The 72,089-nt window shown below is 48.1% G+C and overlaps 1 protein-coding gene across 3 annotated transcripts; it reads right to left on the reverse strand.

Moving 5' to 3' along the window:
- Positions 1–25,229: 25,229 nt before the first annotated feature.
- On the reverse strand, positions 25,230–32,780 carry LOC100192909 (uncharacterized). 3 transcript variants are annotated; one of them, XR_002267779.2, is made up of 5 exons: positions 32,182–32,780; positions 31,061–31,555; positions 27,645–30,598; positions 27,439–27,507; positions 25,960–27,293 (listed from the first exon to the last, which is right to left on the reverse strand). XR_002267779.2 is itself a non-coding variant. In XM_020549459.2 (4 exons), the coding sequence occupies exons 1-3, from the start codon at positions 32,387–32,389 to the stop codon at positions 27,648–27,650; spliced, it is 3,654 nt and encodes a 1,217-aa protein (XP_020405048.1). In that variant the 5' UTR covers positions 32,390–32,780; the 3' UTR covers positions 25,230–27,507; positions 27,645–27,647. The 3 variants fall into 3 exon arrangements, 2 of the variants coding, with proteins under 2 accessions (XP_020405048.1, NP_001345418.1); XM_020549459.2 differs by having other exon boundaries at positions 25,230–27,507; NM_001358489.1 differs by lacking the exons at positions 25,960–27,293; positions 27,439–27,507 and adding an exon at positions 25,250–25,652 and having other exon boundaries at positions 32,182–32,535.
- Between the last annotated feature and the right edge of the window lie 39,309 nt (positions 32,781–72,089).

The raw sequence follows: 72,089 nt of genomic DNA on the forward strand, positions 1-72,089 counted from the left end.
CAAATGCACATAATCAGAGTTAAACACCATTCAAAATAGTGGATATATCACAGGAATATCAACCTACCACTATTCATCATTAAGATACCAATTCAACCTAATACCAATTTAAACTAAGACACTAATTTAAGACAATCTAATTTAAGACAATCTTAAAGCACCATTAACCACATGACTATCTATTACACTATAGAAGCCAAATAATTCATCGCAGCGGAAACACTAGTCCATATGAGCAACATTGCAGGAAACATATGAATATCACACTTGGCAAAGCTCAAACTAACACATCACCCATTAGGATAAGCTAGCTCAAACTAACACATCACCCATTAGGATAAGCTTTCCTCTCAGGTTGAGATAAGCTTTAATACACAAATTCTCCCCCTTTGACATCAAACACCAAAAACCATACTCAAGCAAGAACATATGATGATGTCAAGGGACTATCAAAACTCCCCCTTACTAATTGAGCATATGCACTATCAACATTTAGGTAAGATACATATATGCAAAAAGATTAATACTCCCTTTGTACCTTTACCATGTTGTAGTGTACTTCCCATCTTGAAAGTATCTAATCTCTCAAGAGCTTCTTCACACTTGTGCCTGATTCTTTATCCTTACTTTTTTTGTTGCTAAGACATCAAACTTAGAACAAGTTATAGTATTGGGCACAAGAAGAAACTTCTATTCTCATGATTATCAAAAGATGTCAATTGAAGCGAACTATTACGGCTATCAATTGAAAGATACCAATTGCAAAGTTCATTTATTATCATGGCTCCATCTATTATCACCAGATATTATAGAGCATGAGCAATCTAAGGATATGCACTTACTCACAACTTGAGATACCAATTTCTTGACTTACAGAGGTACCCAAGTCCAGATAGCTTCATTTCTTGCTTATCTTCTCTTTTCCACCTAGAGACTATACAAGATCGCTCAAGAAACAGTTAGTCTCAAAAGACACAAGTTATGTGTGCTCCCCCTCAAGTTTTGCATCAAGTATTTGAATGACTTGCACTTTGCACTTTCTAGCTTCCTTAGAACTAGAGGGGATCACAACATACCTTGGTCAAGGCATACTCTATCACTTTCATCACACAAGGATGCCAATTTGAATATCAATTGTAAAACTACTTAACACCAATTTAAGGCTAAATGAAAGGTTGACTAAATTCAACAATGCATGCCTCAGTGGCACCTAAGCCAATTCAATACTCAAGGAAGTCTAACATTTACTCAACCTGTACATGCTTCATATTTAACTATCATTGCATATACCAAATGAAGATCAACACAATCATGTATATAAAGCGAAATATCTAAGCATGTCATGATTAAGAAGGTTTCTTAGGTGCACAAAAGAAACAACATTTTAAAGGCATAAATTACTTAAACCAAGATATTACCAATTGAAAGACAAGAACATAGCTATGATCACAATGGATGGAATTTCAAGAATATTTAATGAAATTGTATAGCTCCATTTTCCATACCTTGCCTTTATGAGAGCACTTGTTATCACCAATTCAGGGCTCCTTTTGCTCACGCACCTCATAGCTCATGGATTTGAAATTCACACAATACTAAACTAGGGTAATCATGTGAACATGGACTAAACAAAATGTCAAAATTGCACATAGCATGACTTGCAAAAGAGTTACAGGTTTATCCATATACACCAAGAGAGTTAATCGTTGTGGATATAACAAATGAAAGAGCTACCCATGAATGATTCAAGAGATATATCATATAGAGCACCAGTCATGATTAAACAAACATCATTATGATTCATTTAACACAGCCAATCATAAAGCATAACTACTCTAAGGACAGATAGCACAATAAACCAACTTAAGAGCAATACTAAATTGCAATTATATACTTAACAACATGGGTACCGTCCTTTGGAGAGCAGGTTGTAGATTTTCATCAAGGTCCTTTACTGGATTCACCAATAATAATTCAGGACCTATACACCTTATTTCACTTGAGATGAACATGGGATTAGTGTTTCACAATAATTCAACCTTGGGTCAATAAACACCAAAACAATTAACAACTTAAGTATAGAGTTTTAGATAACCGTCTTAAGCTCTCCCATGGTCTCCAGTCCATCTCAAGGCACCTGCATGGTCTAGTTAGCACAGTTTGATACCCATCTCGGGATGGGTCCATAATGATCATCTAAATGCGCTTTTGGTACCCAAATTGCCTTTGTGCTAGTTCTAGGTGATCTCGTTATAGATCTAGCACAAGTGTATGATTTGGGTCTCCTAAGCGAATGAGATTGACACACATTCACTTCTTTAGGAATCTTACCTTTATAACATACCTTTGATATATGACCCTGCTCACCACACTTGTAGCAGAAGCGTTGCTCAACCTGACATGACGCTTGCTGTTTGTCATTTTCCTTGGAGAGGGTCATCTTGGAGGATGCACAACCTTGATTCTTCATGACCGGACATGAAGTGATAAAGTGGTCCTTATTGTTGCATCTAAAGCAACTCCTTGTCCCTTCATTTTTGTCTTTGTACGGACAAGACGCGATGAGGTGGCCTATCTCCTTGCATTTGAAACACCTCCTTTTTCCTCTTCCCTTTTTGTGCTTGAAGGACATGGAGAGATGATTAGTACAAACAACATGACTAATTGAATTTTTACCTTTTTCCTCGTTCATGTTGATTTCTTCATTTATAGTGTTGGGAACATTCTTCTTGTTGAGCTTAACACTTGCTGCAGTTTTTCCTTTCTCAAGCTTCTTCACCACGCGCCCGTGAATATCTTGAGAGAGTTGAGCAATGTGTCTTCTCCTTAGCTGTCTTTGCTTCTTGTTCCCACGCAATTTTCTTTTTGATCCTGCAACTTGTTTCTCAAACAAGGATTGGCCTTTCTTGGGGCGGTGGAGGTCAGCACATGATAATATTTTGACCAATTGATTACTAGTGCAAGAATGAGGTTCATATGAGTTTAAACTAGTAATTACTACCTCATGAGCAATATCGAGCATGATATGATCATCAACTAGTTTACTATGAGAGTATGACAACATATCATACTTTTCACTAAGAGCAAGCTTTTCTAAATTCATTGTTTCTACTTGACTTCTAAGCATAGAATTTTCAGTTTTAAGTTGAGCAACATTAGATAGAGCGTCATAATTATTACTTTGCTCAATTAACATTGAATCATACCGTTGGACCAAGACATCATGAGAGCACCTCAGCTCCTCATGTTCTTTGGTCATTTTCTCCAGGCTGTTGTTTGTTTTGATGAGAGTCTCCTCTAGCCTGAGAAGCGTCTCGCCTTGTTCCTTGTTCCTTCTCAACAGCTTAACCAAGAGAGCTTTGTCCGCTTTGTTGAGATGGTTGTAGAAACGGCGAATCTCCTCTTCTTCCACATCATCGGTCTCATTTTCCCTGTCATTAATGTCAGTGGAAGCAATATAGGAAAATGTACCTTGTGATGATGAAGAATCATCCTCGCTATCATCCTCATACTCCTCCTCATCATGGCTTTTGTCTCCACCGTCATTGTTAGCAATAAAACACTTATTATTAGTGGAGACCAAACCTGTCGACGAGGTAGATTCATCGTTGGGTGTCCATCGTTCTTGATCTTCTCCCTTTGAATGGTTAGCATCACAAGCAATATAGGGAGTAGAAGTAGTACAATTTGTCACAAAATATTTTACTTTAATTCTATTCCATAAATCATGAGCATCAACAACCAAATCATTATCACTACTCATGATGGCAAAATAGGCACTTCTAGAAAGAGACTCAACTAAGATGTTGCAAGCACGGTGATTGAGAGATAAACATCTTAGTTCATCATTAGAGGGATTTTTAATAATATCCGATGGAAAAATACTTCTACTGAAGATCTGTCTCAAATCAGAATCAACACTCATGAAAGCATTATAAATAGAGACAGACCAAGATTTGTAATTAGAGCCATCGCCTAAAAGAATTTCTACAGTTACCTCTTGTGACGACATCGTTATCTCCGGACGGCTAAGCCCACACTGGAGAGGCCTAGCTCTGATACCAATTGAAAGTTCCCTTTGACCCGAGAACAGGATCTGGATGTCGCCTAGAGGGGGGTGAATAGGCGAATAAAACTTATTACTTTAAAACTTAAATTCTTACTCTACTCGAAGACTTAGTACGCAGTGGAGTGAGAAGACTCTTCGAGTAGGTTGCAGCGGAATGGAAGATCCTGTCTCAAAATGTCCTGCACTTCAAATCAAGCTTATGACACAGATAAGTATTGAAGTGCAGATATAAAAACGAGTAAGGCAGAGAGTCAGGATAGAACAGAGCACACAGACGCAAGGGTTTATCCCGAGGTTCGGCCAAGCCTGAAATGCTTGCCTAGTCCTCGTTGGAGTTAGCCACACCTGGGCTTGGAGTCTATTTCAACTCCTTCCTCCGTTTGCTCAGATCTGTCAGTATGACAGATAGAGCCTTTCACTATTGAGTGAGGTTACAACAGAACCGCGGCTGCTTACAAACTTCTTGGCAGCACCCCGGCAGAGTAACGATACGCTCAAGACCTTGCTCTAGCTCTAAGCAGCACTTCTCCTCTCTCTTAAGGCTTATAGCTGTGCCTTCTACACAAACTATAGAGTTACACACAAGAGGGAGAGTGAGAATTGATTCGAGTGAAGTCTACACTTGTTGGCTGCACATCTCCTCTTCTTGGAGGCGCCTAGGAGTCCCTTTTATAGACCCAAGGGGCCTAGGAGCCGTTGGACTTCATTTGGAAGGCAATATCAGCTTTCTGTCGGGTGGCGCACCGGACAGTCCGGTGCACACCGGACACTGTCCGGTGCCCGATTTCTTTCCTTCTATGGCGAAGCCGACCGTTGGGAGTCTTGGAGCCGTTGGCGCACCGGACATGTCCGGTGCACACCGGACAGTCCGGTGCCTCCATCTAGCCGTTGGCTCAGCCACGTGTCCCGCGCAGATCGCGCGGCCGACCGTTGGCCCGGCCGACCGTTGGCTCACCGGGCAGTCCGGTGCACACCGGACAGTCCGGTGAATTTTAGCCGTACGTCGTCGGCGATTTCCCGAGAGCGGCCACTTCGCTCGAGCCAGCCTGGCGCACCGGACACGGTCCGGTGCACCACCGGACACTGTCCGGTGTACCACCGGACAGTCCGGTGCCCCAGACCGAAACAGCCTCTTGGCTGTACACAGCCAACTCTTCTCTTTTCTTCTTCTTCCTGTTTCTGATACTTGGACAAGTATATTAGTACACAAAACCAATGTACTAAGTGTAGAAACATACCTTCTCTTAATTATTACATCCATAGCATTTCACATGCTTGAGCTTTGATGTTGGACTCATAAATCATCAAGTCGGTTTGACTTGATCTAGATTGACATTTCTTAGCTCCAACATCCTGCAAAGGTCACATAGAACATCTCCAAACATAGGAACAACCCAAACTAAAGATAAAGGTGAACTTAGCTCTTTTGGGCTGCTTCCAGTTCTAGTTTTGACACTTGTTCTCCTTCTAGTGACCTTGATCTCCTTCTTAGAGCTTGATCTTGAGCCTTATGACTTACACCACATAACTGTAGCTGTTACTTTATTGGCTGTAAGTCACATCCTTATGTAGTGATCCTTGGTGTGTTATAGCTCTCCTCAACTCGATCACCCTTGACTTTGCAAGCCTTCTTCTTCACCCTTGGCTTTGGGTTCCTCAGCCTCCTTGACCTTCTCCCGTGCACTTGGTACCTCGAAGCTTCTCTTGCCTCCGTCCTTGGCTTGATCAGTTGTCTCCGAGCTTCGCACCCGAGTCTCACTTTATGCAATGTCCATCTTACTTGTGATGTCCATTATGTATCCATAATCCAGTTCTTGGACCATCACATTTGTTCTCTTGTGTTGAACCCTGTAGGCTTTACTTTAAGCACCTGTTCAACACTTAGTTCACTTGTTAGTCCTTTAATTGAGTTGTCATCCAAACACCAAAACTCACAAGAGAGCTTTCAAGTTGTTCCAATAGAAATTGATCACAGTATCAAAAACTCCCCCTATTTCCCATAATCAACCATTCTCCCCACAAGAGACCAACTTTTGACAAAAAGAACCAATAAGAGTATTTTGACAAAACAAAAGCTCTATTCTATTATTTTCAAAATTCTCAAGTGGTAGCTGATCCATTTATTGCTTTGGCCTTATTTTCTCCCCCTTTGGCATCAAGCACCAAAATGGGATCAATCTTGGCCCTTTAACCCCATTGCCTCACCAAAATCTTCAAATAAGAATACAAAGGCAATAGGAGTACATGAGATGAACTTGGAATAAGTTACCCTCTCATCGGAGTCCAGTGGAAGTCTTTCATGGTCCAAGTCCACCTTTTCCCTTTCAAACCTCCTTTGAGACTAAATCAAGCAAACTCAAGCACAAGGTTAGTCTCAAAGGGTCAAGTTGTAGCACAACTCCCCCTAAATATGTGCATCACTTGCAAAAGGACTTGTGAGGTCCGAGGAGTGTTTGTACAACTTGAGCACCACAAGTAAACAACAAAATGCATAAGGAACATGATCAAGGCATAAACACATGTATGCTATAAATCAATCCAAGTTCCGCGAATCTAAAACATTTAGCTCACTACGCAGCCTGCAAAAGGTCTTCTCATCTAAGGGCTTGGTAAAGATATCAGCTAGCTGGTTCTCGGTGCTAACATAAAACACTTCGATATCTCCCTTTTGCTGGTGGTCTCTCAAAAAGTGATGCCGGATGTCAATGTGCTTTGTGCGGCTGTGCTCAACAGGATTTTCTGCTATTCGGATAGCACTCTCATTGTCACATAGGAGTGGGACTTTGCTCAGATTGTAGCCAAAGTCCCGGAGGGTTTGCCTCATCCAAAGTAGTTGCACGCAACACTGTCCTGCGACAACGTACTCGGCCTCAGCAGTGGATAGGGCAACTGAAGTTTGTTTCTTAGAGTTCCATGACACTAGGGACCTTCCTAAGAATTGGCACGTCCCCGATGTACTCTTCCTATCGACCTTACATACAGCATAGTCGGAGTCTGAATATCCAATCAAGTCAAAGTTAGACCCCTTTGGATACCAGATCCCGAAGCAAGGCATAGCTACTAAATATCTAAGGATTCGCTTCACAGCCACAAGGTGACACTCCCTTGGATCAGATTGAAATCTAGCACACATGCATACGCTAAGCATAATATCCGGTCTACTAGCACATAAGTAAAGCAAAGAACCTATCATGGACCGGTATGCTTTTTGATCAACGGACTTACCTCCTTTGTTGAGGTCGGTGTGTCCGTCGGTTCCCATCGGAGTCTATGCGGGCTTGGCGTCCTTCATCCCAAACCGCTTTAGCAAGTCTTGCGTGTACTTCGTTTGGGAGATGAAGGTGTCGTCCTTGAGTTGCTTCACTTGGAACCCAAGGAAGTAGTTCAACTCGCCCATCATCAACATCTCGAATTTTTGCGTCATCACCCTGCTAAACTCTTCACAAGACTTTTGGTTAGTAGAACCAAATATTATGTCATCGACATAAATTTGGCACACAAAAAGATCACCATCGCAAGTCTTAGTGAAAAGAGTTGGATCGACTTTCCCAACCTTGAAAGCATTAGCAATTAAAAAGTCTCTAAGGCATTCATACCATGCTCTTGGGGCTTGCTTAAGTCCATAGAGCGCCTTAGAGAGCTTACACACGTGGTCGGGGTACCGTTCATCCTCGAAGCCAGGGGGTTGCTCCACGTACACCTCCTCCTTGATCGGCCCGTTGAGGAAAGCGCTCTTCACATCCATTTGGAATAGCCTGAAAGAATAGTGAGCGGCATATGCTAGCAAAATACGAATTGATTCTAGTCTAGCCACAGGAGCGAAAGTCTCCTCAAAGTCCAAACCTGCGACTTGGGCATAACCTTTTGCCACAAGTCAAGCCTTGTTCCTTGTCACCACCCCGTGCTCGTCTTGTTTGTTGCGGAACACCCACTTGGTTCCCACAACATTTTGCTTGGGACAAGGCACCAGTGTCCAAACTTCATTCCTCTTAAAGTTGTTGAGCTCTTCCTGCATGGCCAACACCCAGTCCGGATCTAGCAAGGCCTCTTCTACCCTGAAAGGCTCAATAGAAGAGACAAAGGAGTAATGCTCACAAAAATTAACTAATCTAGAACGAGTAGTTACTCCCTTGCTAATGTCACCCAAAATTTGGTCGATGGGATGATTCCTTTGAATCGTTGCTCGAACTTGGGTCGGAGGTGCCTGAGGTGCTTCTTCCTCTTCAACTTGGACATCCTGTGCTCCCCCTTGATCACGCGCCTCCACTTGAGGTACCTGTTCGTCATCTTGGGTTGGGGGATGCACCATTGTTGAGGAAGAAGGTTGATCTTGCTCCTTTTGTTCCAGTGGCCTCACATCTCCAATCGCCATGGTGCGCATTGCGGCCGTTGGAACGTCTTCTTCATCTATATCATCAAGATCAACAACTTGCTCTCTTGGAGAGCCATTAGTCTCATCAAATACAACATCGCTAGAGACTTCAACCAGACCCGATGATTTGTTGAAGACCCTATACGCCTTTGTATTTGAGTCATAACCTAACAAAAACCCTTCTACAGCTTTGGGAGCAAATTTAGAATTCCTATCCTTCTTCACTAGAATGTAGCATTTACTCCCAAAAACTCGAAAATATGAAACATTGGGTTTGTTACCGGTTAGTAGCTCATACGAAGTCTTCTTGAGGAGGCGGTGAAGGTAGACCCTGTTGATGGCGTGGCAAGCCGTGTTCACGGCTTCCGACCAAAAGCGCTCGGGGGTCTTGAACTCTCCAAGCATTGTCCTCGCCATATCGATGAGCGTCCTGTTCTTCCTCTCTACCACATCATTTTGTTGTGGTGTGTAGGGAGCGGAGAACTCGTGCCTGATCCCTTCCTCCTCAAGGTATTCCTCCACTTGAAGGTTCTTGAACTCGGACTCGTTGTCGCTCCTTATCTTCTTCACCTTGAGCTCAAACTCATTTTGAGCTCTCCTTAGGAAGCGCTTGAGGGTCCCTTGGGTTTCAGATTTATCCTGCAAAAAGAATACCCAAGTGAAGCGGAAAAAATCATCAACTATAACAAGACCATACTTACTTCCTCCTATACTCAGATAGGCGACGGGTCCGAAGAGGTCCATATGAAGCATCTCCAAAGGTCTTGATGTGGTCATCACATTTTTGGTGTGATGAGAGCTTCCCACCTGTTTGCCTGCTTGACAAGCTGCACAAGGTCTATCTTTTTCGAAATGCACATTAGTTAGACCTATCACGTGTTCTCCCTTTAGAAGCTTGTGAAGGTTCTTCATCCCACATGTGCTAAACGGCGATGCCACAGCCAGCCCATGCAAGTCTTAGCAATTAAGCATGCATCTAGACCGGCCTCCTCTTTTGCAAAATCAACTAAATAAAGTTTGTCGTCTAGTACACCCTTAAAAGCTAGTGAACTCAACTAAAAACACATTAGAAATAGAGTGCTCGGACGAAATAGCAATTTTGCCTAACCCTTTCACCTTGCCTTGGTTCCCATCACCGAATATTATTGAATCTTGGGGATCCTTGTTCTTGACGTAGGAAGTGAACATCTTCTTCTCCCCCGTCATATGGTTTGTGCATCCGCTGTCGATAATCCAGCTTGAGCCCCCGGATACATAAACCTGCAAGGCAAATTTAGGCTTGGGTCTTAGGTACCCAACTCATGTTGGGTCCTACAAGGTTAGTTACAATAGTCTTAGGGACCCAAATGCAAGTTTTGTCTCTCTTACATTTGGCCCCTAACTTCTTAGCAATTACCTTCTTACCCTTTCTACAAATAGCAAAGGAAGCATTGCAAGCATAATAAATTGTAGAAGGTTCATTTATTTTCCTAGGAACATTAACAACATTTCTCCTAGGCATATGATGAACAACATTTCTACCTTGCATATAGGAAGAACTAGAAGCAAGCATGTCATGAGAATCAAAAGCATCATAACATCTATAGGCATTCCTAGAATGTCTCCTATCATGATACATGAAAGCATGGTTCTTTTTAGCACTACTAGCCATAGGGGCCTTCCCTTTCTCCTTGGCGGAGATGGGAGCCTTATGGCTTGTTAAGTTCTTGACCTCTCTCTTGAAGCCAAGACCATCATTAATTGAGGGGTGTCTACCAATCGTGTAGGCATCCCTTGCAAATTTTAGCTTGTCAAATTCATTCTTGCTAGTCTTAAGTTGGGCATTAAGACTAGCCACTTCATCATTTAATTTAGAAATGCAAACTAGGTGTTCACTACAAGCATCAACATTAAAATCTTTGCACCTATTGCAAATCATAACATGTTCTACACAAGAGTTAGATTTACTTGCTACTTCTAGTTTAGCATTTAAATTATCATTAACACCTTTTAAAGTAGAAATGGTTTCATGACAAGTAGATAGTTCACTAGAAAGCATTTCATTTCTTTTAATTTCTAAAGCAAGGGATTTTTGAGCCTCTACAAACTTATCATGTTCTTCGTACAAAAGATCCTCTTGCTTTTCTAATAATTTATTCTTATCATTTAAAGCATCAATCAATTCATTGATTTTATCAATTTTATTTCAATCTAAACCTTTAAATAAACTAGAATAGTCTATTTCATCGTCATCACTAGACTCCTCATCACTTGAAGAAGTATAAGTGGTATTCCGAGTGCATACCTTCTTCTCCTTCGCCATGAGGCACGTGTGATGCTCGTTTGGGAAGAGGGATGACTTGTTGAAGGCGGTGGCGGCGAGTCCTTCATTGTTGGAGTCGGAAGAGGAGCAATCCGAATTCCACTCCTTTCCGAGATGTGCCTCGCCCTTGGCCTTCTTGTAATTCTTCTTCTTTTCCCTTTTGTTCCCTTTTTCCTGGTCACTATCATTATCGGGACAGTTAGCAATAAAATGACCAATCTTACCACATTTGAAGCATGAGCGCTTCCCCTTTGTCTTGGTCTTGCTTGGCTGTCCCTTGCGACCCTTTAGCGTCGTCTTGAAGCGCTTGATGATGAGGGCCATCTCTTCATCATTAAGTCTGGCCGCCTCTACTTGTGCCACCTTGCTAGGTAGCGCCTCATTGCTCCTCGTTGCCTTGAGAGCAATAGTTTGAGGCTCTTGGATTGGTCCATTTAGTGCATCGTCGACGTATCTCGCCTCCTTGATCATCATTCGTTCGCTTACGAACTTCCCAAGAACTTCTTCAGGCGACAACTTGGTGTACCTAGGATTTTCACGAATATTGTTCACCAGATGTGGATCAAGTACAGTAAAGGCCTTAGCATTAGACGAACGACGTCGTGGTCCGTCCATCGCGTGCTTCCGTAGCTCCTTATTTTATTGATGAGGGTCTTGAGCCGGTTGTATGTTTGGGTTGGCTCCTCGCCCCTTATCATCGCGAATCTTCCAAGCTCGCCTTCCACCAACTCCATCTTGGTGAGCAAGGTGACGTCGTTCCCCTCATGAGAAATCTTGAGGGTGTCCCAGATCTGCTTGGCATTGTCCAAGCCGCTCACCTTATGGTACTCGTCCCTGCATAAGGAGGCTAACAACACCATAGTAGCTTGTGCATTTTTATGAATCTGTTCATTAATAAATATAGGACTATCCGAGCTATCAAATTTCATTCCATTCTCAACAATCTCCCATATGCTTGGATGGAGAGAGAACAAGTGACTACGCATTTTGTGACTCCAAAATCTGTAGTCCTCCCCATCAAAGTGTGGAGGTTTGCCAAGAGGGATGGAAAGCAAATGTGCATTTGAACTCTGCGGAATACGAGAGTAATCGAAAGAAAAGTTCGAATTAACCGTCTTTATTTTGTCGTAGTCGTTGTCGTCGTTGTCCTTTTGGGAAGAAGTGGACTCATCGCTGTCATCGTAGTAGACGATCTCCTTGATGCGTCTCGTCTTCTTCTTCTTCCCATCTTTGCGTTTGTGGCCCAAGCCCGAGTCGGTAGGCTTGTCATCCTTCGGCTCGTTGACGAAGGACTCCTTCTCCTTATCGTTGATCACAATTCCCTTCCCCTTAGGATCCATCTCTTCGGGCGATTAGTCCCTTTGTGAAGAGAATGGCTCTGATACCAATTGAGAGCACCTAGAGGAGGGGGTGAATAGGTGATCCTGTAAAACTTGAAACATAATGCCACAAAACTTGGTTAGGAGTTAGCGCAATGAAGCCAAGTGGCTAGAGAGGAGTTTTTGCAAGACACGATAACCACAAGAGAATCAACACAGATAGACATAGTGGTTTATCCCGTGGTTCGGCCAAGTACAAAACTTGCCTACTTCCACGTTGTGGCGTCCCAACGGACGAGGGTTGCAATCAACCCCTCTCAAGCAGTCCAAAGACCCACTTGAATACCACGGTGTTTTGCTTTGCTTTTCTTTATCCCGCTTGCGAGGAATCTCCACAACTTGGAGTCTCTCGCCCTTACACTTGAAGTTCACAAAGAAGCACGGAGTAAGGGAGGGATAAGCAACTCACACAAGACACAAAGATCACAGCAAATACACACACACAAGACCCAGACTTGAGCTCAAGAGACTATCACGAGTTTCTCACTAGAATGGAGCTCAAATCACTAAGAATGTCGAACAAGTGCGCAAGAACGAAGTTTGAGTGATCAACTATGCTCAAAGAATGCTTGGTTGTCTTCTCCATGCGCTAAGGGGTCCTTTTTATAGCCCCAAGGCAGCTAGGAGCCGTTGAGAGCATTGTAGGAAGGCAGATCTTGCCTTCTATCGCCTGGCGCACCGGACAGTCCGGTGCACCACCGGACACTGTCCGGTGCGGATTTGTTTCCTTATTTGGCGAAGCCGACCATTACAGATTGAGAGCCGTTGGCGCACCAGACACTGTCCGGTGCACACCAGACAGTCCGGTGCCCCAATGTGACCGTTGGCTCGGCCACGCGTCACGCGCGGAATCCTCGGCCGACCGTTGCCCCGGCTGACCGTTGGCTCACCGGACAGTCCGGTGCCTCACCGGACAGTCCGGTGAATTATAGCCATACGCCGTTGATGGCTTCCCTAGGCCGACGACTTCGCCTGTGAACGGCTCACCGGACAGTCCGATGCACCACCGGACAGTCCGATGATTTATACCGTACACCGCCGTCGAAGTCCCGAGAGCAGCAAGTTCACCAGAGCCAGCCTGGCGCACCAGACAGTCCGGTGCACCCAGACTGCGCAGACTTTGGCTGAACAAAGCCATCTCTTTTCCAATTCGATTTCTCCTGTTTCCAGCACTTAGACACAATACATTAGTCCATAAAACAATGTACTAAGTCTAGAAACATACCTTTTGACTTGATTTGCACTTGTCCACCACTTTGCATAGATTAACACAAAAGCACTTGTGTTGGCACTCAATCACCAAAATACTTAGAAATGGCCAAAGGGCACATTTCCCTTTCAGAGCCGAAAAAAGAAAAGGCTAAATAGAGTTTTTGATGCTATCGGATTTGTGTACCCTGACTATCGCTACCTGCCACGGGGGCAGAAAAGAAAGGGTGCAACCTCTGAGAGAGCTGCTGCTTTGGCTACCTCAAGCAAGCCGGCACCGAAGAGGAAAAAGTTGAAGGTCCTTACTCACCGACCGCGCTACATTGAACCGGCCATGGTGCCTGAATTTGGCGGTGAGACTTCTTCAGCTATTGAAGCCAAAGAATCTGCTCTTACGCAGAGGATTGAAGAGTCGGCTGCAATGCCGAAGACTGACAAAATTGAAGAACCGAGAATCAAAGAGATGAAAACATTAGAAGTTCTAAGCCCTTCGGCAGGAGTGGAGGTGCCAAAGACACAAAAAGGTCTGGTAGCGACCCCCAAGAGAAAAAGGATGGCTAGTGTACTAGATGTGCTGGAGACATAAAAGCTTCAAGCTCTACTCCAGGGTAAATTGCCAAGGCTTCGAAGGGGCAGATTGAAACCGAGGCAAAGGTAACCGAAGACGAAGCTATAATGAGCCAGGCCGATGCCAAAGCTAGGCCTTCAGAGCCCGTCAAGGAGAAATCCTCAGAAACTGGAGAAAAGGCGGCGGGAGAAGAAGCTATAAAACAGATTTTGCTTGAAAAAGCTGTCGCACATACTCCCGAAGCGTCTTCCGAAGTCCTTGATTATATTATTCGACATGCTTCGGGAAAAAGATTATCTGAAGAAGAAATTTTTGAAGCTAAACACTATGCCCGATAACTGAAGTACCCGAAAGGGGCCTTAGTGTTTAATGGCACAGATGAAGATGACTTCTTGTACTGCCTCCCAGAGAATAAAGAATTATCTGTCTGCCGGGAGATGGCCAGAAGTATGGGGTTCCCGAAGCTTGAAGCTAGCCTCTGCGCCATGACGAAGGAGGATCTTGCGGATAGCCTTGCATATAACAGTCTGAAGGTACAAAAATTGTGTATTTGGAAGTTTATGAATTTTTTTGTTCTTATATTAACCCATTCATTTTTTCATATAGGGTTTAATACTTAGCAACGCCTTAAGGGCGCAAAAGAATGCCGAAGACGAGAGTTGCACTATTGCTCTCAACAACCTTCGAACAGAGGTTATCAAGCTGAGGAATGAAGCTTTGGAGAAAGACAAAATTCTACTTACATTGGTAGACAAAGTAAAGGAGAATGAAGCTAACTTCAAGGCTCAATATGAAATCCAAAGGAATGAGATTGAAAACCTTCAAAAACAACTGGCTGAAGCCAAATTGAAATGCGCTATTACCGAAGCTGACCGAGATGCCAGTGAGTACTGGAAAAAAACAGTTGCAGAGCTTCGCTCATCGAAAGAAGATGTCTTGAAAAATCTGTAGAATGCGTCAAAAAGATAAAAACTAGCTTCGCCAATGTGGGCGCATACTCAAGCGAAGACAACTTCATAAGAGGCGACCATGAGGGCGTAATTGAGTGGATCAGCAGCGAAGCCGAAGCTTTTGAAGAAATTCTAAGCGACCGCGGGGACGTATGCGCGTTCTCTGGTGCGAGGGGAGTTGCGGCTATTTTGGAGAAAGCAGGGTGCGATCATGTTAAAACTTTGGTCCAGGCCGAAGCTGCTTTGTCTATTGATGATACGAAGGACCCCTCGACCGAAGCAAGCTTAATAGGTGGAAAATTTTTCACTGATATTTGGGAAAATGGCGGCCGAGGAATGGCGCATGAAATAATGAAAAAGAGTGAAAAAGACATCCATGACACTCGAGAAGCAACAAAAGCAGCTGAAAAAGCTGCGGAACTTGAAAACGGATAGGTATTACTTAATGGCTTTTAACTTTATTGCTTATTTTTGTGATTTCGAACTAAGTTATATCTTCTATTGCAGCTGAACTATCTCCTCCCCCAGAGCCCTTTGACTCGCTGGCCGACCCAGAAACAAAGAAGACAATAGAAATTATTAATATGGCCGAAGCTATTGTGGACGAAGTTGTCACGAAATTAGTAACCGAAGCTGTAGAAGAAGTCCTAAAGGAAAAAGAATAGCTATTTGTAAAAACATTGCTAGAATATTAATGTAACATTTGCTGGAACATGCTTGTAATATTCGGTGATCGTAGGTTTTGAATGTAATATATGAATGGTTTTGCAATTTATTTATTTGCGATGCATGAAACTTTTATGTACATACCGTTTTTGAGCCTTTGGCGAAAAAACACCTTCCATTCTTTTCACGCTTCGTAAAGAAGAGCTTCTACGCTTCGTAAAAAATCCTCCAAGCGTCGCAAAAATATTAATGCTTCGTCGACAATAGATTTGTTCCTCCACATCAGAGCTGATGAAGCTGTATTTCTTCAAAGCTTATTTTGTGCCTTAGCACAATTTCATTTTTTCGAAGCATTCTCCGAAGGTCAACATTGTATCCCCTTTTTGTGCCATTGATGCAATATGAAGTATGATGTTATGTTATGCGAAATGATGTGATGATGTTATGTTATGCAAAATGATATTTATGTCGAAGACACACACTCACACCCCCATAGTGGAATACACAATCTCTTTGCCGCTTATTTTTCGGCTTCACCGCTTATTTTTCGGTGTATCAGCGCTGACTTTTCGCTGTAAGTTCGGCATTCCCTTAGGAACGTCTTTTGAACTTCTTCGCCTTCTATTTCGTCGGTATTCGCGTTGACTTTTCGCACTTCGCCTTATATTTTGGCGGTATTTGGCTCTGCATTCCCTTTGGAACGACTTTTGAGCAGAAAACTTACTATGTGCTCCCTTAGGAACGACTTTTTGTATCTTCGGCAAACTTACGCTGCGTTCCTTAGAACGACTTTTTTTAGCTTCGGGGATACTTGTAATGTGATTTTTAGGCCTACGTTCCCTTAGGAACGACTTTTGTGCTTCAGCGACTTTTTGGACTTCGTGAGTCTGTGAAGAAGATATATTTCGCTATGACAAGAACGAAGCTATTATAGGAAATTGAAAATGACAAGAGAATAGGTTTTCAATACTTGTTCCTTATTAAAAAAGAAAATGACAATGAATGTAAAAACTGTTTCAGGGGTAGGATATCTCTTAATAGATATGCTTCGATTCTGGCACAGTACTATTGACTGTGCGAGCTTTGGACTCCTCCCTGAAATCTCGCTGCTGATGGGTCTGTTGGCTCCCTTCTGGCTGTTGGCCTCGTGAATACACAGGCTGTAGTGGTGGCGGAGGTGGAGGTTGTTGCCAAAATGCCTGTGGCTGATTAGCCGAAGCGACAGATGCTGCAGGATGGTTACCCACATACTCTGGTATGTAGGGTGAGTGATACGAAGCAGTATGCATGACCTGCTTTGGCTGGTTCTGCTGAGCTGCGGCTTCTGCTATTTCCTTTTGTTTCTGAATGGTGACATGGCACATCCTTTTAGTATGGCCTTTATCCTCACCACAGAATAAACAATAAATTTTTCTAGGTTGATCCCCAAACCTTCCTCCAAAGCCCCTGGCACCTCTGCCTCTTGGAGCTGGCGGTCGGAAAGAGCTTTGTTGCTGCCCCGAAGCGTGCAAGGAATACTGTGGCCTCTGTTGTTGGCTTCCTCTGTCGTCACTCTGGGTGGAGTGAATTGACCTGACATGTCTTGGGTGGATTCTTCCCCCGAAGCCCCTGGTCATCTCAGAGAACCTGTAGGCTTCCTCTCTTCTTTGGCGAAAGTCATTGTCAGCCCGAATGTATTCATCCATCTTTTGAAGCAGCTTCTCCAGAGTCTATGGAGGCTTTCTAGCAAAATACTGGGCAGTAGGTCCTGGACGAAGCCCCTTAATCATGGCCTCAATGACAATTTCATTGGGCACTGTAGGCGCTTGTGCTCTCAGACGCAAGAACCTTCGGACGTATGCCTGAAGATACTCCTCATGATCTTGTGTACATTGAAAGAGAGCCTGAGCTGTGACTGGCTTCGTCTAAAAGCCCTGGAAACTTGTCACCAGCATATCCTTGAGCTTCTGCCATGAAGTAATAGTTCCTGGCCGAAGAGAAGAATACCACGTTTGGGCCACATTCTTAATTGCCATGACGAAGGACTTGGCCATGACAGCTGCATTACCTCCGTATGAAGATATAGTTGCTTCATAACTCATCAAAAACTGCTTCGGATCTGAATGTCCATCATACATGGGGAGCTGAGGTGGCTTGTATGATGGAGGCCATGGAATAGCCTGCAGTTCTGCTGCCAAGGGAGAAGCATCGTCAAAGGTAAAGGTATCATGATTAAAATCATCATACCATCCATCCTCATTGAAGAAGCCTTCTTAGTGAAGCTCCCTATGTTGGGGCCTTCGCTCTTGTTCGTCTTGGGCAAGATGGCGTACTTCTTCAGTGGCTTCGTCAATCTGCCTTTGAAGATCGGCTAGTCGAGCCATCTTCTCCTTCTTCCTTTGTACTTGTTGATGAAGCATCTCCATGTTTCTGATTTCTTGGTCCAACTCCTCCTCCTGGAGTGTTGGACTAGTGGCCTTCCTCTTCTGGCTTCGGGCCTCTCGAAGAGAAAGGGTCTCCTGGTTTGGGTTCAGTGGCTGCAGAGCGGCAACCCCTATCGCTGAAGCTTTCTTCGGTGGCATGACAAAGGTCAGTGCTTGCCGAAGGTGGTCGAAAAGGATTCACCGGAGGTGGGCGCCAATGTTGGTGACTTGTTCTCAAATGCTATGAATCAAGAACAAGGCAACATAAAATGTTAAATATTAACGCCATTCGTCCTTCGAAACATTATTTCCCTTAGGATATAATGATCCTCAGACGAAGGTCATGAAAGACATACCTTCGAATATCGAAGGTAAGATGGTAATAGAAGAAGCGTGTAAAATACAAAAGATGACATAAACAATCATATAGCATTATAAATTCATCTTCATTATATTGTCATGAGAAAATAAAAACAATATTGAATTACATTTGATACCTTTGACTTGATAGACAGCAAAGGTACGAGCGTGATGCAAAAGCAAATGCCAAGTCAGCGTGAACAGTACGGGGGTACTGTTCATCTATTTATAGGCATGGGACGCAACCCACGTGAAATTACATTCATGCCCTTTACATTTGCTAATGACTATAAGGTAACTCATCGGGGTCTAAATAGCCTTTTCCCCTTTAAGTCGGTTCCCTTTCCTGTTGTCATGCCGAAGCTCCCTTGCGCGTAGCTTCGACGCTGCATCAATCTTCGTATTGTTCGTGCTTCTCCCACTGTGGTTCTGATTCGAATCCGAAGGTACCTGTTCATGCATTACAACTCCGGAAACATTGTTAAATCATGTTTTTGAGGATCTTCGGAAGACGAAGGCCCCCAACAGGGAGTTTTGTTTAAGTCAAAGGAGAAGCATTTGAAACAGGGGGAGAAATTTTCAAATCTTGAAAATGCTTCTTTCAATCTTATTCATGTACCTTTGACTATTTTCAAAAGTTTTTGAAAAGAATTTTACAAAGGATTTGCAAAAACAAAACTAGTGGTGCAAGTGTGGTCCAAAATTTTAAATAAGAAGAAAACAATCCATGCATATCTATTGAAATAATTTTATTGGTTTCAATTCCAAGTAACCTTTGCACTTACATTATGCAAACTAGTTCAATTATGCACTTCTATATTTGCTTTGGTTTGTGTTGGCATCAATCACCAAAAAGGGGGAGATTGAAAGGGAAATAGGGTCAAACCTTTTCCATATGAATTTTGGTGGTTGAATTGCCCAACACAAATCATTGAACTAACTAGTTTGCTCTAGAATATATGTTCTACAGGTGCCAAAGGTTCACAACAAACCAATACAAAAATAAAAGAAAGGGTTCAAAACAAATGAGCAAAGTTAAACCGAAGGCTGCCCTGGTCTAGCGCACCGGACTGTCCGGTGCACCACCGGATAGTGTTCGGTGTACTAGGGTGGATCAACTCGAACTTGCTAGCTTCGGGAATTTGGGGAAGCCGCTCCGCTATAATTCACCGGACTGTCTGGTGTAACACCAGACTGTCTGGTGTGCCAGCGGAGCAACGGCTACTTCGCGCCAACGGTCGTCTGCAAAGGAACAGTAAAAGTGAACAGTGCGTGCTTGCGCGCAGAAGTCAGAGCAGCGCCAGAAGGCGCACCGGACAGTGAACAGGACCTGTCCGGTGCACCACCGGACTGTCCGTTGGCCCCACATGTCAGAGCTCCAACGGTCGAACCCTAACGGTTGGGTGATGTGGCTGTCGCACCGGACAGTGTCCGGTGGCGCACCGGACTGTCTGGTGTGCCATACGACTGCAGCCATCCCCAATGGCCACTTTGGTGGTTGGGGCTATAAATACCCCCAACCACCACTCATTCGAGGTATCCAAGTTTTCAGCCATTGCATTCAATACAAGAGCTCTATACTTCACTCCAAGACACAAACAAAGGGATCAAATCCTCTCCCAAGTCCAAAGATCATTCCAATCAAATAGTGACTAGTGAGAGAGACAATTGTGTTCATTTGAGTTCTTGCGCTTGGATCGCTTTTCTTCTTCTTTCTTTCTTGTTCCCAACTCAATTGTAATCAAGGCAAGAGACACCAATTGTGTGGTGGTCCTTGTGGGGACTTAGTGTCCCGATTGATTGAGAAGAGAAGCTCACTCGGTCTAAGTGACCGTTTGAGAGAGGGAAAGGGTTGAAAGAGACCCGGTCTTTGTGACCACCTCGACGGGGAGTAGGTTTGCAAGAACCGAACCTCGGTAAAACAAATCATTGTGCCATCCGCCTTATTTGCTTGTGATTTGTTTTCGCCCTCTCTTTCGGACTCGTTTATATTTCTAACGCTAACCCCGGCTTGTAGTTGTGCTTAAGTTTATAATTTTCAGATTTCGCCTATTCGCCCCCCTCTAGGCGACTTTCAATTAAATATAGTATAATTATAAAATAATTATATAGATAAGGACTAAATAATAAGATAAGTTTTTAGAACCTAATTAATTCATGATTAATAAATGTTTATTGTAGCATCACATTAACAAATCATGAACTAATTAGGTTTAATAAATTAGTCTTGTCGTTTAATTTTTATCTATATAAGAGTTTTATGATTAAATTTTATTTAATACCTCTAAATAGCATCAAAATATTAGATGTAATAGGTGCTAAAATTTAGCCGGAGAAACGAACGGGCCTGTCAAGATTTACGCTTGGCTATGATGTTGATGTGGATATTTAGTTCAAAACAATATAAAAATAAGGATTTCAAATAAAAGGCGATAAAGCAACCCGCAATTCTACTTATACTAGATTTTGAGAAAATGATCTTCAGTCCCTAGGACCCGTCGGTCAGGAGTGCGCTGAGGGAAAGGTCTTTGGTCGCTACTCGCTAGGGTCGTTAGTCAGTTGGGAGAGATAGATACGTCAACCCTAAAAGAGCTCGTCCGACCTTCTGGGTATTTGGGTTATTGCAGGGAGTCCGATACTGAGGTCATCCAACGACCGGGTTTGACTGGCCCCACAACGTAGTGGCGGCGCGTCTGAGTCCGTAAGTGCGGGCGCACGGTACGTGCCTCGATGGCAACTACTTAGTGTGTCGTCGTTTTGTCTGGACGTGGCCTAAGGATGGTGCGTCCCGTTTTAGCTGGCGTGGGCCAGTTGCGTCGGGTTGGGGTTCCTTCCTTGGAAGCCCACTTGGTAGGGACTTGGTCGTCCGCTTCGCATCGCATACTTGCTTGGCGAGGATTTGGTCGTCTGCTCCGGCTCGCAGACTTGCTCGGCGGGGATTTAGTCGTCCGCTCTGCTTCGCAGACTTGATCCTCGAGGACTTGGTCGTCCGCCTCGCCTCGCGGATTTGCTCGGCGGGGACTTGGTCGTCCGCTCCGCCTCGCAAACTTACTCGGCATGGACTTGGTCGTCCGCTCACCTCGCGGACTTGCTCGGCAAACGAGCCAAAAAGAGGTTATGTGTCTTATCTTGGGTACCCCGTTCCTCCGTACTTGACACATCTCACATATAATATTTTTATCCTAATAATATGTTGGTTAGATTATTATAATTTAACCAATTTTCTTAATTGTTTGATCACCTAAAGTTATTTTATCATAATACTATAATCTAGATGTTACTCAAACTAATTAGTGGTTTCGTGTGCACGAATGACACAGTAAATATCATAATATATTTCTTAGCTATGAAAATATGCGATTTATTAATCTAGACAAAATTCTTAGAAGTAGTTTTGTTAAATGGTTTCAAATACATATAAAGTCCTATAAACGACAGTTTGCAGTTGTAACATTTTTTCTACCTATTGATAAGCGAAGCTAGGAGGTATGTGTCGGATGGCTGTGTTCTCCCATCTGCTTGGAGGCACACGCTATGATGCCTCTAGGCGTTGCATACTCTAAAAGGAGCATGAACTGAAGCAAGATCAGTGGAGGCAACATTGCGTAACCCCACTAAGTGGTGTCATGTTGCTTGAGGCAACTGAGAACAAGACTGAGCAGGATTATGGCATTGTCTATGTCATGGCTCATAATCAAAGTTGCTAGAGCCAGAGTTAGGGGACACTGCACCATAGAGTGGGTATGCTAGTGACGCCAGAGCAGCACAACACGACAAACAGTACCAATAAGAGCACCTATTTGGAACGTCAAATATCATTGCATAGTGACACTAGAGGTTACCGTAAGTACCCTAAGAAGATCATAGAGTTAGGGATAGAGTGAGGGTCATAGGAAGGAGGCTCACTGGATCTAGGGTACTGCTATGGCACCAACACACAAGTGATTTATAGAGATTCAATCCACAAATGCATAATATTGTATGTCCTGCCTATGTTTGGTTGATTGATTCTTGTAGTGCTAAAGAAGATTACATGTTTAAATGTCACCTGAGCTAGATGGTCGACTAGCTCTTCCTTTCCTTTTAGTTATGGTGAGAGATCTGAACCTACTGATCTCTAGTCCACCTTTGTCTATAAACTGTTGGTTTATCCTAGCTTATGGAATTGAATCAACTCTGGATCCCTAGATCGGAATCAACCTAATGAAGTCCGGGTCCAATCCATTGTACGCTGATCTACTCCTCTCTTGTAACATGAGGAGAGGGTTATATGTCTGCTAGACAGTGGGCCATGCCTAACAGAGTTTCAACTACACATACCTTATCCTGGACATGAATGTGTGCACATTGCACATCTTGAATGTGCCACTGTGTTGAGTATGTCTTGCAAGAGTGACATTATGTCATATCATAGTGAAAAGTACTTGGTTCCACGCTGGTGAGTGCAACAGTTAGTAAATGGTCTATCTTCCTATACTTTATAATGCCTATGGGTATGTCTACACATTCCAGCGTGACTACATAGATAGTGGCACACATTGCACATTGGGCATGGGTACACATGTTGTTTTGGACGTGGCGATAGTCGATAGCGCACTTCCTTGAACGCAACATCGCCTATCTTATTTAATACGACTATTGAACACCAAAAGTGGTGGACGGTCTGGCCCGAAGGCTCGGATGGTCCGAGCCCCCGTGATCAGATTAACTCGGGCGATTATCCTTATCTTGTGAGTGGTTATCCATCTAATCACTTGGGATTTGTTGGCTATCGCCTAGGAACGGGTCCAGACCTCCCCTATATATATGAGGGGTACGGCCAATTGAGAACCTCCGGACATATTCCAATCGAATCAATTTACCTTTTTACCATTTCTGTCCTAGAAGTATATGTAGCATAGTCCTAGTTATAGCTTTTCGCATATCCATCTCCACCCAAATTTTACTCTACGTCGTCTAGATTCGTCTTGGGTGGCCTGCCGACTCCAAGACGACACCAGGATCTATCCTTCCCGAGGGAAAAGATCCACCCATCTCTTACATTATCCTCGTCAATTGTCCCTAGGCGACTCTACGTCGTCTAGGGGAACCCTGGGTGACCTACCGACCTGAAGCCCCGTGAGAGGGAAGAGGACCCCGCGCCATTGCGAACAGCCCGACCTACAGCACGAACCGTCTAGAGCGACGTAGGGAAGGTGTCGTCCCTGCAGCGAGGTCGTGGACCGTCCGCACCGTCGCAGAGGGCATCGTCAGACTGTACATCCCTAGTGATTGACGTTCAGTTTGGCGCTTGGCACCAACAATGACGAACGAAAGTCTTATCTCAACTGCCTTATACCACATGGTCATCCTGTGTTAAGATGCACTTGGCATGAGGGCCATATCACCCAAGTCGTCCTACCCTGAGGGTGCTCTTGCTCAGCAAAGTCCCGCCCCTGGACGTCTTGAAGAATGTTATAACTTGCAAGGCCCCAATCTTGGCTAGAGATGGCAATGGGTAAATACCCACCGGGTATTACTACCCCATACCCATACCCACGACATAAAAATAACCCTATCGGGTCACCCATATACACTGGCGGGTATGGATTTACCCCCATACCCATACCCATGTGGGTATGGGTCACCCATCGGGTTACCCGTACCCACAAAAGCTAAACATCTATCAAAATATTATATGATACAAATGTCAAGTATATCCATCTAAATACCATTACAAAATTTCTAGCATCATTTAACCATCCATTCAACACACCAAATATAATTGGATAAAGTAGTAACACTAGGATAGTACTACATAGCACATTATATGTTCCATTACATGGTCATTAAATTGTCGTTAAGCCTTTTATGACATTGTGGCCTAAAAGGTTGTTAAATAGTAAAAAAGATGATGACTAAAATCAAAGTTCATGCTTGAGCTAAGTTTATATTGGGTATTTTATACCCATGGGTTAATGGGTATGGGTAAAGGCAGAATGTTCTAATACCTGTTTACCCATTGGGTGAAGATTTTTTCCCAATAACAGATTCACGGGTAGAATATTTAGCCCATATACATACCCTAATGGAGTAAATACCCATCGGGTATCTGATCGCGGGTACCCATTGCCATCTCTAATCTGGGCCAAACTGAGGGTTTGGTCCTCGATCTAGGGAGCCCTATGGGCTACGAGGGTTTCAGGATTTGGTTACTTGACCTGGAGAGCGCCAGAGGTTGGGAGAGCCTCGGGAGCCAAAAGAGCTACTTTAATCTATAGGGTTCTGGACTCCGCCGAAGCAAGGCATAATCTTCTAGGCGCAGATCATGGGGGTACCTGGCTAGTATCAACCAAGCCCACTTTGAGTTTTGTTCTGCTGACAAGATCTTCGAAAGACATTGCCACGACTTAGATCTTTGAAAGGCGTATTGCTAGTATCAGAAATCTAATCTTCTTTAGACGCTAGCAATGTACATATAGAGGTGACAATAGGCTCTTAATTTTACACTATAAAATCTAAGGATCAAATTGGATTAGGATTAAGCTCTATTTTTATTCATTTTTAAACTAAAATTTATTTAGAGCTCTACCATTTTGTGAAGAAGCATTTGGATCACGATTCATTACCACCTCTATGTACATGTACTGACAGGATATTCGAAAGACGTATTGCTAGGTATAGCCTTCTCCATGAGCTGACAATACACGCATACCGGTAGACTTGGCTTTGAAATAGACACGTTTCATTGGCACGAAACCAGAAAAGCCACAAGCATTAGAATATCATTGCAGTTGCTAATTCATCTATGCCAAAGAAATGGTCAAATTGGTATCGCATACTCAACGTCCATCAATTAAAGCAACTAAATGAAATGCCGCTGACAGCTCAGCAGTGGCACTGCAAAATGAAGCACACCCACGAATGACTTGGCCATCATATAAAGTGGACAAAAAATATATTGATATTGCAATTACTACCCATCAATTCAGTGACAAAAGGTTGTGTATCAATCATAATTTTTCAGTGTTAAAACACTGGTCTCAATCCTTGGTACAATCAAATTTTAAATGTTTGAGTACAATCTACTGTGCAATATACTGAAACTGTAGAGATTAAAATGGCATATGCCATAACAGAAAATCGTTTCAGTGAACCAGCACTCACATCAGCTATCGTACATCAATATGTTTACAAAATAGAGCTGAAAACGCAGCTGCGATAATTGAGACAAGACCAAGATGAATCCCCTCCAGACGAAAATTTGGAATGACATGGAGGGCGTTGATAAGTTTGGTGTTCGGTGAATTGTTTCATCCCCTCCAAATCAAGACATCCAGGCATCATTGCGAGATGGTGCTGCTGAAGATGCGGACAGCAGGAGGTAAGATAACATCTGCAATCAGCATAAAAAAAATCATCAACCGCATTCCGTCACCTAATGTCGATTGATTGCAAATTCAAACTGTAAAAGTTAATGTTAGACACTTGGCTGAAGAGGAAAGGAATTACTAGCTAAACATAAACAAAAAGATAAGCAGGCATGCACTTATATCAACACTACGAAGCATTCTTCCAATCCAGTACAGTGTCATATCCAATATTGGTCGTAACATAAATAGATCAACATTTCATACTTGGAAAAAAAAAGAGCTACTTGTGCTAATAATCTCACATCAATCTGTACAGGCTAGTAAATGAAGTTAGCAAACAGTAATACAACACAATTCAACAATAGTCACAAATCCAACAAACTGCAAGATAACTATGACATTTTTTTCCTTGTACGATAAGGAATTAGAGTACATTCTATAAATTTTATCCTAAACGTAGAATGTACTCTAGACAAGGAATTACTAGTAAATTCTAGGATTAGGATAAAGCAATCAGCTAAAACCATGATCAGCTTTGCAGAACAATACACGAGATGCACTTTAGAGTTTCTAATTACATCCTAAACAAATTTTAGAAATGGAGATGCAAACTGCATGATAGCTACGACATATAATTCTAGTATTCTAAACTAGGATAAAAAAGTGCAAGAGTCAAGACAGTACAAAATAGACGCTTACTTTCATAAAAACTAAGAATATAAAATTAAATTGTAAGTGTCACATCAAATAGCTATGAGGGCAGAATGCTAATATCAGCAAGTACAACAATCTAAAGAGATTAATTGGATATGCAAACTGAGTAAACCAGATAAAATTTGAAGGTAATTAGCATTATAAGATACAAACAATCCTTACGCAAGGGCCTCTAGCCGAGTTGGTTAGGCGGTATGAGTAGCAGTCCTTAGGTCATGAGTTCGAATTCCAGTGTGAGCGAATTTCAGGCTAAGGTTAAAAAAGCTCACACTTGCTGGTTCTTCTAGTTCTGTGCACATGAGATGGACTGACCTATGGGGACAGATCCTCGTGTAGGGGCTGGGAGGGCTCAAAACACGAGTAAAGATCTGACCTATAGGGGGTGGACCCTCTTGTTGCACGAGGGGGCAGCTTTCGTGACCTTTTTCGGTCGGGGTTCCGATTGAGCTTCTTCTTAATATAAATACCGTGGGGACGGTCTTTCCCCTACCGGCCGAGTTTTTAAGATACAAACAATCCTCATCTATCACTCATGCCACTAAGCAAACAAGTCCCACAGAGCAATTAAATCAAACAATAGGTGTGCAACAGAGTGCCTTCTGGAAATTAGTCATAAAGAGCCAGGTAGTAGGAGAGATCTAGCTTAACCAAACAAAGCCAGCAGACAATTTAAATATATTGCCAATTAAGAAACTTCGCGTTCATAATTCAAGGTAGTAAAAGAACATTGAAGCGATCTACTGCTTGTCACCTGATGTTCATCAACAAATTCTTTCAGCCCCAACAAAACAGTGCAATGGTTCATCAGACATACATAAGAAACTTCGCATTCATAATTCAAGGTAGTAAAAGAACATTGAAGCGATCTACTGCTTGTCACCTGATGTTCATCAACAAATTCTTTCAGCCCCAACAAAACAGTGCAATGGTTCATCAGACATACATGACTTCTGTTACATTTGCAACCATGCAATTACCATAAAGTTTAATATAGTATCACATAAAAGCTACTATCAAGCAAAGGTTAGAACCGGATTATAGATTGCCCTAAGATAGCCAAAAGGAATTGTGAAGTGTGAAAGAAACATCTCATACGCAGCATAGCTTCCATGGGTCACTCAACAGTCCTGACTCCTGGAGCATATAGCAAGTGATAACAGCAGACTAGGCAACCAAAAACGAAAAAAGAACAATTTGGTAAAACCATTTATATACTTATTCATTATAATCACTGAACTTCCATGTAAAATATATGATAGTCTTAGATCTTTAAGACAGTAGAAAGAATATAGGAGACCTACCGTCTACTTCATCTGCGTAGGGGAGCAGACCAGGCCTGAGGCGTCTGCCCCAACTATGGCAAGCTCACATATGGTACAAAGCTGCCCTTCGATGGAAGGAGCAAACCGGGATCCACAGTATGGGCAAGAAATATCCTTTTGGCCACGGTAGATTGGAACATATGTAGCACCGCAAACAATAAATGGATTTCTAAAGTCATAGTTCAGTTGGTGAGAATCATCCTTATCCTGACAAGCTTGCAGCACCTGTCGAGCCTTCCTTGCTTGAGCCTCTTGAGGGCTGTTCTCAAGAAGCATCCTTGCAAAGTGTGCTGCAGTAGCATAGTTTTTCTGCTTGAAGCAAAGAGCCATGGCGCTAGAAAGCACAAGCCTCATATGAATTCTCTGAAGCTTGCAATTTGTGAAGTAAGCGGCCAACTCCTGTTGGCGGGTCACATCATCCCTCAATTCCTTTCTCTTGAGTTCCATCTTCAGACCAAGAATATACTCCCTCACTATCTCAATTAATTCCTTCACTTCATCAACTTCTCTCCGTGAGTCTACAACGATTACAGGAATCGTATGTAAGATGCTAAGGAACTGCCTCAGTGCTTCTGGGAACCTGCCCTCAGTTGTGGCTTTGTAGGCAGCCTTGAGTCTGTCTTCCATTTGTGAGAAGCTGAAAATAAGTGCAGGAGGGCCTCTTACATTAGGACTTGCGGACTCATTCCAACCTTTCTCTACAGCAACTGATATAACTGGAGCAGCAGCAAGGGCACGCAGATATGAATGACTGCCCATATGCAGATCAAGAAACAAGGGCTTCAGCGGAGCAAAGTTCTTGATGCCCAATTGTCGGCTAAGCAACCTCATTGCTGTATCAAAGTTCCCTGCAGCCGCATGCTCCCCAGCCAGAGAAGATTTTTGAGTCCAAATTTGGCTGACAGGGATGCCTGCTGTTGGAGTGACAAATACAGGAGAGCGAGCATTGCCAGCAGATTTTGGAGTCTCTGTATCAGGTGGAAGTTCCAGATCTTCCAGGTCCCAGCCACCTTCCTCACCCTCCTCCTCGTTTGGTTCACCCTCTGCATCAAAATAATCGCCACCATTTGCCACCACCTCACTTGCATCAACAATATCCAAGTCCTCATCACCCCAGTCAGCACCAGAAGCTTCATCATCTTCCTCAAGCTCTGCCCTTCCAGTAGAATCCAGTCCACCTTCAAAAATACCACGCACTACCCTCAGCAATGGCCAATCACCACAGGCTGTGAGAGGTGCAGGGGGGATCAGTAACGAGTGTGATTTTCCTTCAGGCAGCAAAGGAACATGCTCGCCTAATTCAGCAGCAATCCTCTCAGCAATTTCAGTGAGCCCATGTGTGACAGCAAGAACATAAGCAAGAGGCAGCTGCCCAGCATTTTCCAAGATCTCAACTCTCTTATTAACATGCCCAAGATACAATGCATTGTGAAATTGTCCCATCAAATTATTATTCTGTCCAGCAATTTTGTACATGAAGCCCACCTTGTCCAAGTAACCAGTAATGAGATACAGAAAAGCAAGCCTCTCAAAACTTTTTGTTCGTTGGTATGCATATTCCACGATACCAACATTTCCTTGCCTCAGGGCCTCAATTCCCAACCTGTACCAGTGATCCTTGTCATCAATCTCCTTTGCAGAAGCAACTGCAATTTGAATGTTACCACTCTCAAGGGCCAAGTTAAATCTGGTCTTCTCATCCTTCACAAAGTGAAGAGCAACTTCTGGAAAACCTTTCTGTTGTAAATAAGAAATCACAGCCTGCCCACACAACTGGGAGTTCTTGATCATACTCATAACATGATCATAGCGTTTTCTGAGAAGAGCGAGCTTGAAAATGTACTCTGTTGCATCAACTGCAATCAGCTTGTTCTTTCCATCACGGTCTAGGCAGAAAATGTTATTCCCGATAACCCTTGTTATGTAAATAGGAACATCAAGGGTTTTTATGATCCCACTGTCGCCATTGGGAAGGCAGTACTTCATATGGTTCAGTGTGGTGTAGATGAACACGCCATTCTCATCCCAAGCACCACTTTTCACACGGGTGGTTTCATGCAGTGTGCATTGATGGACAAGCTTCTTGCTGGCTATAACCACAACATGCTTGCTCAGGAATGCAACAGATTCCATATCACTGGACCAAACAATATATTTGACAGCAGGTGTCTGTAGCTCACCAAGAACTAGCCTTTGCTGAAGATCAAAGATGGCCACCCGGTCTTCAGCCTTGCACAGCAAGTTACCTGTCCCAGCATAATATATTGCATCTGTCGCAATAGGAAGGGGGCTTTTCTTCATGATTTCATTCTTCAGATTCTTCACCAAAACTTGATTGCTACTCCTCTCAAGGACTGCAAACCTGTTGCGTGCCACAAATACAGCAGAACCACCAGCTCCCTTCTTTGCCTCTTGCAAGTAATCAGCCTTGCCAGCAGAATCCTTGGGAGCAATGTAGAGTTCATATGAACCCCCATCAGCATCAAAGCAAATCAAGACAGCATTTTCAGTTGGACTATACGATAGTGTCCTGGGTGACTGGTTCAAGCTGACTGACCCAGGTCTTCTTATTGGAGCCAACTGAACTTCCTTCTGTGTGGAGTATTCAAAGAACTTTAGAAACCGGTCCTTCACATAAAAAACTGTGTCACCACTGACACAGAAGGCCGGGCGTTCCCTCTCTAATTTGAAAACAATCATGCCACTGTCATGACCAGCAGCAAGAAGGTTCATTTCAGGGTGAGCAGCAAGAATCCAGAAACGGTCATGTTCCCGCCTAAATGTTTGAATGCCAGTTCTCTTTGTGGCATCCCAAACACGAATGCTTTTGTCTTCTGAGTTAGACACGATGATGTCTTGCTTCGCATGAAACATCACACAAGACACATTATTCATGTGGCCCCTCAACGTATCAACTTCCCAAGCCTTGGTATCTGTCCGTAAAGAGCAGATACAGATTATTGCATTTCAAATATTTCCTTTGTAAGAATGAATACAGTTTTTCTTTCATACAAGTAAGGTACTAAAGAGCAGCAAAATTTTGTGCACTAAACTTCACCTTCAAGAGTCATTTTACATGCAATGTTAAAATTAACAAATCCAACACATAAAAATTAGTGAACATGCCTCTTGTATTCAGCAGCAAGTTACATTACCCAGCAATATGCATACTAAGGATTAAGTGATATACAGTTCTGTAAAGGCAAGATTTGCTGAACAGAATGGAAGAAACGATCTGTGACCAGAAAACATATATTACTAGTAAATTATACCATGTGGGAGATTCAAAAACATACATACATACAACATTGCTTGAAATAGTTATGGCTCAGCTACACAAAAGAATAGTACCAAAAGCATGTGAAGTGCAGACCATTTAGTAATAGGACTATTACCGTTCATTCTCCATATCTTCACCTGCCGGTCATCTGCCCCGGAAACAATGAGAGGCAAAGTGGGATGAAATGAGGCCCAGTTGACCCCGCGGTCATGGCCTTCCAAGACATATTTGACTACAGCATCAATACCTCCAAATAGATCTGTGTTCATCTGAGTGAGGCGGAGGATGTCATCGGCAGGTGATGCTGACTTCTTTCTCAGAGCCCCAATATCCCAGACACGCACGGTCTGATCAAGTGATGCCGATACAACCAGATCCTCTTTGGGATGGAAGGAGGCACACATGACATAGTGGTTATGCCCAGTTAGCACGGCCACACATGTGCGTGACTGCCAATTCCAGATCCGGATTGTCTGATCGTCGCTAGCACTTACGATCCATGGGCACTCATGGTGGAATTGCACAGTGCGAATGTAGTCGAGGTGCCCATGAAGTGTGAATAGGCAGCGTTGAGTCTTGTAATTCCAGACCTTAATCTTGTAATCGTCACCTGCATTACATCACAGTAACTAGGATCTTAGAAGATCTGTAAGCTCAATCGTGAAATGTCAAAGTCTAACTAGATTGCCACCACGGTAAACAGGAAGCTAACGCTCCAGAGTTTTACGTGTTCAAGTTTAACCACACACCCATCATTTACATTTGAACTAGCCAGATAGGCACCGCAGAGCAACTTCCCTATCCACACCGAAATCACATGCAGCAAAACTCAAAAAGAAAATGAGATCCCATGCATTTGCTTCAGGCATAGACAGCAAACAACCTGCCAGTATGCACATTTTCTAGGGAAAAAAACTATTCGTGTCCTTTGGCAAGTAAATTCAGCCATCGACTTCACGTTACACTGAACGTGGTATCAAAATAAGCTGAGCTGAGTCCAAAGATCTGGGTATCATGATTTACATTGGAACTTAGGAACTTGATTAAGAATTCGTATCGATACTGAAACGTATCATTCGAAGCTGGAAGCCTCCTCCAGAAACGACATCGGAACTAATAAACGCACAAAAAGACCGACCGACGATCCAGGTGAAGTGAGGTGAGGCGAAGGGACGATCCAGGTGAGGTGAGGACGATCCGGTAGAGCGCCCGAGTGGAGAAGACAAGGAATAGTACCTCCGGACACGAAGAGCGGCTGCGTGGCGTGAAAGTGGACGCCCCTGACGGGCCCGTCGTGCTCGTCGAAGCGGTTGAGGAGGGTGCCCATGCGGTAGTCCCACATCTGAACGACTCCGCTATGGAGGCTGGACAGGATCCATGGGCGGCGCGGGTGGAAGGCGAGGCCCTTGACCCGGTTGCTCTTGGTCTCGAACTTGGTGAGCATCTTCCTCCCCCCCCGTTCGAGGAGAGAGATCTCCGCTCGCTCGAGGTAGCGGCGGCCCGGCGGGTAGGGGGAGCGGTGGATCGGAGGGAGGAAGAGGACGGACGAGGAAGGGGAGTGAATGGGGGCGACTGGAATGGATCTCGCCCGCCCTCTCCCAGATGAGAATTGAGATCCCGGAGAAGGAAACTGCAGGTGCAGCGAGTGCCAGGGGCACCAGACCAACTAGCCTAGTTTCTCCCCTCCGATCTGAGTGAGGTTCATTTGCTACCGTCGGATCCGCGGAGACCAGACATCTCTCCTGGTCTCAAATCTCAATGAGCCTCTTGCTTAAGCCTCAAGCACCCACGGAAAACAGCCTTTGCTCCACTGCTCGCAAAGTCTGGTCTGGTCTGGTCTGGTCTTGTTTTGCTGCTATTTGCATGCTAATAAAAGGAGAACAGCATTTTCTTTTTTCCTTTTCAACTATTATCGGGAATTTAATCTTGAACAAACAAACTCCTGATGTTTCGAACGTAATTAACGATTAATCATTCTTTTAATCAATGTTTTGTTTTGGGATCAAGTTCATACTGGAACAAAGAAAAAGGTATAAGATAAACGTCTTAATTCACTTGAGCACAAAGACAGATCATAACCATTTGATCACATTCGCTTTGTGTTGGAAGAGGAAGTATCATAGATAGCTTTTACGAAGACCAAAGATGAGACAAATTTAATTTGTTCCTTTGTTTAAGGTCAAAAAACTTAAGGTTACTTCCTCAACAAATAGTACTCCATTATGTAAGTTAAGCGAAACCACTAGATGATCCTCGCCCAAAGAAAAAAATCGTAACTTCGTTCACAAGTGTGTTCCTTCTATAGACGTAAGGAGAGGGTCCAGGTGTACAACGGGGGTGTAGCAGCGTGCTAACGTGTCTAGCAGAGGGGAGCCAGAGCCCATGTGTTTGACACCAAAATGAGCCGGCAGACTGTCCGGCCCTGAGGCCGGACGGTCCGCGGTCCGGACGGTCCGCGCCTGTGGGCCGGACGGTCCGCGCGTGCGCAGAGCAGATTAGGGTTCCGAGTTTTGTGCTACGGTTGTTAGCTAAAATCACGGGATAAGCTCGGGAATTAGTTTGTAAAGGGTCCAGCCCCCCTCCTCTATAAATAGAGAGGTATACGGCCGATTTGTAATCATCAATCGAATCAATGCAACTTCTATTTCGCATTTTATCCTAGGAGTAGTTCTAGTCTAGTTTAGGTTTAGCCTCTCGATCCCCAAATTCTCCGCCTCTCCTCGACTCTACGTCGATTAGAGGAGTCTAGGTCGATCTACCCGAGCCTAGACAACCCCTAGGATCTCTCCTCCCCGACGGGGTCCCTCCCGGGAGCGAGATCCAGGCGTCGCCGGCGATCTTCCGCCGCCCCTGCGCACGCGCGGACCGTCCGGCCCTAGGGCGCGGACCGTCCGGCCGTCAGGCAGGGAACCCTAGCTGCGCGCCAGGCCGCGGACAGTCCGCCCCTGCGCAGAGAGTATCACCGCGCCTCGCACCAGGCCGCGGACCGTCCGGCCCCGCGCGCGGACCGTCCGCCCCTGTGCAGAGGGCACCGCCACCGGTTCTTCTTGAGTGTTTGGCGCTCCGAAAAGGCGTCAACATACTTTTTGGCGACTCCGCTGGGGAAAACACATATAGACCTATCAAATCGGTCCTCAATGGCCGGTTCAAAAGATAGCTCTGAGGTTTTCACCAACAATATCATCACACCGACATGGGAAGCCTTGCCGGCTGAAGAACAGCTTCTGTTCGAGGAGCGCCAGGAGCAGCTGATCCAAGAAGCAAAGGTGAAGTTCCTGGCTGACTTCAAAGTGGACAGGAACAACAAAGTCGTTCGGCAACGGGCGACAGATCTGGCTTCGCTCCGACCTACTACGATTACCCCAAATGTAAGTAGCACCAACGAACTCCAATCTCTTAAAGCTTACATGGACGAACAGCGAGAACAGATGCAAAATATCATAGGGGTTATGCAAAACGATTGTAGGAGACTAGTACGTGCATTTGATAAATCTAGTATAGCAAATTTTCCTTCACACGAGGTTGAATTAGGAGATAATACACGTAATACATCGGTTAAAGGTTGTCACGACCAGTCACAACCCCCTTATGGGATGCCGATGGACACGTACCCTGAGCAAACGCAAATCGGCAGTAAACCAGCCGATCTACACATGTTCGGACCGTCCGCTCGCGAGCGCGGACCGTCCGGGTCAGCCACAGTCGGGTCCATTTTTAATGAGTTACCTAGACACGCACCCGAGCCACCACATAGGGCACCGAATTTAAACTATCCAGTCGGACGGTCCGCATACAACGACGGACGGTCCGCATATAATCACGGACGGTCCGGGTACGTATCCGGACAGTCCGCGCATGAGTCTTTTGAGGGGGATTATTACCTGAATCCTCGCCCGTCCCAACAACACTTCCCATCACATTATGCAATGCACCAGCCCATTAATTTAGGATCCAGAGCCCAGGAAAGCTTCCCGGCCCTACCTAGAAGGCCGGAAAGAAACGATCAAACATATGAGCCATATAGCGCAAATGGAAATGCACCACGTAGCTCAAATCAATGGGGGGAACGACAACATACTAACATGCAACCAACCCCACCTATGTTTGACCAGAGAGTCGGTGGTCTTGCACCGGCTGCCATTGGTATAGTGAGGGAAGAAATAGCCGGGGCGTTCCGAGATAAGCTCGGAGTAAGCATAATCCCTGGGAGGCAATCATATCGGAAGCCTTATGACAGCCGATTTGATCACCACCCATACCCACAGGGAACTAGGATACCCGAGTTTGCAAAGTTTTCGGGTGACCAAGGAAAGAGCACGCGTGAGCACATAGGCCAGTTCCTAGCACAATTAGGAGAATTGGCCGACACCGAAGCATTCCGTGTGCGTTTATTTTTATTATCCTTAACAGGGACTGCATTCACATGGTATGCCACGCTCCCTCCTAATTCCATTTTGTCATGGGGAGACTTAGAGCAAAAATTTCATGAACACTTCTTCTCTGGTGATTATGAGCTAGATTTAGTAGACTTAGTGACCCTACGACAAGAAAAGGATGAATCGGTTAGTGATTACATCCGGAGATTCCAGGATACGAGAAACCGATGCTTTCAAATTCATTTAACAGATAAACAACTGGCGGGAATAGCCTTTGATGGATTGCGCTATTATTTAAAAGAGAGATTAGAAGGCATCCAGTTCTTTACTCTAGCACAATTACATCAGAGAGCTTCGGCTTGTGAAAGCCAAAGCAAAGAACTAGTCAGAACGATTCATCATAATGTCCCTATAGTAGAACACAATCAAAGTAGTTCGGACGATGAACCAAAGAAAGTTTACACTGCCGAAATAGTTTGGTCCGAGCAGGCCAAATCTTCGACTTGCTACTCCTTGCAGTCAGTTCAAAAGGAACGACAAGAGGAGGTTAAGTTTACATTTAATGTCGTCAAATGTGATAAGATATTCGATGAATTACTAAAAAATGGTAACATTAAAATTGATTATATCGTTCCACCTGCCGACGAACTAAAGCGTCGCGCATACTGCAAGTGGCACAACTCATTTTCCCATGCCACTAATGATTGTAATGTGTTCCGACGACAAATTCAATCGGCCATTAATGAGGGACAATTGAAATTTCAGGAGGACACGGAGCCCTTCCCAATGAATGTGATCGACTTTAATGGCAAAAAGGTCCTAATTCGGCCCAACACAGCCGATAAGGGCAAAGACAAAGAAGTCATCATCGGCAACGCACGGGAGGCCGATGGAAACAACAAAATTTCTTGCAGAAAAGTGATGGCCGAGAAGACTCCTGATGGAGGGGAGACACTGAAGGTAACCATCACAAACTCCAGCGCTGGGGGGCAAGCACAGGCAAGGGGATATGCGCGAGAACCCATACTACGCATCGCGGACGGTCCGGTGTCTAGGCGCGGACGGTCCGTAACATCACCGGACGGTCCGAAGCGTTCCGACGGACGGTCCGGCAACGTCGAAGAGCCGCGGCAACCACGTACCTTCAAACCACGACGACCAGAAATAGGTACGTGGAAAAGTAACACGTTCAAGGCATCTGGTCGGTTGGTAAAATCTAGCCCGACCTTTGATCAATTATTGTCTAAATATGTGAAAAAGAAGGCTGGCTCCAGCGACCGGCCACCAAAGGGACCTCGCTTACCCACCCAGGTGCGACGACAGGTTAGGCCGATTGGACCACCACACCAATCGGAAAGGACGGAAGGTCATAATGTTCAATTAAGACCTAACGTACCTGCATGGACACCTCCACCACCATATCCACCTATGCCATATCCATACACATACATACCTCCACCATATGTCCCAAATCAAATGTGGGGCATGCCACCATACCCATTTGGGATGCCACAGTACCCCGCTTGGGGGGCACCCCAAACATCTGTATTCAATAGGTTGACACCTCCAGTACAAGACCGATTGAGAGCCCCTCAATCTGGTCCACGAGCACAGGCCTCGCAAGATTGCCGAACAACTCAGCCCCAAAGGCTGACTAATCCGGCAGGGGGGCATACAGCTATAACCTCCAACAGTACGAAAAAGGGAGAGGTCTTTAAAATAGGAGCGACAGATGTCGTCGTACAACAAAATAACGAAGGGCCGATGATTTTTGGTGAATCGGCCAACACAAACAAAAAAGAAAGTACGATTGTCAATAAAATAGCCGATCCAAAATACTCCATGCCCCGATGGTGCCCATCGGGATTGACACGATCGCAAAAGCGAAAATTACAACGCCTTAGAGCAAAGGAGAATCAGGAGAAGGAGGCGGAAAAAATATTTAATGGCACACATCCGCAGTATCCGCCACCACAAAAGAGATGGAGACCAAAGGTCGTTGAGGAAAATCAAACGGCCATAAAGACAGAAAATAAAACAGCAACTGTGCAGCTCTTTGCAGGTATAGCAGACAGTCCGGCTATAAAGACCAGACCAACCGTACAGGGCGCAGACCATCCGACCCCTGAGGCCGAACCATCCGCACTACACCAAGACACCACCAACGATGTACCGACACCCATGGAGGAAGATGACCTACAAGGGGAAGACCTGGTCGACTACGAAGCTACGCCAGAACACTTGGAAAATTAGAAAAAGTAAGGTGACAGATTGGTCAGGATCGCTATGACGCTCGACGGTGTTGGGACTGACAGTTCGATCAAAGCTAAAAGAGTCACGTCTGTTGAGTCAACCATCGGGACTAAGGCCACTACGTATCATCCTAGCAAGTGTCAAGATGCCTAAGAAAACTGATGTGATCACATCAAGTTAGTTGCTTTTGGTTCGCTCAGCTCCACCAAAAGGCAGGGGGGCATATGTTTGACACCAAAATGAGCCGGCGGACTGTCCGGCCCTGAGGCCGGACGGTCCGCGGTCCGGACGGTCCGCGCCTGTGGGCCGGACGGTCCGCGCGTGCGCAGAGCAGATTAGGGTTCCGAGTTTTGTGCTACGGTTGTTAGCTAAAATCACGGGATAAGCTCGGGAATTAGTTTGTAAAGGGTCCAGCCCCCCTCCTCTATAAATAGAGAGGTATACGGCCGATTTGTAATCATCAATCGAATCAATACAACTTCTATTTCGCATTTTATCCTAGGAGTAGTTCTAGTCTAGTTTAGGTTTAGCCTCTCGATCCCCAAATTCTCCGCCTCTCCTCGACTCTACGTCGATTAGAGGAGTCTAGGTCGATCTACCCGAGCCTAGACAACCCCTAGGATCTCTCCTCCCCGATGGGGTCCCTCCCGGGAGCGAGATCCAGGCGCCGCCGGCGATCTTCCGCCGCCCCTGCGCACGCGCGGACCGTCCGGCCCTAGGGCGCGGACCGTCCGGCCGTCAGGCAGGGAACCCTAGCTGCGCGCCAGGCCGCGGACCGTCCGGCCCCAGGCCGCGGACAGTCCGCCCCTGCGCAGAGAGTATCACCGCGCCTCGCACCAGGCCGCGGACCGTCCGGCCCCGCGCGCGGACCGTCCGCCCCTGTGCAGAGGGCACCGCCACCGGTTCTTCTTGAGTGTTTGGCGCTCCGAAAAGGCGTCAACACCATGTACATGCCGACGTGGCTGTCGGTAGGGGTGAAAACGGGCGGATACGGACGGATATTAGCTCATCCTGTATCCTACCCTAATGTATTTAAAACGGATTCGGGATCGGATACGGATAGTTAGAAACGGGACGGATACGGATACAGTGACCGGATATTTATCCGGTCGGATAAGTGACGGATACGGATATTATTTGATCGGATATCGGATACTTGTCGGATAATACATTAATTGGTTATAAAAAATATTCTTGTTCGACCACGAAATTGCAAGTAAATTAATACTAATAAACATTTAATAGAAGATAATCTCAAGTTTCCACATAAAAATGGTAAAGTGAAGTATTGATTATGTTAAAACTTGGATACTTAGAGTGATTTCACGTGTAACTCACGCAATAAGTGGAAATAAAATAGAAGAAACGTTGACATCCTGTGGATTTTATGGTCCCATTATTTTTTATGACTATATGTGGCCATATATTGTACCTTCGTATAATTTCATAGATTTCTGAGGCTATCTATACATTATTAATTTCTTTCTACATAAAATCATCAAAATATAATTAAAATTCATATACACTAGTTTTGATCCAAAATTGCAAAAAAACTTATCAAAACAAATAAACATTCTATTCAAATAAAACCTCAAGTCGCCACATGAAAATGGTAAGTGAAATATTAATTATGTTGAAACTTCGATACATAAAATGATTTCACGTGTAACTCACGCAATAAGTCGGAGCGGAATGGAAGAAACACCAACATCTTGTAGATTTTATAGTCCAAATGTTTTTGAAAACTATATGTGGATATATGTTGTGTCCCCGTAAAAATTCATAAAATTTTTAGACTATTTGGTGTATTATTAATTTCTTGTTGTAGAAAATCATTAAAATACAATTAAATTCATAAAAATATTGTATCGTCGACCGGAAATTGCAAATAAGTTACCAATATTAATAAATAGTTTATAAAAAGATAATCCTAAGTTCCCACATGGATATAATCTTAAGTCCCCACATGAAAATGATAAAGTTTATTATTTTGATATAAATTTAGACATTATTTCAATGATTTTGGCCTAAAGATATGTTTAAACAAAAATGTGTTGTACTACAAAGTTATAGATCTCTTCGAGCTCTACAATTTTCATATAAACTTTATCTTCATCTGATTTCATATGTAAAAGTTATGATTTTATAACTATATTATTGTGCAGAAAAAGAAAAAACGGGTACCCGAATTCCGGGTACCCGTATCCGACCCGAATATCCGGGTATTTACCGGGTAGTACTTGCTCCGTATCCGACCCGAATCCGAAGCTGTACTATCCGGGTATTAACCGTATCCGTCCCGAATATAAAAAATACATGTATCTGTATCCGAAAAATGATCCCGAATCAGTACCCGTATCCGGTACCCGTTTCGGGTACCCTACCCGTTTCGGGTACCCTACCCGTTTTCACCCCTAGCTGTCGGAGAGGTGTTGGAGCCCTGTTCTTGTGGCGTCGTGGCCGTCGGAGGAGCGCTTGAGTCCTATAGAAGCACAGCTGTCGGGGCTGTCGGATCCTTGCTGACGTCTCCTTGCTTCCGTAGGGGGCTGAGAACCGTCGTCGTCATGGAGCACGCGGGGTGCCATCATTACTTGTTTTACCGGGGCGAGCCAGATAGGACGCCGGTCTTGTTCCCCGTAGCCTGGGCTAGCTAGGGGTAGGGTAATGATGGCCCCCCTTGTGACGTGGTCGGTCCGAGCCCGAGGTCGGGCGAGGCGGTGGCTCCTCCGAGGTCGAGGCTGAGCCCGGGCCCGGGGGTCGGGCGAGGCGGAGATTGTCTTCCGAGGTCGAGGTTGAGTCTGAGCCCTAGGGTCGGGCGAGGCGGAGACTGTCTTCCGAGTCAAGGTTGAGCCCGAGCCCTGGGGTCGGGCGAGGCGGAGACCGTCTTCCGGAGTTGAGGTTGAGTCCGAGCCCTGGGGTCGGGCGAGGCGGAGACCGTCTTCCGAGGCGAGGTTGAGTCCGAGCCCTGGGGTCGGGCGAGGTGGAGATTCCTATGGCGCCCAAGGCTGGACTTGCTGTCAGCCTCACCCTGACAGGTGGCACAGCAGTCGGAGCAGCGCAGGCGGCGCTGTTTTCCTATCAGGTCAGTCAGTGGAGGGGCAAAGTGACTGTGGTCACTTCGGCCTTGTCGTCTGGAGAGCGCGCGTCAGGATAAGGTGTCAGACGACCCTTGCATTGAATGCTCCTGCGATCCGGTCGGCTGGCGAGGCGATCTGGCCAAGGTTGCTTCTCTGTGAAGCCTGCCCGAGCTGGGCCTCGGGCGAGTCGAAGGTGCGCCCGTTGCTTGAGGGGACCCTCGGGCGAGGCGTGAATCTGCCTTGGTCTACCGTTCCTGCCCGAGGCTGGGCTCGGGTGAGGCGAGATCGTGTCCCTTGAGTGGACGGAGCCTTGACCTGAATTGCGCCCATCAGGCCTTTGCAGCTTTGTGCTGATGGGGGTTACCAGCTGCGATTAGGAGCCTTGGGGGTACCCCTAATTACGGTCCCCGACAGTAGCCCCCGAGCCTCAAAGGGAGTGTGGGTACTCGCTTGGAGGCTTTGCCGCACTTTTTTGCAAGGGGACCGGCCTTTCTCGGTTGCATTTTGTTCCGGTGGGTGCGCGCGAGCGCACCCGCCGGGTGTAGCCCCCGAGGCCTCGGAGGAGTGGTTTGACTCCTTCGAGGTCTTAATGCCTTTCGTGATGCCTCAGCCGGTCTGGTTGTTCCCTCATGCGAACTGGTCGTTGTCCGGGTGCATAGTCAGGTTCCGAGTTCTCGGGTTGGTATGTTGACGTTGTCAACGGGTTGGCCGAATTCGGGTTTGTGAGAGCAGCCCCCGAGCCTCTGCACAGGGCGAGAGGACGGTCAAGGACTGACTCGGCTTTTTTCATACGCCCCTTCGTCGCCTTTCCGCAAGGAGGAGGGGGAAGCGCCATGTTGCCCTCGGAGGGCGCCGAACATGGTGTCTCCAGTGAGTTGCTAACGGGTGATCCGAGTGGACGCTCGTGCCCCATTCGATAAGGGTCGGCTAGTGGCCCAGAGGCGCGCTCCAAAAGTACCTGCAGGTGATTTGCCGGACCCGGTCCCGTTCTATAGGGTCCGAGGGCTCGATGCCTCCCTCTGATGGGATTCCGTTATAGAATCGCTCCTGTTGGTCTCGGAAATGTCCTAGGGTACCTCGGGAGCGTATCCCGAGCCTTGGTTATGTATCGAACGTACCCAGAGTCATCCCTCACTCCGCGTGCTCTGGGGCGGCTGTCGAACTCATCGGGGGGCCAGCCTGCGAACCCTTGATCAGTAGTGGGCGCAGAGCCCGAGTGGCCTGAGGCGGCTGTCGAACCCTTCCGAGGGGCCAGCCTTCGAACCTCTGACCAGTAGTGGGCGCGGAGCCCGAGTGCTCTGAGGCGACTGTCGAACCCTTCCGGGGCCAGCCTTCACGGAGAAGGATCCCTTTCAGAGTATCCTCTTTTCCCGGTCCCTGTAGCAAGAGAGAGAAAGGGGAAGAAGAAAAGGATACTAAATTGAACGACGTGGCGTACCTTTTTTGACGCGGTCATTATGGCGGAGGTAAAGCGTCGCCCGCTTCTCCTGCCAAAGGTGTCGCCTGCCCTGTCGCAGAGTTAATGTGACGGGACGAGTGGTTCGCGGGGCAGCCGTTGTGCATGCGTGAGCCGTTCGAGGAACGGGCGTTTCGCCTTCGAGTTTTGGATTTCGCGGCGGGTTCGGGCGGAGTGTTGAACGAGTCTTGCCCGGACCTTTATATATTCGGAAGAGGGTCTGGTGGTGGTTCTTTGCTCTGCTGCTCGCCTCTGCTTAGGTTTCCGCAACCTGAGGGAATAGCCAGAGAAAGAAAACCTCGCACCTTGTCTGCCCCTGTGGGGGATAGATATCCCCTGGGTCCACTAAAAGAGTAAAAGACCTCACGAAAGGCCCAAGGGCCCAATAACTCGTGAGGTCATTCTTTCGTGGGCCTGGGGAGAAACAATCAGCAAGGGAGAGCGACATGAGGTCGGATTGGTGCAAACCCGAACGGCCCACATCGTCGAGCGAATGATCGCAACAGAGACCCGATTTTCCCGCGCTGGAGCCCCCATGCAACGGAGCCATGCGAGGATAAGTCGGCGAGGATTACGTAGGATAAACTCAAGAGGTTTACTATCTTTTAGCTACTTGCTGTTATCATATCCACATGTATTGCCCCACGGTCGAGTATATAAGGCCTAGGGGGCACCCCTTCAGAACGATCGACCCTATCTTACTTAGCCACCCACGTAAGCTCTCTGCGCCTTCAACCCAGAGAGCCCTCTTGTAACCACCTTCGCATACTCACCAGGACGTAGGGTGTTACGCATCTCTAAGCGGCCCGAACCTGAAAATCTTGCCCACTGTCTCTCGTGCGATCGGCACGAACCATTTTGCTACAGTCGTTGACACCGTCCTACTCCTAAAAACACCTTGAGGGGCAACCCCGGGTGTGCGGTCGGACCCAAAACACCGACAGCTGGCGCGCCAGGTAGGGGGTGTGTCGACGATCCAAGCTAGCTCAATGGTCGTCACCTTCTACAGCAAGATCACCATGCGCCCCGGATCCGTGTTCCGCTTCGGGACGATCTCGTCTATAGCGGATGAAGAGGGAACTCTACACCGTATCGCGGATCCGCCGGAAAAGAAGTCTCCTCCAACAAACCCCGAGAATGCCGGAACAACGCAACCTCCTGCTCTTCGGAAAAAGATCGCCTCCGGAAGGTCAGGGGCTGAGGGCCCGCTGAACCGGAGGACTCCACTGTCTACTTCTCCGACAACAGAATGGACACAGATCGCAGGGAAGAAGAAGACTGGGGAGAAGCAAGTCGTTCTTTCTGTTCCTCCGGCCTCAAAGGAGAACGGGAAGAAAGTCGCCACGACAGCAACGCCATTCTACCCCGACGTCCTCTTCATCGGGAGAGTGGAGTCGCCTGCCGTCTCCGACGACGAACCAACCGCACCCGGAGAAGAACCACCTCAACGAGAATCCCGCCGACGGAGGAACCGGCGCAGGAACGTTCGATGACATCACGCGGCCGGAGAGCGAGATCCGGAGCAGCCTGTCTCGCGAGACGAGGTCTCAGAGATAGGAGAAACTCCGGAAGAACGCGTCTTTAGAGAACGAAGGAACTCTCGACGACGTGATCGCCGGCGAGCTCAGGAACAAGCCGAACAAGATGCAAGGCAACGCCGGGAGAATCCACTCTTCGGACGCAACCTGAATCCCGACTTCGTCCGAGCTATGAACACGCCAAGCGAAGTCGGAGGGGTACTAGCTCGGATAGCAGATGGACTTCCTCGGACTCCCGACGCTGAGGGCTATCGACGCTTGTTCACCCAAGCGGCCAACCATCTTCTACCACTTGCTCATCCGCCGAACGATCTGCGACACGCCATCAACAGCCGCCGGGACGCGCGAAGCTCCATCAATGCTTCACGCGAACGGCGACATGAGAATGAGATTCGCCGTCGGGAGGAGTATAACAGGGATCATGGCATCCCGACTCAGAGCCAGGCCACCAGGACTGAGTCGGCAACAGCTTCAACTGGCGGTACCACCCGGGGACGGTCGAGGAACTACAATCACAACTCCCCTCCCTGGGACAGACATCGTCCCCGACGACAGGAGGACACGTGCGGAGTGTCTGCCCTTACTCCGCGCCTTAGGGCCATTCAGTGGCCTCCCAACTTCAAGGTATCCAACGTTGATAAATATGAACCTAAGCAGGATCCAGGGGGTTGGCTGGCCGTCTACACCACCGCTGCTCGAGCTGCCGGAGCATCCGAGGACGTTATGACCACGTATTTGCCCATCGTCCTTGGGCAAGATGCGCTGCAGTGGCTACGACACTTACCCCGACACTGCATCGACGACTGGGGAGACTTCAGTCGACGCTTCACCGCCAACTTCCAGTCCCTCTCCGACAAGCCGGCGCAACCATGGGACCTCAAATCCATCAAGCGCCGGGGGGATGAGACTCTTCGGTCATACCTCAAAAGGTTCCAGACCATGAGAAACCGCATCCCCGAGGTCACGGAGGCGGCCGTGATCGAGGACTTCTACAGAGGATCCAACGACTCGGCTTTTGTCCGAGCCATACTACAGAAGGCGCCAAATACCTCCGAGGAGCTGTTCCGGGAAGCCGACCTCTACATCACCACCGACGAGCGAGCTCAGGACCTCATCGGAGGAGCGAAGCCCGCACCGGCGGCACCACGACGCGACACGAACCAGCCGACCGACAAACGCTGGGAGAAAAGGCCTCGCGAAGAAGTACACGCCGCCGGACCACCTGCCTCTCGCGCCCGAGGAGGGCCTCACGGAGGCGAACGCACGCTGGACGACATCCTCGACGCCCAGTGCCCATACCACAAGGACATGCGCCACACTCTTCGCAACTGCCGGGACTTCAAGCACTCCGTCGGGCATGGCCGACCCTTCCAACCTCTACCTCCTCCTCCGCCGAGGGGAGGACCGGACGAACCACGACAACCTCATCGGCAGGAGGAGGGAGAAGGAGGAGCTTTTCCGCGCGTTGACAGGGAGGTCAACGTCATCTTCGGCGGACACGGGTCGCAGGAGAACAAAAGACAACAAAAGCTCAACGACCGCCAGATACTGGTGGCAACCACCGGCCCTCCCGCCCCATACCGGTGGTCAGAACATCCGATCACCTTCACTCGGGAGGATCAATGGCTCAACTTCGACCACCCCGGCAAATACCCGCTCCTCGTCGATCCGGTGATCCGAGAGAGCCGGGTGAAGAAGGTGCTAGTGGACGGGGGGAGCAGCATCAACGTCACCTTCCCCCGGACACTCCAAGGCTTGGGAGCTCACCTCAAAGAGCTTCACAAGTCAGACACTCCTTTCTTCGGCATCGTGCCGACTGAAGGGGAATACCCGCTGGGCCACATTTACATGCCGGTCACCTTTGGAACTCCGGAGAACTACAGAACCGAGTTCCTGAGGTTTGAAGTGGCGAACTTCGACTGCGGGTACAACGCCATCATCGGAAGGCCGGGATTGGCCAAGTTCATGGCCATTCCACATTACACATATATGATACTGAAGATGCCAGGACCGCGAGGAATCATAACTGTGCGCGCCGACTTCCAAGGCGCCGCAGAGTGTTTCCGAGTGGCCATTCAAGCAGCCCTCACCACCAAGCCGTCGACGGTTCCTTCTACACCGGCGAACTCTAAGCCTGAGGAGGACCTCACGGTACCGGCGAATGAAGCTCAGGCCGCGACCTCTATGCGGCCGACTGAAGAAACCAAAAGAATCAACCTGGGGTTCACTGACGAGCGCAAGACGGCTATCATCAGCTCCAGCTTGGACGACAAATAGGAAAGCGCGCTCGTCTAGTTTCTGCAAGATAACCGAGACGTATTCGCATGGCAACCTGCGGATATGCCGGGAGTCCCAAGAGAACTGGCCGAGCACAAACTGAAAGTCTACCCACAGGCGAGGCCGATTCGACAAAAGCTACGTAGCTTCACGCCCGATAAAAGAGAGGCCATTCGCGCCGAATTAGCTCGCCTGGTGAGAGCACCTAGAGGGGGGGGGGGGTGAATAGGTGATCCTGTAAAACTTAAACTTATAGCCACAAAAACTTGTTAAGAGTTAGCGTAATAATGCCAAGTGGCTAGAGAAAGTCTTGCACAATACGATAACCACAAAAGATCAAACACAGAGAAGACACAGTGGTTTATCCCGTGGTTCGGCCAAGCACAAATACTCGCCTACTCCACGTTGTGGCGTCCCAACGGACGAGAGTTGCACTCAACTCCTCTCAAGTGATCCAATGATCAACTTGAATACCACAGTGTTATGCTTTTCTTTTCTTATCCCGTTTGCGAGGAATCTCCACAACTTGGAGCCTCTCGCCCTTACACTTTTGATGTTCACAAAGAATCACAGAGTAAGGAAGGGGATGAGCAACACACACAAGACTTCAAAAGATCAGAGCAACAGCACGCACACAAGTCGCAACAAGAGCTCGCAACACAACTCAAGGAGTTCACAACTCCACAAGAGCTCTATATGCTATCACAATGAAACAAATGCGCGGGATCGATGTCTTGGTGCTTAGGAGTGTTGTAGGAATGCTTGGTATTCTCCTCCATGCGCCTAGGGGTCCCTTTTATAGCCCCAAGGCAGCTAGGAGCCGTTGAGAACACATCTGGAAGGCTATCCTTGCCTTCTGTCGTCGGGCGCACCGGACAGTCCGGTGCACACCGGACACTGTCCGGTGCCCGATTTATTTCCATAAACAGCGCATCCGACCGTTGCTGTCTGTTGCAGATCTGGCGCACCGGACAGTCCGGTGCACACCGGACAGTCCGGTGCCTCCTTCCGACCGTTGGCCAGACCACGTGTCACGCGCAGAATCCGTGGCCGACCGTTGGCCCTGGCCGACCGTTGGCTCACCGGACAGTCCGGTGCACACCGGACAGTCCGGTGAATTTTAGCCGTACGCCGTCGGCGAATTCCCGAGAGCGGCCTCTTCGGCCGAGGCAGCCTGGCGCACCGGACACTGTCCGGTGCACCACCGGACACTGTCCGGTGCACCACCGGACAGTCCGGTGCCCCCAGACCGAACCAGCCTGTTGGCTGTACACAGCTAACATTCTCCTTTTCTTCTTCTCTCTGTTTCTAACACTTAGACAAATATATTAGTACACAAAACCAATGTACTAAGACTTAGAAACATACCTTTGCTCTAGATTTGCACTTTGTTCATCCATGGGCATGAATCACATTTAAGCACTTGTGTTGACACTCAATCACCAAAATACTTAGAAATGGCCCAAGGGCACATTTCCCTTTCACCTGGTCGCGGCTGGATTTATTAGAGAAGTATTACACCCTGAGTGGTTAGCCAATCCTGTTCTTGTACTCAAAAAGAATAAAGTGGATTGGCGCATGTGCGTCGACTATACCGATCTCAACAAACACTGTCCGAAGGATCCCTTCGGGCTCCCGAGGATAGATCAGGTGGTGGATTCCACCGCTGGATGTTCTATGTTGTCTTTCTTAGATTGCTATTCCGGGTATCACCAGATTAGTCTGGCAAAAGAAGATGAGGAAAAAACAGCGTTCATTACTCCGTTTGGTGCTTTCTGTTATACCCCCATGTCGTTCGGCCTCAAAAACGCTGTAGCAACTTATCAGAGAGCCATTCAAACATGCTTAGCCGATCACTGGGGCAAGCGTGTGGAGGCCTACGTAGATGATGTGGTAATCAAAACAGAGAATTCGGAAAACTTCATCGAAGACTTACAGCTGGTTTTCAATAGCCTAAGACGATATAGATGGAAGCTCAATCCCGAAAAATGTGTTTTTGGGGTACCAGCAGGAAAGTTGCTCTGGTTTATCGTCAGCCACCGGGGAATTGAAGCTAATCCAGATAAGATTGAAGCTATCATGAAAATGGAAGCTCCTCGATCACAAAAGAAGGTTCAGCGACTCACTGGATGTATGGCAGCTCTAAGCAGATTTATATCCAGGCTGGGGGAGAAAGGCTTGCCGTTTTACAAGCTGCTTAAGAAGGTGGATAAGTTTCAATGGACTTCAGAAGCACAAGAAGCTCTAGATGCATTGAAAAAATTCTTAACAACACCACCAGTACTGAAACCACCTCGGCGAGCTACATCAACTCAACCGGCTGAAGATTTGCTGTTGTACATCTCTTGCACGACTCACGTGGTAAGCACCGCGTTGGTAGTCGAGCGAGTAGAAGAAGGACATGCCTACCCGGTACAACATCCTGTTTACTTCATCAGTGAAGTTCTGGGCCCCTCAAAGAAAAAGTACCCTCAAGTTCAGAAGCTATTATACGCAGTACTTCTAACTGCCCGCAAGCTGCGTCACTACTTTGACGACCACAAAGTCATAGTAGTCACTGGTTTTCCAATAGGGGACATTCTTCACAACAAGGAAGCTATTGGCCGAATAGCCAAGTGGGCTTGCGAGTTGGGATCCCACGACATCGAGTTCCGACCTCGCACCGCCATCAAAACCCAAGCACTGGTTGATTTCGTATCAGAATGGACCGAACAGCAAGTACCAGATAATCCAGAGACTGCAGAAGTATGACGAATGTATTTTGATGGCTCGCTGAAGCTGCAGGGAGCAGGAGCAGGGATTCTCTTCACTGCACCTGGAGGCGAACACCTCAAGTACGCCCTCCAGTTACTATTCCCGGCCTCCAACAATGCAGCCGAGTATGAAGCTCTGATCCATGGATTAAACATTGCCATATCGTTAGGCGTCAAGAGATTGATGGTATACGAAGATTCTTTAGTAGTCATCAGCCAGATAAACAAGGAGTGGGATTGTTCAAGTGATTCAATGGGAAAATACTGCGCTGCCGTTCGAAAGCTGGAAGATAAATTCGAGGGTCTAGAATTTCATCACGTGGAAAGAGATCGGAACACAACAGCTGATATATTGTCCAAGCTCGAATCCAGTCGAACTCAGGTCCCACCCGGAGTTTTCATGCAAGAAATTATGCAGCCGAGTATCTCAATGGATCAAACAGAAGAGTGCAACATCGTAGATCAACCCGAGTCAGACTCTGATGACTGGAGAAGGCCGATCATTAAGTATATAAAGAATGAAGAAGAACCAGACGACAAGAACTCGGCAGAGCGTATTGCCAGGCAGTCGGCTCACTATACACTCATTGGGGAGACATTATACAGAAGGGGTGCATCGGGCGTCCTCATGAAGTGCGTTCTCCCATCCACTGGGAAGCAACTTCTGAAGGAGGTTCATGCTGGGCAATGTGGAATACATGCAGCATCCAGAACACTAGTCGGGAAGGTTTTCAGGTCAGGATTCTATTGGCCGACAGCGAAGAACGATGCAGCCGAGTTAGTTCAGAGGTGTGAAGCTTGCCAATACTTGTCAAAGCAACAGCACATGCCCGCACAGCAACTACAGACCATACCAGTAACCTGGCCTTTCGCATGCTGGGGACTGGATATGATTGGACCTTTCAAGAAAGCTCAAGGGGGATATACTCATGTATTGGTGGCGATTGACAAATTCACTAAATGGATAGAGTTCAAGCCCATTGCTTCTTTAACCTCTGCTAAGGCCGTGGAATTCATACAGGACATAATATTCAGATTCGGGATACCAAACAGCATCATCACTGACTTAGGATCCAACTTCACTAGTTCAGAATTCTTCGATTTCTGCGAGCAAAAGAGCATTCAGATCAAGTACGCATCTGTAGCACATCCAAGAGCCAACGGGCAGGTTGAGCGAGCCAACGGAATGATATTGAAGGCGCTCAGGAAAAAAGTCTTCGATAAGAATGAAAAATTCGCAGGAAAGTGGATAAGGGAATTGCCTTATGTTGTTTGGAGCCTAAGAACCCAACCTAGCCGAGCCCTGCATGGGAACACCCCTTTCTTCATGGTCTATGGGTCGGAGGCAGTGCTACCTGCTGATCTCAAGTTTGGGGCGCCAAGGTTGATCTTCGACAGTATAGCAGAAGCTGAGGCCACCAGACTAGAGGATATTGATGTACTCGAGGAGAAACGGCTAAATGCAGTGATCCAATCAGCACGGTACCAGCAGACTCTAAGACGCTATCACGACAAGGCCGTGCGGCAACGATTCTTCTCAGTAGGAGATCTCGTCCTCCGCCGAATTCTAACGGGGGAGGGACGGCACAAGTTATCACCCTTATGAGAAGGACCCTTTGTGGTAGCAGAAGTCACTCGACCCGGATCGTATCGTCTCACTCAGATGGATGGCACAGAAGTTGGGAACTCCTGGAATATAGAACACCTCAGAAAGTTTTATCCCTAGCTGTATCTCAAAACTGCTGGGACAACGATGTAATCTGTAAAGTGGAAATATGTCATCAATAAAAAAAGAGGTTTTCAAAGATACTCGGCTCATCTACGATTGACTTGCATTCTTACTTAACTCGGGGTGACCACTATGCCCTGCTAACGGAGCAATCGACTTAAGTCGGCGACGACTTAAGGCGGTGCAACATGCTCACGCTTACTTCACTCGGGGTGACCACTATGCCCTGCTAACGGAGCAATCGACTTAAGTCGGCGACGACTTAAGGCGGTGCAACATGCTCACGCTTACTTAACTCGGGGTGACCACTATGCCCTGCTAACGGAGCAATCGACTTAAGTCGGCGACGACTTAAGGCGGTGCAACATGCTCACGCTTACTTAACTTGGGGTGACCACTATGCCCTGCTAACGGAGCAATCAGCTAAAGTCAGTGGCGACTAAAAGCCGGTGCAACATGCTCATGCCCATGCAATTAAGGGGATGACTTCTATATCCCGCAAACAAATCTCACAATCATCGTGCGTCGTTTCATTACTGCAAAATTACGAACTAATGAATTCTGATACAATAAGAGAGTAGTTATATCGTCTGAATACTAAACTGCGGTCCTCTAACTCGATCATACTAACTGCGCGCTCAAAGCACGCAAAATGTTTTCTATTTGGCAATATCTTTCTCAGGAGCGACCGACGAAGAAGGGCGACTCGAGGAATCAGGGGCAGCGATCACGTCAGCCCTTATGTCCTCAGGAACAACCACACCGGGTCTCCTCATCAAGATTCGTCCTGCCCGAATAGCCTTGTCCATGGCTTTGTCGCGCTGGGCTTTGAGAGTAACAGCAGTCTCCTCAGCAACTTTAGCAGCCAGTCGAGCGGTCTCTAACTCCTGGGCGATGGATTTCTTGGAAGCTCGGAGTTCTTTAATAGTAGCATCCTTTGCTGATATCAACTGCTTGAGGCGAGTCACTTCATCTGAAGATTCCTGCAGCTTACCACGCTGATTGTCCAACTCCTCCATTGTGAAGCGATGACTCCTCTCCAAGATGGTTAGCGAGTTACTGGAATCACGATACAATCTGTCAAGATTGTCACGAGAAGCAATAAGGATACGCTTTTCTTCCTGCAAACAAAAATCAACCCCTTCAGAAACTAAACAAGTGATAGGAACACAGCAAGGCAAGGCACAGTTTTGTAAGTCACCTTTTTAGAGTCGAGCCGAGCATGGAGAGAAGAACTAAGGGCATTGGCGTCATCCAAGGCAGCAGAGACCTGATTCAACTCAGTTTGGCTCTGAAAGTACTTCTCCTCGAAGTTAGTGCACCGTCGAGCCATTTCAGCTTGATCTCGGGAATGTTTTTCCTCAAGAGTTGCAATTTGCCGAGTCATTCCTAGCAAGAGGTAATCAAACAAAACGAGGTCAAAAGGTAAAATAGTCCACAACCAAGGCAAAGAGAAAGAAAAAAGGGGCACTAACCAGCGTTGGTTGTCTCCAATTCGGATACACGGCGCTGGAGTGACACTGGTGAAAGGGAAATGTGCCCTTGGGCCATTTCTAAGTATTTTGGTGATTGAGTGCAAACACAAGGGCTTAAATGTGAAAATATGCTCATGGATGAACAAAGTGCAAATCTAGAGAAAAGGTATGTTTCTAAGTCTTAGTACATTGGTTTTGTGTACTAATATTCTTGTCTAAGTGTTAGAAACAGATAGAAGAAGAGAAGAGAAGACTTGGCTGTGTACAGCCAAGGGGCTGCTTCGGTCTGGGGCACCGGACTGTCCGGTGGTGCACCGGACAGTGTCCGGTGCGCCAGGCTGCCTCGGCCGAAGAGGCCGCTCTCGGGTTTTTCTCCGGCGACTTCGGCTAAAATTCACCGGACTGTCCGGTGTGCACCGGACTGTCCGGTGAGCCAACGGTCGGCCGGGCCAACGGTCGGCCGCGCGATCGGCGCGCGACACGTGGCTGAGCCAACGGTCGGAAGGAAGCACCGGACTGTCCGGTGTGCACCGGACTGTCCGGTGCGCCAGATCTGCAACGGTCGGCAACGGTCGGCTTCGCCATTTAAGGAAACAAATCGGGCACCGGACAGTGTCCGGTGTGCACCGGACTGTCCGGTGCGCCACGAGACAGAAGGCAAAGATGGCCTTCCAGATTTGTTCCCAACGGCTCCTAGCTGCCTTGGGGCTATAAAAGGGACCCCTAGGCGCATGGAGGAGTACACCAAGCATTCCTACAACTCTTCTAAGCACCAAGACATCAATCTCACGCATTCGTTTCATTGTGATAGCATATAGAGCTCTTGTGGAGTTGTGAACTCTTTGTGTTGCGTTGCGAGCTCTTGTTGCGACTTGTGTGCGTGTTGTTGCTCTGATTTTCGAGTCTTGTGTGCGTTGCTCATTCCCACCTTACTCCGTATTTCTTTGTGAACTCAATTGTAAGGGCGAGAGACTCCAAGTTGTGGAGATTCCTCGCAAACGGGAAAAGATCAAAGGAAAGAAAAACACCATGGTATTCAAGTTGATCATTGGATCACTTGAGAGGAGTTGAGTGCAACTCTCGTCCGTTGGGACGCCACAACGTGGAGTAGGCAAGTTTTGTACTTGGCCGAACCACGGGATAACCATCGTGTCATCTCTGTGATTGAATTCTTGTGGTTATTGTGTTTTGACTCCTCTCTAGCCACTTGGCCATAATTGTGCTAACACTTGACAAGTTTTTGTGGCTTAAGTTTTGAAGTTTTACAGGATCACCTATTCACCCCCCCCCTCTAGGTGCTCTCAATTGGTATCGGAGCCGTTCTCTTCAAAAAGGGACTAACCGCCCGAAGAGATGGATCCTAAGGGGAAGGGAATTGTGATCAACGACAAGGAGAAAGAGTCCTTCGTCAACGAGCCAAGGGATGACAAGTCCAATGACTCGGGCTCGGGCCACAAGCGAAGAGATGGGAAGAAGAAGAAGACAAGACGCATCAAGGAGATCGTCTACTACGACAGCGATGAGTCCTCTTCTTCCCAAAAGGACGACGACCACGACAAACAAAGGAAACCGGTTAATTCTAACTTTTCTTTTGACTACTCTCGTATTCCGCAAAATTCAAATTCACATTTGCTTTCCATTCCACTCGGCAAGCCCCCACACTTTGATGGGGAGGACTACGGATTTTGGAGCCACAAAATGCGTAGTCACCTATTCTCTCTCCATCCTAGCATATGGGAGATTGTAGATAGTGGAATGCACTTTAATAGTTCGGATAGTCCTATATTCATTAATGAGCAAATCCATAAGAATGCACAAGCTACTACTGTTCTTCTAGCCTCATTGTGCAGGGATGAATATAATAAAGTGAGTGGCTTGGATAACGCCAAGCAAATCTGGGATACCCTCAAGATCTCTCATGAGGGAAATGACGCTACCTTGCTCACCAAAATGGAGTTGGTAGAGGGCGAGCTTGGACGGTTCGCGATGATAAGGGGCGAGGAGCCAACTCAAACATACAACCGGCTCAAGACCCTTGTCAACAAGATAAGGAGCTATGGAAGCACGCGATGGACGGACCACGACGTCGTCCGCCTAATGCTAAGGTCCTTTACTGTTCTTGATCCTCATTTGGTGAATAATATTCGTGAGAATCCCAGGTACACCAAAATGTCGCCCGAAGAAATTCTTGGAAAATTTGTAAGCGGGCGGATGATGATCAAGGAGGCAAGGTACGTCGATGACGCGTTGAACGGTCCAATCCACGAGCCTCAACCCATTGCTCTCAAGGCATCGAGGAGCAAGGAGGCACTACCAAGCAAGGTGGCGCAAATTGAGGCGGCCGGGCTTAATGATGAAGAAATGGCTCTCATCATTAAGCGATTCAAGACGGTGCTAAAGGGTCGAAATGGACAGCCGAGCAAGACTAAGACCAAGGGGAAGCGATCATGCTTCAAATGCAGTAAGCTTGGTCATTTTATTGCTAACTGTCCTGATAATGAAAGTGACCAGGAAAAGGGAAACAAGAGGGAAAAGAAGAAGCATTATAAGAAGGCAAAGGGCGAGGCGCATCTAGGCAAGGAGTGGGACTCGGATTGCTCCTCGTCCGACTCCGACAATGAAGGACTCGCCGCCACCGCCTTCAACAAATCAACCCTCTTCCCCAACGAGCGTCACACATGCCTTATGGCAAGGGAGAAGAAGGTATGTACTCGCAACTCTACCTATGCTTCTTCAAGTGAGGACGAATCTAGTGATGAGGATGAAGTAGATTATTCATGTTTGTTCAAGGGCTTAGATAGATCTAAGATAGACAAAATTAATGAATTAATTGATGCCTTGAATGAAAAGAATATACTTTTAGAAAAGCAAGAAGATTTGTTGTATGAAGAACATGATAAGTTTGTAGAGGCTCAAAAATCTCTTGCATTAGAAATTAAGAGGAATGAAATGCTTGCTTGTGAAGTGTCAACATGCCATGATTCTATTTCTAACTTAAAGAGCATAAACGATGATTTAAATGCTAAACTAGTAGAAGCAAATAAATCCAACTCTTGTGTTGAACATGTTGAAATTTGCACTAGGTGTAAGGATGTTGATATTAATGCCTGTAGTGAACACTTAGTTTCCATTTCAAAATTGAGTGATGAAGTGGCTAGTCTTAATGCTCAACTTAAGACTAGCAAAAGTGATTTTGAAAAACTAAAATTTGCTAGGGATGCCTACACGGTTGGTAGACACCCCTCAATTAAGGATGGACTTGGCTTCAAGAGGGAAGCCAAGAACTTAACAAGCCATAAGGCTCCCATTCCCGCCAAGGAGAAAGGGAAGGCCCCTATGGCTACTAGTGCTAAAAGGAACCATGCATTTTTGTATCATGATAGAAGACAAACTAGAAATGTAAGTCATGATGCTTTTGATTCATATGTTTATGATTCTCATGCCATGTTTGCTCCTAGTTCCTCTTATGTGTATGATAGAAATGTTACTAGGAGAAATGTTGTTCCTAAAAGAAATGCTATTCATCATGTGCCTAGAAGGAATGTTATTCATGCTCCTAGGAAAGTAGTGAATGAACCTTCTACAATTTATTGTGCTTTGAATGCTTCATTTGCAATTTGTAGAAAGGATAGAAAAGTAATTGCTAGGAAGTTAGGGGCAAAATGCAAAGGTGATAAAACTTGCATTTGGGTCCCTAAGGAAATTGTGACTAACCTTGTAGGACCCAACAAGAGTTGGGTACCTAAGTCCCAAGCCTAAATTTGCCTTGCAGGTTTATGCATTCGGGGGTTCAAGCTGGATTATTGATAGCGGATGCACAAACCATATGACGGGGGAGAAGAAGATGTTCACCTCCTACGTCAAGAATAAGGATTCCCAAGATTCAATCATATTCGGTGATGGGAATCAAGGCAAGGTAAAAGGGTTAGGTAAAATTGCAATTTCTAATGAGCACTCTATCTCTAATGTGTTTTTAGTAGAGTCACTAGGATATAATTTACTATCTGTTAGTCAATTGTGCAATATGGGATATAACTGTCTGTTTACAAATATAGATGTGTTTGTCTTTAGAAGAAGTGATGGTTCACTAGCTTTTAAGGGTGTATTAGACGGCAAACTTTATTTAGTTGATTTTGCAAAAGAAGAGGCCGGTCTAGATGCATGCTTAATGGCTAAGACTTGCATGGGCTGGCTGTGGCATCGCCGCTTAGCACATGTGGGGATGAAGAACCTTCACAAGCTTCTAAAGGGAGAACACGTGATAGGTCTAACCAATGTTCAATTCGAAAAAGATAGACCTTGTGCAGCTTGTCAAGCAGGGAAACAGGTGGGAGGAGCGCATCACAGCAAGAATGTGATGACCACTTCAAGACCCCTGGAGCTGCTGCATATGGACCTCTTCGGACCCGTCGCCTATCTAAGCATAGGGGGAAGTAAGTATGGTCTAGTCATTGTAGATGATTTTTCCCGCTTCACTTGGGTGTTCTTTTTGCAGGATAAGTCTGAAACCCAAGGGACCCTCAAGCGCTTTCTCAGGAGAGCTCAAAATGAGTTTGAGCTCAAGGTGAAGAAGATAAGGAGCGACAACGGGTCCGAGTTCAAGAACCTTCAAGTGGAGGAGTTCCTTGAAGATGAAGGGATCAAGCACGAGTTCTCCGCTCCCTACACACCACAGCAAAATGGTGTGGTAGAGAGGAAGAACAGGACGCTCATCGACATGGCGAGGACGATGCTAGGGGAGTTCAAGACCCCCGAGTGCTTTTGGACGGAAGCCGTTAACACTGCTTGCCACGCCATCAACAGGGTCTACCTTCATCGCCTCCTCAAGAAGACGTCGTATGAGCTACTAACCGGTAACAAACCCAATGTATCGTACTTTCGTGTATTTGGGAGTAAATGCTACATTCTAGTGAAGAAGGGTAGAAATTCTAAGTTTGCTCCCAAAGCTGTAGAAGGGTTTTTATTAGGTTATGACTCAAATACAAAGGCGTATAGAGTCTTCAACAAATCATCGGGTTTGGTTGAAGTCTCTAGCGACGTTGTATTTGATGAGACTAATGGCTCTCCAAGAGAGCAAGTTGTTGATTGTGATGATGTAGATGAAGAAGATGTTCCGACGGCTGCTATACGAACCATGGCGATTGGAGAAGTGCGGCCACCGGAACAAGATGAACGAGATCAATCATCTTCCTCAACAATGGTGCAGCCCCCAACTCAAGTGGAGGCGCTTGATCAAGGGGGAGCGCAAGATGATCAAGTGATGGAGGAAGAAGCGCAACCGGCACCTCCAACCCAAGTTCGAGCGATGATTCAAAGGGATCATCCCGTCGACCAAATTCTGGGTGACATTAGCAAGGGAGTAACTACTCGATCTCGATTAGTTAATTTTTGTGAGCATTACTCCTTTGTCTCTTCTATTGAGCCTTTCAGGGTAGAAGAGGCCTTGCTAGATCCGGACTGGGTGTTGGCCATGCAAGAGGAGTTAAACAACTTCAAGCGCAATGAAGTTTGGACACTGGTGCCTCGTCCGAAGCAAAATGTTGTGGGAACCAAGTGGGTGTTCCGCAACAAACAGGACGAGCACGGGGTGGTGACGAGGAACAAGGCTCGACTTGTGGCAAAAGGTTATGCCCAAGTCGCAGGTTTGGATTTCGAGGAGACCTTTGCTCCTGTGGCTAGGCTAGAGTCAATTCGAATCTTGCTAGCATATGCCGCTCACCATTCTTTCAGGTTGTTTCAAATGGATGTGAAGAGCGCTTTCCTCAACGGGCCAATCAAGGAGGAGGTGTACGTGGAGCAACCCCCTGGCTTCGAGGATGAACGGTACCCCGACCATGTGTGTAAGCTCTCTAAGGCGCTCTATGGACTTAAGCAAGCCCCAAGAGCATGGTATGAATGCCTTAGAGACTTTTTACTTGCTAATGCTTTCAAGGTTGGGAAGGCTGATCCAACTCTTTTTACAAAGACGTGTGATGGTGATTTGTTTGTGTGCCAAATTTATGTCGATGACATAATATTTGGTTCTACTAACCAAAAGTCTTGTGAAGAGTTTAGCAGGGTGATGACGCAGAAATTCGAGATGTCGATGATGGGCGAGTTGAACTACTTCCTTGGGTTCCAAGTGAAGCAACTCAAGGACGGCACCTTCATCTCCCAAACGAAGTACACGCAAGATCTGCTAAAGCGGTTTGGGATGAAGGACGCCAAGCCCGCAAAGACTCCGATGGGGACCGACGGACACACCGACCTCAACAAAGGAGGTAAGTCCGTTGATCAAAAAGCATACCGGTCAATGATAGGTTCTTTGCTTTACTTATGTGCTAGTAGACCGGATATCATGCTTAGCGTATGCATGTGTGCTAGATTTCAATCCGATCCTAAGGAGTGTCACTTAGTGGCGGTGAAGCGAATTCTTAGATATTTAGTTGCTACGCCTTGCTTCGGGCTCTGGTATCCAAAGGGGTCTACCTTTGACTTAGTTGGATACTCAGACTCCGACTATGCTGGATGTAAGGTCGATAGGAAGAGTACATCGGGGACGTGCCAATTCTTAGGAAGGTCCCTGGTGTCATGGAACTCTAAGAAACAAACATCCGTTGCCCTATCCACCGCTGAGGCCGAGTATGTTGCCGCAGGACAGTGTTGCGCGCAACTACTTTGGATGAGGCAAACCCTCAGGGACTTTGGCTACAATCTGAGCAAAGTCCCACTCCTATGTGACAATGAGAGTGCTATCCGCATGGCGGAAAATCCTGTTGAACACAGCCGCACAAAGCACATAGACATCCGGCATCACTTTTTGAGAGACCACCAGCAAAAGGGAGATATCGAAGTGTTTCATGTTAGCACCGAGAACCAGCTAGCCGATATCTTCACTAAGCCTCTAGATGAGAAGGCCTTTTGCAGGTTGCGTAGTGAGCTAAATGTCTTAGATTCGCGGAACTTGGATTGAATTGTAGCATACATGTGTTTATGCATTTGATCAGGTTCATTCTGCATTTTGTTGCTTATTGTGGTGCTCAAGTTGTACCAACACTCCCTGGACCTCACAAGTCCGTTGCAAAGTGATGCACATGTTTAGGGGGAGATGTGTTACAACTTGACCCTTTGAGACTAACCATTTGCTTGAGTTTGCTTGATTTAGTCTCGAAGGAGGATTGAAAGGGAAAAGGTGGACTTGGACCATGAAAGACTTCCACTGCACTCCGATGAGAGGGTAACTAATTCCAAGTTCATCTCATGAAATCTTATTGCCATTTGCTCTTAATTGAAGACTTTGGTGAGGCAATGGGGTTAAAAGGCCAAGATTAATCCCGTTTTGGTGCTTGATGCCAAAGGGGGAGAAAATAAAGGCCAAAGTGATAAATGGATCAGCTACCACTTGAGAGATTTTGAAAATAGTAGAATAGAGTTTTTGTTGTGTCAAAAGCTTTTATTGTCTTTTATTGTCTCTATTGTCAAAAGTTGGCTTCTTGTGGGGAGAAGTATTGATTATGGGAAATAGGGGGAGTTTTTGAAATCTTTGATCAATCTCTTTTGGAATGACTCTCTTTATGCTTCAACATGTGTGTTTGACTTAGAGATAGAGGTTTGAGTTTGATTTGCAAAAACAAACCAAGTGGTGGCAAAGGATGATCCATATATGCCAAAATTGAATCAAAACCAATTTGAGTTTTATTTGAAGTGATTTTGCACTTGTTCTAGTTGCTTTATGTTGTGTTGGCATAAATCACCAAAAAGGGGGAGATTGAAAGGGAAATGTGCCCTTGGGCCATTTCTAAGTATTTTGGTGATTGAGTGCAAACACAAGGGCTTAAATGTGAAAATATGCTCATGGATGAACAAAGTGCAAATCTAGAGAAAAGGTATGTTTCTAAGTCTTAGTACATTGGTTTTGTGTACTAATATTCTTGTCTAAGTGTTAGAAACAGATAGAAGAAGAGAAGAGAAGACTTGGCTGTGTACAGCCAAGGGGCTGCTTCGGTCTGGGGCACCGGACTGTCCGGTGGTGCACCGGACAGTGTCCGGTGGTGCACCGGACAGTGTCCGGTGCGCCAGGCTGCCTCGGCCGAAGAGGCCGCTCTCGGGTTTTTCTCCGGCGACTTCGGCTAAAATTCACCGGACTGTCCGGTGTGCACCGGACTGTCCGGTGAGCCAACGGTCGGCCGGGCCAACGGTCGGCCGCGCGATCGGCGCGCGACACGTGGCTGAGCCAACGGTCGGAAGGAAGCACCGGACTGTCCGGTGTGCACCGGACTGTCCGGTGCGCCAGATCTGCAACGGTCGGCAACGGTCGGCTTCGCCATTTAAGGAAACAAATCGGGCACCGGACAGTGTCCGGTGTGCACCGGACTGTCCGGTGCGCCACGAGACAGAAGGCAAAGATGGCCTTCCAGATTTGTTCCCAACGGCTCCTAGCTGCCTTGGGGCTATAAAAGGGACCCCTAGGCGCATGGAGGAGTACACCAAGCATTCCTACAACTCTTCTAAGCACCAAGACATCAATCTCACGCATTCGTTTCATTGTGATAGCATATAGAGCTCTTGTGGAGTTGTGAACTCTTTGTGTTGCGTTGCGAGCTCTTGTTGCGACTTGTGTGCGTGTTGTTGCTCTGATTTTCGAGTCTTGTGTGCGTTGCTCATTCCCACCTTACTCCGTATTTCTTTGTGAACTCAATTGTAAGGGCGAGAGACTCCAAGTTGTGGAGATTCCTCGCAAACGGGAAAAGATCAAAGGAAAGAAAAACACCGTGGTATTCAAGTTGATCATTGGATCACTTGAGAGGAGTTGAGTGCAACTCTCGTCCGTTGGGACGCCACAACGTGGAGTAGGCAAGTTTTGTACTTGGCCGAACCACGGGATAACCATCGTGTCATCTCTGTGATTGAATTCTTGTGGTTATTGTGTTTTGACTCCTCTCTAGCCACTTGGCCATAATTGTGCTAACACTTGACAAGTTTTTGTGGCTTAAGTTTTGAAGTTTTACAGGATCACCTATTCACCCCCCCCTCTAGGTGCTCTCAACTGGGCTCCAGCACGCAAGAGACGAGGCCACTTCTGGGACAGAAGCACCCTGCAACCTTAGCTGGCCAGCCATCCCATCCACCAAAGCCTGATAAGGAGAACAAGTGAGTATAATGACATAAGTTCATACAGCATAAAAATCAAGCTAAAACACATCACAATACCTGGAGGTTGGAAAAGAACGAAGGTATTCCCAAGTCAGGAGAAATCAGTTGATAGGCAGATGTAAGACCGCCACCCGGAGTAGCTTGCAATAAACCAGCAGAAATCAGCTCAGCGCCTTCAACAGAGCCCAACACTCGGTCGGCAGGGACGCTGCCCTCTAAAGCGACCTCCTGACCCAAAGTTTGGGCTACCACCATGCAGCCAGAGTGTGGAGGAGATCCTGCGTGAACGTCCATGGAAGTACAGGAAGGAGACCCTGCTCGGGCACCCTCGGGGGCTGGGTCATAGTTGGTGCTGCCCACTTGAGCCGGATCATCCCCGGCAGTACCCTCGGGGGCTGGGCAGTGGCTTATACTCTTCACCCGAGCTAAGTCATCCCCGGCGACATCCTCGGGGGCTGGGCATGCGTTAGCACCATTCTTGAGGTCCAGGCTCTCTGCAGTAACCACTTCTAAGGTTGATGGGCCCTCAACTACTTCCATGGGACCAGGACGATCCAAGTCAGTCTCCCGACCCTCGAGATCGCGCTCTAAGGTCGACGAGGCACGGGATGACCTCAACCCAGCATCAGGCACGGCAGCACAAGCCTCTGTTGCATCATCACCCACTGGCTCTGATAGCAAGTCTTCTGGGACCATATCCTCAAGAGTTTGATCGAAATTGGCCAGAGACAGTTCTTGCAGACCAATGAGGGCAGACAGAGCAGGAGAAGGAACTCCACTACTCCCACCGCCGGCGATGAGCTGCCGACTGTTTTTCCGAGTCAAAGGAACTTCATCCTCTTCCTCCTCATCCTCCACAGTGACAACACAAGCAGCACCCCCATTGGGATCAGTAGCAGTCTGGGTACACCCATTGGGATCAGCGTCAGTAGGTCCAGTTGCAGGCACTTCTTCAGCAGCAGGAGCTAAGGTACCGACGTCTTCATCAAAGCTGGATACTCGCCGGAGGCGTCTTCTCTTCTTCTTTTGCTCATCAGCAGAAGGCTCGGGCTGAATGGTTCGGCTAGGGCGCCTTGGGCGAGTACTGACAGGTTTCTGAACGTCCAAAATTGTATCAACTTCTGGGAGAAGCACCACTGCCAACGTACCAGCAGGAGCAGCGTCGGAAGAATCCTCAGCTAGCAGATCAAGCATGGCATTTATATCTGCATCACTAGGGTTCAAGGGCACCTCGAAATAGACCTCTCGTTCATCAGCAGGAATCTCCCCAAGCGAAGCAACCAAAGCACTGACTTCTTCAGCAGAGGGTCGCACTCTAAGGCCCAGACTGCCATCAGTAACAGGTGGATTTGATACAAATAGGGTGAAGGCTTTGGGAGGAGGCAGGTTCCAGGCCGAGTATGCCGCTGGAGCACCAACATTGGACACCTTGCCCCTAAGGATCATTTCTAGACGGCTCACCAAGTCTGCTGAAGGGATTCTCCTGTTGGTAACCCGAGTTGAGTCGGCTAGCCCTCGATACAGATAGGCTGGGTAGGCCCTGTCTTTCAATGGCTGAATGTTCTTGAAAACAAAGTCAGTGACCACAGCTTCAGCAGTTAGACCTCTTTCTTTCAGCAGTCCAACTTCAGCTAGCAATACACTTGCCTCAGCTACCTCCTCGTCCGTGGGAGACTCGGTCCAACTTGGAGTGCGAACGTCTGGCTGTCTTCCCGACCGGGAAGGGAGAGAATTTCCATAATTGTCAACTATGAACCACTCTAGACGCCATCCCTTGATACTGTCCTTAAGAGGAATCTCAAGGTACTCAGTCTTCCGCCCGCGGCGCATCTCCAAACTGGCACCTCCAACCAACTGATGCTGTCCTCCAACCATCCCAGGGCGGCAATGATACAGATATTTCCACAGACCGAAATGCGGCAGCACGCCAAGGAAGGCTTCGCACAAGTGAACGAAGATGGATATTAGCAGAATTGAGTTAGGGTTCAGATGGGTCAGGTTTATGTGGTAGAAATCAAGAAGGCCTCGGAAAAAGGGAGAGATGGGAAGGCCAAGGCCGCGGAGAAGAAAAGGGGCGTAAACTACAAATTCATGGGTATCCTCTGTCGGAACAGTGGTCCCGTGACAAATCCACCAGGAACAGAGTTCCCGCGGAGGAAGAACCCCGATGGATACGAGGTGAAGGAGCTCAGCTTCAGAAATTATGGACATATGGTTACCTGCGAAAGGCAACTGGCTGTTGGGGTCGATTGGTGGGATCACCGCAGCAGATGAATTCGCGGTTTTTCTCTTGGGCGCCATATCGATTCTACTAGCAGGCAGAGTGGAGGCGAGCAGCAGAGAGGATTCGGGTGCAGGAATGCAAGAACTAGGGCACAGAAAGCAAAGGCGGCTAAAAGCGCAGCTCTTATGGATATTCTCGAGCCAGATACCGTTTCAAAAAGTGCCCAGTCATCACCCGACATTACTTCTAAAATGACTGACGTCGCCCTCCAGTCACTCGGCGTTGCCTCTAAAATGCTGTTTTCAGGTTCAGTCGCTCGGCATTACTTCTAAAATGCCGACGTCGTCCTCCAGTCACTCGGCGTTGCCTCTAAAACGCTGTTTTCAGGTTCAGTCGCTCGACATTACTTCTAAAATGCCGACGTCGTCCTCCAGTCACTCGGCGTTGCCTCTAAAACGCTGTTTTCAGGTTCAGTCGCTCGGCATTACTTCTAAAAAGCCGACGTCGCCCTCCAGTCACTCGGCGTTGCCTCTAAAATGCTGTTTTCAGGTTCAGTCGCTCGGCATTACTTCTAAAATGCCGACGTCGTCCTCCAGTCACTCGGCGTTGCCTCTAAAATGTTGTTTTCAGGTTCAGTCGCTCGGCATTACTTCTAAAATGCCGACGTCGTCCTCCAGTCACTTGGCGTCGCCTCTAAAATGCTGTTTTTAGGTTCAGTCGCTCGACATTACTTCTAAAAATGCCGACGTCGCCCTCCAATCACTCGGCGTTGCCTCTAAAACGCCGACATAATGATCAGCCGCTCGGTGCTACCTCTAAAAACGCCGACACCGTCTACAAAATCACTCGGCAGCCACTTCAGGAAGCGTCAATGTGACTCCCAAGTATTTCATTCACTGCCTTGAAGGAATTGGTTTTATAAACAAACCCAATGAGTCATTCAGAAGAGATCAACGTCATTCTTTCATTAAGGGAAGATAGTAAACTTACAAATCAACTCATTATGAGTTGATACTTCCCTATTACTACTATTATACTACGCTATACTACTCTACATTACTACTACATTATTCTAACTATACTACACTATACTAATATCTAAGAAGACCAGTGGCGTCTAGCCACTGGCCTTGCCCCTGTTGCCGCCGCCGCCGCCCTTGGTGCTGCCCTTGCTGCTGCCGCCCTTGGTGCTGCCCCTGCTGCTGCCGCCGTCGCCGCTGCCCCTGTCGCTGCCGCTGCCGTCGCCATCGCCACCGTCGTCGCCGTCGTCGTCGTCGTCCTCATCCTCGCCGCCGCCGTCCGAGTCCTCCTCATCCGAGGAGTACTCCGACTCATCCGAGCCCTCGAGCCCGGAGCGCTCGACGGCCCGGATATATGTCCAGACCTCCGCGGCTAATCCCTGTGAGTCGTCCGAGTCATCGGACGACGCCGGAGGAGAGACGGGAGCCGGAGACCCCTCGGACTCGGAGGAGAATTCCTCCTCCGAGTATTCCGAGTCACCGAAATCCTCCGATGGAGGAGTCGGCTCGCGCTTGCGTTTGTTACTTTTGCCCATGGTGGAAGCAGACGAGAAAGAAGAGAAGGAAGCAGTAAGGAACAGCGAGGAGATGTGAAAAAACCAGAAAGGCAGCGCCGTTATTTATAAAGGGAGAAGGCAACCGCTCACCTCCAACCGCGGTCACTGAACAGTCGCAAAGCATTCAATAAGCACTTCCACCCGTCTGAAGACACGTCGGGCGGCTGACACCGTTTCATGCAACTCTACACCCATTGGGTCTCCAGTCAACAGCGCAAAGGATATGATTACACTCGCCGTCCCGTCACATTACTACTCAGAAGCAACCGGTTAAAACACTCAGCGTACCAAGACGTCCCTTGCCCACACCCATTGGGGGGGGGACGCCCAGGAATTATCAGTATATTTTTCAAAACGGTCACATCTGTGCAGGGCACGCAGTGAATACCCCAAGACAAAAATGAGATACCAGTAAGGATCAGAGGAAAGCCAAATATAGCCAGCAAAGTACAAGATGTGGCCGACAGAAGCGACGCAATGACTAGACAGAGAACGTCCATCAAACGTCCAATCAAGTCGCAGAAGCAAATAAATTGCATCACCTAGTAAGATATGGATGGATTGCAAACTCGGCTGCTAAAGACAAAATATATGCTGACCTCTGCAGCAAAATATTGATGACATAATGCTGACCTCCAAAGCATAATGCGAATAGCTTCATGCCAACTTTTACAAGCGAAAGGAAGACCTTCGAACGGATTATCCTTAAAAAATCCATTTGAAGGTCGGGGGCTACACCCATTGGGTGCACCTCCGGTGCACCCCATGGATTATCGTTTCAAACCGAGATAGTGCCGACTTCTAAGGCGTGAGACAAGATTAAAAGGCCAACCCTCAACCAAAACGCAGGAGCACCAATGGAGATAATCTTTGAGGAAGACCTTCGAGTAGATTATTTTCTAAAATCTACTCGAAGCTCGGGGGCTACACCCATTGGGTGCACCTTCGGTGCGCCCAATGAAGTTTAGAATCTTACAACTAGAAATGCCGACCTCTAAGGCACGGGCACGAAACTAAGCTTCGGTTAACGAATGATCGAGGCAGAAGGAGACAACAGGAAGACATTTTTCTTCGAATCATCTGCAAGCTGGACCTGGGATCTTCGGGTTGATTACCTCTAAATTAACCCAAAGATCGGGGGCTTGTGGGGGATAGATATCCCCCGGGTCCACTAAAAGAGTAAAAGACCTCACGAAAGGCCCAAGGGCCCAATAACTCGTGAGGTCATTCTTTCGTGGGCCTGGGGAGAAACAATCAGCAAGGGAGAGCGACATGAGGCCGGATTGGTGCAAACCCGAACGACCCACATCGTCGAGCGAATGATCGCAACAGAGACCCGATTTTCCCGCGCTGGAGCCCCCATGCAACGAAGCCATGCGAGGATAAGTCGGCGAGGATTACGTAGGATAAACTCAAGAGGTTTACTATCTTTTAGCTACTTGCTGTTATCATATCCACATGTATTGCCCCACGGTCGAGTATATAAGGCGTAGGGGGCACCCCTTCAGAACGATCGACCCTATCTTACTTAGCCACCCACGTAAGCTCTCTGCGCCTTCAACCCAGAGAGCCCTCTTGTAACCACCTTCGCATACTCACCAGGACGTAGGGTGTTACGCATCTCTAAGCGGCCCGAACCTGAAAATCTTGCCCACTGTCTCTCGTGCGATCGGCACGAACCATTTTGCTACAGTCGTTGACACCGTCCTACTCCTAAAAACACCTTGAGGGGCAACCCCGGGTGTGCGGTCGGACCCAAAACACCGACAGCCCCGCCGCCACCTTCTTCGCTTGGTGATGGTCGACCGGGTAACCGTCGTTCCGCCGCGCGACCCGTGGCCTTTCTCCACCATCACGGCGGACGCTGTGGAGGCCCTTGTTGCCGACGGCTTGCTTCGTCCCCTCTCCGGTGACCCACAACCGGAGTGGATGGCTCCTCCGAGCGGAGCCGCCCCGTCCCCGCCGTCGGGGTATGTGCTGAGTTTCGTCTCTTTCCATGAGCGGGGGTTTGGAGTGCCAGCAAGTCATTTCATGCGGGCGATTCTGCATTTCTGTGGGGTGGAGCTGCACAATCTCAACCCCAACTCCATCGCACAAGCAGCCATCTTCGCGCGCGGTTTGCGAAGGATTTTTGGGGATTGACCCCCACTGGGATCTGTGGACCCACCTCTTCTCCGCGGAGCCTTTTGCCTCGACGACGGGGGAGAAGAGAGTCCGCATGGCGGTGCGGGCCGGTGGCTACATCCTCCAGTTGAGGCAGGCGCGTGCGCAACAGTACATCCCCGCCATCCTTGTGTCTTCGAACAAGGGGTGGCAGCGCCGGTGGTTTTACCTCCGGAATGACGATGGGAGGCTCCCATCGTTTTCTCAACGAGTGGTGACCACCGTCGGCAGCATCTGGCGCTATGGGGCCCCGCGCGAGAGACAGAAGAATCTCCAGCCCCTTCTGGAGGCTTTGCAGGTGCTGCGAGATGGAGGGCTCACCGCCGCGGGGGTGGTTGCCGCCATCCATCGCCGGAGGGTGCTCCCCTTGGCGGAGCGGCGGCTGCTGCTTTCGGAGATGACACCGGGGGTCGACTTGGAGGGTTCGCAGATGTCCTCGGACCCCCTTCCCGCCGATGACCTCCACAGGCGGGTAGCCGGCACGGTAGGGAAGCTAGACGTCGGCGCCCTTACCCAGCTCCCGATGCGTCCCGAGCACGGGTGCATGTCCCTGGTGAGTGTCCGCTCCTTCTTCTTTCTTGTGTCAGATTGCCCTTGGTTCTCACAGTCGAGACCTTTCGTCCGTCTCCAGGAGCTGGGATCTCACAAGCCTTCCCTGCCACCGGTCCCGGAGGACGCGGTGGACCGAGCCACGTGGAGGGTTGCTGCGGAGAAGAAGAAGGAGAAGAAGGACGCGAAGAAGGCTCGGGCCCGTGAGCGGGTGTGGGCTCGGGACGCCTTGGAGAAACGTCGTCGGCGGCAGGAGAGGGATGGGCTCCCGAGGGAGCCGTCGCCGGAGACGCCTGACGATGACGACGACGACGATGATGATGAAGACGATGACATGGCCGCCCGCCTTGGCCTCAGCCCAGATCTGAGGCTGGGCCAGGGGTCGTCGAGCCAGCCCCCGAGTGGGCCGGCGCCGTTGGTATCCGGGGCCGGGACATCAGGGTCCCGATCCGAAGAACAGGGGCAGGCCGAGGGGGTACTTGACCCCTTGGCCAAGGTAGTTGAGGTGACCCCGGGGAGTCAGGCCGTCCCACCTGTTCCCCAAGAGCCATTGCCCGTGCCAGCAGCAGAGGAGGCTGATCCTGAGGTCGCCGTGTCCGCGCCTGGGTGGACCGTCCCTTCGGCGCCCTGGGCGCCCGAGGCAGGGATGGTGCCGAAGCCGGTAGCGGGGCAAACCTTGGTGGTGCCCGCGAGGACCGAGGCTCGAGGGGCCTCCCCGCAGGCACGATTGGTCGTGGCCCGGAGTGGGTAAGTATCTGAGGATACCTCTGTCCTGGCTCCTTCTTTGTGTGTCCTGATCCTGCTCTTCCCTTTCTTCCCAGCAAACGGAGGCACGGTTCGACCGGTCTGGCTCCCCGGAAGGCCCTTAAGACGGCGCCAGCTTCTGCAGCTGGTGTCGCACCGGGCCTCGCTGGCCGGCTGGCCTCTGCACAAGGTGCCCCCGAGCAGGGGGCTCAGGCGGCACAAGTTGCCGTGGGGTGAGCTCCCGAGGCTGACCCCTCCGTTGAGGCGGCCGTCGAGTCGAGGGAGACTGCTGGCACGGCGCGGCCTTGAGCCCACCAGTCATGTTGCCGGTGCTGGCACCGGCTTCTGTCAAGGCTGTTGCTGCTCTGGCTGTGGAGCCACCCGTCGCCGCCGATGCTGAGATGGACGAGGCACCGCTACTCGAGGTCGGCGATCGGAAATCTGCCCCCTTAGCCGAGGAGGTTCCCTATGCGCCGACTGCAGGGGGTGCCGATGCCTTGGAGAAGGGGGGCGCAGAACCGCGGCCCATCCTGGGGAGCGGCGATGTCGTCCTCATGCGGCGCAGTCCCAGCGAGCGGCGTCAACCGCTCCGGTTCTGGGCCCCTGGTGCTTCGAAACCCCTCTTCGTTCTTGACAATGAGCGAGAGGAGCAGTCTTGGGACGAGCTTCATGAGCGTGCCGAGGCAACGGTGGGGTCACTTCGGTCGACCCTGGAGGTCCTTTCTAGGGACGTTCCCAGGATCCTCTAGGTAAGGATTTCAGACATACCTTTCACGTGATCAAGGCATTCTTCGTGACGCCCCGCTTCCCTTCCTCAGGATCTGACGAATTTGAGCGCCGCCAAGTCATCGTTCATTCACTGCGAGGCCGACGTCTGGGGTTCGCTGCAGTTTCTGAGGACCGCGCTTGCCGAGGCTACCGAGCGCCTCTCCCAACGGAGCGCCGAGGCGGCGGACCTTTGTTTGCTTCGTGACGAGCTGGGGGCAGAGGCAGCGGCGGCACGCGCAGAGGCGCAGCGGTGGCAGTTGGAGCTTGGCCAGGTCATCGGTGAGCGGGATCAATCTCGGGACTGGGCCGCCGAGGCTGGAAGCCGGGCTGAGGCCTTTGGAGGCCAGCTAGTCGAGGCGTCTGCTCGGGCCGGAGCCCTCGCGGTGGACCTGGCCGTGGCCATCGGGTCTGCTCAGTCCACCCAAGCCGCAGCCTCGGAGCAGCGTGTCCGGGCTGAAGGTATGTCTTGGCTATTTTGAGATTTTGATTCAGCTTCATTCTTCAACTTGCGTTTGAAGACTTCTGCTTTGGTTGTTTGCAGAGCTCGAGTTTGCCCTCAGCGAGTCTGCCAAGGCACTTGCCCAGGCGGCTGAGCAGAAGGAGGCCGACCGCGCGGCCATGTCCGAGGCTATCTCGGCCTTTTGCCAGATCTTTGGCCTTGACGACGTCCCCTCGGGAAGCTCCCCTCAGAGTCGCCTGCAGGCCTTGGGCGACCACGCGCGCGGCAGACTCCTCGAGGCGCTGCATCACGGCGTTAGGCGGGCCTTCGTCGTGCTCACTTCCCACTATGATGTGGATCTGGAGCGGGTCAGCGAGGGGTATTGCCTTCCCGACAAAGACGAAGCTGCCCTGGCCGAAGTTCAGAGGCTTGACGCGGCCACCGTGGGCCCAAGCGCGGTGCTGGCGTCCACCTTCGAGGTGGAGATCCTTCCGCCTGCGCCGCCGTCCGAGGGTGGGGCGGATCTCGCCGAGGGTGGAAGCGAAGCCGAGGGTGCAGCTCCTCCCCCGGGCGATGCCTGATTCTGCCGGAGCAATTTATTCTGAATATGTATGTGTCTTTCGCGGCCGCCGAGGCCTGAACACTTTGTCGTCGTGATATAAAGTTGTGTCTCTTTCCCTCTTGTTTCGCGTATCCGGACTTGTTCGTCAGTAGCAGGATCGCTTACCCAAGTAAGAGTTATTTTTCGCGGTAGGTGACGAGTGAGGTATCCGTATCCCAAGGGTGTAGGAGTCCTTCGGCTCGGTCGGCCTTGCTGCTTACATGCACTCTTATTCGTTTCTCGGGGTTCTGTTACTGATATAGCCGGGAAACACAAAAGTCGTTTTGGCGAAAGACTTTTTCCGAGGAAAATTTTGACGCAGAGGGGGTTCCCCCCTTCTAGCCCCCGAGGGAGGGTCAGGCTTTGCCGGGGCAAGGCTGACCCTTCTTTGATGGTTAGACTTTTCTTGGGTATGTAAACGAGGTACATGAACAACTTGAAAACATCTTAAGGGTAGAAGCGACGTAGCTGTCGGATGTTCCAAGCGTTGCTGTAGACCTCGCCTTGACTGTTGGCCAGCTTGTATGTTCTGGGCTTCAGAATCTTGGCGATGATGAACGGCCCTTCCCAGGGAGGCGTGAGCTTATGGCGCCCTCGGGTGTCTTGTCGTAGCCGAAGCACCAAGTCGCCCACCTGGAGATCTCGGGACCGAACCCCTCGGGCGTGGTGGCGTCACAGGGACCGCTGATACCGCGCCGAGTGTAGTAAGGCCATGTCCCGAGCCTCTTCCAGCTGGTCAAGTGAGTCTTCTCGGTTTGTCCGGTTGCTTCGGGCGTCATATGCCCTTGTCCTCGGGGAGCCGTATTCTAAGTCTGTGGGCAAGATAGCCTCGGCCCCATAGACTAGAAAAAACGGCATGAAGCCCGTGGCTCGGCTTGGCGTCGTCCTCAAACTCCAGACCACCGAGGGGAGTTCCTTCATCCATCGCCTGCCGAACTTGTTGAGGTTGTTGTAGATCCTCGGCTTGAGTCCTTGCAGGATCATGCCGTTGGCACGCTCTACCTACCCATTCGTCATGGGGTGAGCTATGGCGGCCCAGTCCACCCGGATGTGGTGGTCCTCGCAGAAGTCCAGGAACTTCCTGCCGGTGAACTGGGTGCCGTTGTCGGTGATGATGGAGTTCGGGACCCCGAAGCGATGGATGATGTTGGTGAAGAACGCCACCGCCTGTTCGGATCTGATGCCGTTTAGGGGTCGGACCTCGATCCACTTGGAGAATTTTTCGATGGCGACCAGCAGGTGCGTGAAGCCCCCGAGTGCCTTCTACAAGGGACCGACGAGGTCCAGACCCCACACAGCAAACGCCCAGGTGATGGGTATTGTTTGCAAGGCCTGAGCGGGCAGGTGCGTCTGCCTTGCATAGAATTGACACCCTTGGCAGGTGCGTACAATCCTAGTGGCGTCGGCCACCGCGGTTGGCCAGTCGAAACCTTGTCGGAAGGCGTTTCCCACGAGGGCTCGAGGTGCTGCATGGTGACCGCAAGACCCCGAGTGTATTTCTTGCAATAACTCCTGACCTTCGGCGATGGATATGCACCGCTGGAGGATGCCTGAGGGGCTGCGGTGGTAGAGCTCCTTTTCGTCACCCAGCAAGATGAACGACTTGGCGCGCCGCGCCAGTCGCCGAGCTTCGGCTCTGTCGAGGGGCAGCTCTCCTCGGTGGAGATATTGCAGGTATGGGGTTTGCCAGTTTCGATTAGGCGTGACCCCATTCCGCTCTTCCTCGACGCGCAGTGCCTCACCCTCGGGGGCCAAGGGTGCCTCAGGCGGGGCCGAGGCTGCCTCGGCCAGAGCCGAGGCCTTCTCGGGCTCGGGCGTGTCGTCGGTCTCGACGGAGGGTTGATGTATGTCTCGGGAGAAGACGTCCGGAGGAACCGTTGTCCGCCCCGAGGCTATCTTAGCCAGCTCGTCTGCAGTCTCGTTTTATCGTCGAGCGACGTGGTTGAGCTCGAGCCCATAGAACTTGTCCTACGGGCGCCGAACCTCGTCGCAGTAGGCTTCCATCTTCGGGTAA

The sequence above is a fragment of the Zea mays genome, chromosome 3 (assembly GCF_902167145.1).
Source record: "Zea mays cultivar B73 chromosome 3, Zm-B73-REFERENCE-NAM-5.0, whole genome shotgun sequence".
Lineage (NCBI taxonomy): Eukaryota > Viridiplantae > Streptophyta > Magnoliopsida > Poales > Poaceae > Zea > Zea mays.

Excerpts from the sequence above, each read along its gene's own strand:
- LOC100192909 (XM_020549459.2), bottom strand. The coding sequence starts at position 32,389 with ATGCTCACCAAGTTCGAGACCAAGAGCAACCGGGTCAAGGGCCTCGCC. Across the intron at positions 31,556-32,181 it reads GCCGCTCTTCGTGTCCGGAG|GTGACGATTACAAGATTAAG; the intron begins GTACTATTCCTT and ends GATGTAATGCAG. Across the intron at positions 30,599-31,060 it reads GAAGATATGGAGAATGAACG|ATACCAAGGCTTGGGAAGTT; the intron begins GTAATAGTCCTA and ends CTTTACGGACAG.